General features: G+C 37.3%; 1 protein-coding gene and 1 long non-coding RNA gene across 3 annotated transcripts; one reads left to right on the top strand and one right to left on the bottom strand.

The window, feature by feature from the left end:
• Window positions 1-26,005: 26,005 nt before the first annotated feature.
• Window positions 26,006-64,344, bottom strand: fgf10a (fibroblast growth factor 10a). The gene is made up of 3 exons (XM_022666512.2): window positions 62,742-64,344; window positions 30,385-30,488; window positions 26,006-27,088 (listed from the first exon to the last, which is right to left on the bottom strand). Exons 1-3 carry the CDS (start codon window positions 63,151-63,153, stop codon window positions 26,894-26,896), a joined length of 711 nt encoding a protein of 236 aa, XP_022522233.2. The 5' UTR covers window positions 63,154-64,344; the 3' UTR covers window positions 26,006-26,893.
• LOC111191477 (uncharacterized) lies at window positions 30,385-44,723 on the top strand. Of its 2 annotated transcripts, none has more exons than XR_007425093.1 (3): window positions 30,385-30,420; window positions 34,167-34,241; window positions 44,607-44,723. It is a non-coding gene; the product is annotated as an uncharacterized LOC111191477 (long non-coding RNA). The 2 variants fall into 2 exon arrangements; XR_007425092.1 differs by having other exon boundaries at window positions 44,604-44,723.
• Window positions 64,345-72,089: the final 7,745 nt, after the last annotated feature.

The following is a 72,089-nucleotide window of genomic DNA, read 5'->3' as shown; positions in this document are numbered from 1 at the left end:
TGAGACGCTAAAAAACAACATTTCATCCTGTAACATTACCTGAACGTCATGTTTAACGTGCCGGTTAGCGTCTCGGCCATGCTGAGCTCGGACATGTTGATTTGTTATTCGTTGGACCTTGGGAAAACACGGCCGGTTATGTAATTAAATGCGATAAATGTGTTTGCTGCAGTCATCATTATTATCTACACTCGTGTTGTGTGACGGCTGAAATTGGGGACGTGGGGCCCGAAAATGTTTATTGCTTACATATGTGGCAGGCATGTGTTTTACATTTACGAGAAGAGACTTTTAAAATGTGTACACTTGGCATGCTTTTACCAGCAGACTACCTCCAGATAAAGCGTTCAGGTAGGAAGAAAACCTTTTTGAGCACATCTAAAATCACTGCTTTACTGCTGTTAATATAGTGTATATAGTTTTAAATACAACAGGAGTTAACCTGTACATATGAGCTTATTAAATAAGAGGGTTTTTCATTAGAATTAGCTTAAAAGGCTTAAACTCACACCATTCATTCAGGATTAAAGACTAATTATTTACTATAAATCCACAAACTGTGACCACGCTATTACTCTAAAATCAGTTTTATTCGTTTTAGTTTTAATTGCATTTTGTTAAATCCATCAAAAAAGACAGAAAAACAAGTGCTACAACGGTTCTCATCACTTTAACTAGAAACGACCAACCTGAAGTCTATTAAAATCACATTTTCATGGAATGTAACTCATGAAATGTTTGTTTCTGTTTCACATCAAAAGACGCAAGACAAAGTCATTTCAACACTATTAAAAACACTCATATTTCTCACACGTCTCAATTATCTGCATAAGTACTGCTTTTTCAATGGCAGGAAACTTTCAATGTGAAAAATATTACAATCTGAAAAAAATAAAGGTTTTACAAAAGGTTATTCTCAGCTAAAAAAATCATATATTTAAATTGTTATAATGGTACGTGTATGCTCTGAATGTTACGACTTTTTGGGTTCTTAAAAAGTTCAGTCTGTCAAGTTTTATACAACATTATTTTATTTAAATGTTTATTTAATATAAAAAAAAAATCTGACAACTGAATATGGGCTTAGGACATGTGGTTTTAAGAGAGTAGTGCTAAAAAGTTAATAATTAAAACGGTGCTTAATTTCAGAAAGTGATTTAATTCGTGTCAGTGTGTCTTTGCTATCGTAACGACAGGAAAAGTACACCTTGTGCGGCACGAAACACAAAACGAAATGCATGTACTAATTCTCTTAATTAATCATGGGTGTGGTTAATTTTGGGCGTAACAAGAAATAAACCAATCAGTGTCACTTGCTCATCAATCAGAGTGCCACTTTGCTATTATGCAGATTGCTATTTTAATGGCTCAGCTACCTGGACATGTTGGGAACGGGCTGTGTTCCCATTTTCTTCCCAATTTACACGGTCAATTACCCAACCCACTCACGTTAAGACTCCCCCTATCACTAGTGATGCTCCAACACCAGGAGGGTGAAGACTAGTGCACGCCTCCTCCGATACATGTGAAGTCAGACTCCGCCTCTTTTTGAACTGCTGCTGATGCAGCATTCTCGCAGCGACTCGGTTCTGATACATCAGCTCACAGCTGCAGCCTTGTGCTGATCCACATCACCCTAGGAGTGATGAGGGGAAAGAGAAGAGCGCCATCTACTGTACCCACCCAGAGAGAGCAAGACCAACTGTGCTCTCTCGGGGCTCTGGTAGCTGATGGCAAGCTGCATAAGCAGGATTCGAACCAGCAATCTCCTTAAAGCACTTAAAGCATTTTTTTTTATATTGAGAAACACAATGTTTCTGTAGACTTCTGTAGAGTTCACTGTAACGCTGGCTGCCAAGGGTGGCTGCTGAGCATGCTGGGAGCTCCCCTGTGAGCTCCTACCTGCACTCAACATCGGCACCGCAATGCTAGCTGAACAAATATGATTTTTTAGCATTAAACCCGTCAATGCTACATATTTTTGCTTTATTTATCCAGCATTAAGTTTTCATCCATGTTCCATTTTTACAATAGTGGTTCCAATAAACTAAAAGAATGACGAGCTATGATAATTTCATTTCTCCGTTCACTGAATTGAATCTGACATGTCAAAACCCTGATTATTAGCGTTTGGTTAGTGTTTGGTGTGTGTAGGCAGCAGGTGGGCAGACTTTATTTCATGCTGCTTTGGATAAAGTCCAGAAATCACTCTAAATTCCTTACAGTTATGCTCAGTATCTGACCCAGTAGGCACAGTTTTTTTTAAATAAAGATCACAGTGATTACATTTTCATGAAATACAAAGACTCTTGAGTTTTATTCGCCTTGTAAAAGCAGAGATTAAAAACATGTTACTGTGGTTTGCCTCTATAGATCAATTTTCACATAATCACATTATTAAATTTAATCCTTATGCAAAAATGTAATGTACAGTACATACACTAATACCATATTATTATAAAACCTATAGATATTTATTTTCTAATACAAATTCCAAATAAAAATATCGTCATTTAGAGCATTTATTTGCAGAAAATGAGAAATGGCTGAAATAACAAAAAAGATGCAGAGCTTTCAGACCTCAAATAATGCAAAGAAAACAAGTTCATATTTATAAAGTTTTAAGAGTTCAGAAATCAATATTTGGTGGAATAACCCTGGTGTTTTTTAATCACAGTTTTTTTTTCATGCATCTTGGCATCATGTTCTCCTCCTCCACCAGTCTTACACACTGCTTTTGGATAACTTTATGCTGCTTTACTCCTGGTGTAAAAATTCAAGCAGTTCAGTTTGGTTTGATGGCTTGTGATCATCCATCTTCCTCTTGATTATATTCCAGAGGTTTTTAATTTGGTAAAATCAAAGAAACTCATCATTTTTAGATGATCACATTTTTTTTCCCAGAGCCTAATATATGTATACAAACTTTATTATAGGTATTTCATATCTTATAAACTTCATATGTTATAAACTTTCATTTCCTTTTTATTTGTTTACTTATTTATTATTATTATGAGTATTTATTAATATTAATAGTTTTGTATTATTGCTTTTTAACTTATTTTGATATTTTTTTATTATTATTATTACCAATTTTTTTTTACTATTATTGCCTTTATTTTTTATTTTAGTTCATTTTATTTATTTGTATTTGTATTTTGTTATGTAAAAGTTAGTTTTAGCTAATTTTAACTTAATTTTGTTATTTTAATCTTATTTTCTTTTGATCTAAATTTTTTATCAATTAAACCAAGCTTTATTCTAATTATTTTTATATTATTATTATTTTTTATTATTCTAATTCTATTTTTATTTTTTAAATCTATTTTTATATTATATTTACTGTTATTTTAAACTAATTACATTTATCTATTATTTTCAATGTCATGTCAGTTCCGAGTCAATATGAAGGTTGATTGATTAATTGATTAATTGATTAATTGATTGATATACACACTCTCCTCCCCTCCAATAGTATTGGAACAGTGAGGCCGATTCCTTTATTTGTGATTTAGACTGAACGCATTTAAGTTTGATATTAAAAGTTGAAAATTCTGTTTGAACCCAATTTTAATTTACATTTTCTATTTTCTGTAAATAAATGCTCTAAATGAGAATATTTTTATTTGTAATTTGGGAGAAATGTTGTCTGTAGTTTATAGAATAAAACAACAATGTTCATTTTACTCAAACATAAACCTATAAATAGCAAAATCAGAGAAACTGATCTCTTCATTTCTCCAGAGCTGTATGTGTCTTATATTGCATTTGTGTGTGGGTGGGGTGGGAAGGCCTGAGTAATTTAGAGGGAATTATTGTGTAGTTTAGGTATTTGGACAGATATGCTGAGTTTATTAGCATGTTTGTATGATCTGTTTATGATTATACTCATGCAGCTCTCTCTCGTTTGTTGTTTTAATGGAGAGAAGGACAGCAGAACAACTTGTTTCAGGATTTAAGTGCCTGCTGTCTCCAATTTTACAAATCATCCCCTCCTCTGTACAGTAAGTAATTAGTGGAGGGTAAAGTGGACGTCGCTCTGAGAGGATCCAGACCTGCGTGGCGGGGCTTTGAGCAGGTGATAAAAGAGAAACATCATGTCAGGGCCAGATGTCCTCGCTGGTGTTTGGTAATGATGCAATGTGGCCTTGAAGAAGAGCACTAGCAGACCAGCAGCACTTCAGAGCCTCCAGCCTATTGTACTGCTCTCCAACATACACACTCCAGACTAAACACATACACACTATATACATTCTTATATATATATATATTATGAGTTTCTTTGATTTTACTAAATTGAAAACCTCTGAAATATAACCAAAAGCAGTGTGTAAGGAGAACATGATGCCTAGATGCATAAAAACCACCAGGGTTATTCCACCAAATATTGATTATTTCTGAACTCTTAAAACTCTTTATGAATATGAACTTGTTTTCTTTGCATTATTTGAGTTCTGAAAGTTCTGCATCTTTTTTTTATTATTTCAGCCATTTCTCATTTTCTGCAAATAAATGCTCTAAATAACAATATTTTTATTTGTAATTTGGGAGAAATATTTTCTATAGTTTATAGAATATAACAAAAATGTTCATTTTACTCAAACATATATATATATATGTATATATATATATATAATTTTTGCTATTTTATATTTCATCAGTTAAACATTAAAAGTATGTTAACCTGACCAACATTTTTTTTATTAGCACCTAAGAGTAGTTAAAATGCATATTGTTCTCCATAAATATTTTTTTCTCTTTCATTTTTCAATTAATATATATATATATATATATATATTTTTTTTTTTTTACATTATTTACATAAATCACCTTTAATAAATAATGGTTTAATGAAACAAATCCTAAAATAAAGATTACAATAAAAACAACTACATTTAAATAAATAAATTTAGAATAGATTAATAAAATGTATATATGTATATATAAAATTAAAAAAAAATGGATGAGACCATAACATTTTTGACACATAAAAAGTAAAGAATTTATAAAATATAAAATATAAAATGAAGAAAAAGATAATTATTAAAAGTAGGCCTGGACAATATTTCGATATCGGTGTTTATCGCGATAAGAAATGTTTCAGTAACGGTGATATCATTTTTGTGGCATATCGATATGTATTATTCACAGACAGGCGTTTTTAGCGGCGTCAGTTCACTGCAGCGCTGAATACAATCAGCCTCCGTAGCCGGGCTACGTCAGTGCGTGATGACGCAATCATACAGGCACGTAGCCAGATAAGCTAGGCTAGGCTAGGCTAGGCTAGACCTGGGTCCGCTCCGCTCCGCTCCGCTCCGTACCTAAAATCCACCCGCGATGAAGCAAAACCGACCCTAACCCTAGCAGAATGCACCTGAGTGCAACTGACGCTTCCACAAGTGATTAAACAGAATAAATAGTTGAGTTGCAGGTCTAATTCAGTGGTTCGGCGTTCAAAGGTCTGATAAACGTCAGACTTCAGCTTGCTCCAAATTGTTCCGGAGAGTGGAGCCGACCAGCAACGGTAATACATCCGTTCCTCCACCTCAAGCTGTTTCACTACACACAGTATCTTTCTTATTCTGGCTAAAACACTTTTGTAGATTATGTTGTATCTAATCTAGTTATTTATAGTTGATAAAGCCTATAGGTTTGCTTATTATTAAGAAGCTCTACCTCTGTTGTAATGTAAAGTTATTTATATTGGTAATTTGTATATAGGTTATAGGTTTATGTTTGACAGGGATGTCATGCTTTTATTTTGCTACATGCAGCATCGATTTATTCTGACCATTTTTCCTTTCTAAAGTATTTCTAAAGTTTTTGTGAGAGGAGGCTTTAAAGACTTAAATTAAAATTTCAGACAGTACTGTACAGATTTCCATTGCAGGGATTCTTAGCAGTTTTTCTGAGGCCTTTAGAGTATTTATATCGATATCGAAATTATATCGTATCGACCGAAATTAAGGTATATAACGTGATATAAATTTTGGCCATATCGTCTAGCACTAATTAAAAGTAAATCAAAATGATAAGAATTATAAGAAATTATAAAAATAATAATAATAAACTAAGGATGTAGGAATCAAGGTAAAAAAAATAAATAAATAAAATAATTAGAAAAAGATAAACTCATTTAAAAAAAACTTTAAAACAATCACAGGCTGTGTTTCTGATGGTTTTAAAAACTAATAGTTTAAAATGGTTCAGTGATCCCAGTGAGCTGAGCTTTAATGTTTCCTATAGTGAATTCCAGCTCACTGCTTCTCTGTAGCTAAAAGCAGAACTAAAACTCGCTTATAGCTCTCGAGATTCTGATGAGGACGAAACCGAAACTTCACGTGAAGCTCTGCTGTTGGGTGTATGAGTGTTAGGTCACAGCACAGACTGTTCACACCAAGAAAAGCCTGAAATAAACTCCAGTTTTAGTGAGAAAATCAGATTTGGGCCACTTTTACTTGCTGTGTGAACGCAGTAACCTATATCACTGACATCGACTCATCTTTAACTTTGATTTAGAGATTTCTGTTAGAAATTATGATCATCTATCTAAAGCTGTAGCCTGTCTGCTAGCGTTTCTCTTCATATCAGCACAATAATGTATAAAGTCAGAGCTGTCCGTGGTTCTGAAGCAGTTCTTCATCATCTAGAAATCATACGATTATGCTGTATTCACACAACCAAAAATAAGACACACCTATAAATTTTAAACAAAATTATAGCATTCAGTTAACAGCTGCGCTAAACTTTCCTCTCCTCTTAATATTAGTTTTAAGCGCATCAGTTAAAGTAAAGTAGTGAAGAGGTAGAGTTACAGGTATACAGTGAATAGTGAATATTTGAGTAATGTTCTAATCCAGGTTATCAGAAGCAAAAACTACTCAACTTTTTAAAGAATTAGAACATAACTTTAAGAAGAAATGAAGGTCAGTCAATCCAAACTTTGAAAGTATCCTCAAGTTCAGTCGTAAAAAAAACAAAACAAAAAAAAAACATAAAAAATTATCCAATGATGAAACTGGCACTCATCAGGACTGCATCAGGAAAGGAAGAGCAGGCGTTCCCTCTGTTGCACAGGATAAGTTCTTTAGCATTACCAGCCTCAGAAACAAACCCAATTTAACAGAGTATTTTTGGTTTGTTTAACACTTATAAGTTACTACATGATTCCTTATGTGTTCCTTCATAATCTGGATCACTTTACTAATAATTATTTACTTTGTATGAAAAAAGAAAAAAGAAAAGCGTTGAATTAGAAGTTATGTCCAAATTTTGACTGGTACTGTATTTCAAAAAAATGTATTTCACATATAGACCATTTCAGAGGAATATTCATGAGCGTAGGAAGTGACGTCACTGTTCCTAGGACACTTCCGTTTAGCGGTAAACAGCGTTCAAAACAGTGGACGTAACTTTTTAATTTAACATGAGTGCAAACTTTACCTAATCTGAGAGTCACAAACATTGAAAATCAGGTCAAATTGTTCTTTAAACAAGTAAAGTATGGAGGACCAAAAATTACATAAGTATAAATAAATACACATATAAATGTATGAATATTAAAATATTAAATAAATGTTAAATATAAATAAATAAATAAATAAATAAATAAATGTTGAAATGAATAAATATAGAAATAAATGCACATATAAATGTATAAATATATAAATAAATAAATAAATACATGCACAAATAATTGTATAGGTAAATAAATAAATTAATAAATACATTTCTTATGTATATATTTATTTATTAATTTATATGTGCATTTATTTATGTCAACATTTATTTATTCATTCGTTTATTTCAACATTTATTTATTTATTTATTTATTTATTTATTTATTTATTTATTCATTTATTTATTTATGTCAACATTTATTTATTTATACTTATGTCATTTTTGGTCCTCCATAGTAAACACGCCTGCTTTCGTTTTTCACACTGCTGACCTGCCTGCAGTTACAGTGTCCGCTCACAACTCCTCCCTCCTTCTGATCTATAAATCATGCAGAGGACGTGTTGGATAGCGTCTGACTGGCTCCAACAGCACCATCACCAGGCAGAGGAGCTCATTCAGCGGCAGACTGCTGTCCCAGTCCTGCTCCACAGACAGACTCCGAAAGTCTTTTGTTCCTCAGGCCATAAGACTGTTCAACTCCTCTCAGCACAGCAAACTAAAGACTCTGTGAAACTTTTTCATTCCGGCCACTCTGGCCACACCATGGACACACCCCCAGCTATGGACACACTCTCAGACTTGCTGATGCCTAGAACACTTTTTATAGTTCTACCATATTTTGCACTAGTAGTTCATTCACTAGTTAATTCATCTACTGTTTACGTATATTTTGCACTGCTTAATTTAATTTAAGTTATTATATAACTGTGTATTTGCACTTTCTGTTTGGCTGACATCAGTTATCCTCACTTTATGCACATCAACTGGTGTTCACTGTCTATTGTGTTCAACTGCACTACCTCCATTCTCCATCTCCATTACACACACACACACGAAGACTGTACATTTACACTGTATATTCTATTTCTTATTTGATTGTATTTATATGTATCTTTATATTTTATATTTTATCTTTTTTAACTTTGTGTATTGTGTAACCTGCTGCTGGATGCCAAGAATTTCCCCCCGGGGATCAATAAAGTATCTATCTATATCTATCTATCTATCTAACCTCACCAAACACTATAGTGATGCTTCTCTACTACAGGAATAAATATTCCCAACTTTTCCACTGAGAAAGTAATTAATTATATGCGTCCAAACTGCAGTGCGCTTTCACTGCCTCTCTGGTGTAAACACACTCCGTTTCAACAAGGTAGTGATTCACATCTGGGAAGGTCACCTCTGTCAAGCGTTTTAAATCAGAGGAAAAAAACTTCCCTCTTAAATCCTTATCAAAAGGATCAGGAGAAGAGGTTTGATCACTTTTTACTCATTTCTGACCGTATGTTTGCTCTGTTTTAGGGAGACTTGTGAAATATGCGCTCTCATTTTGACAGCTGTATAGTTGAAAATAGCGCCACCGGAAGCATGGAAGGAACAGACATGCGCAGTAGCTTTGTTATTGTTTTCCTCATTGAAACAGTCTATATGATCATATATTTCTGTACATACCTGACATATATTTTAGTATATGGACCAGTTCCAGTTTCTAATAGGTTTAATACAGTATATACAGCTCTGGAAAAAAAAGAGAGACCACCTGATAATGATGAGTTTCTTTGATTTTACCAAATTAAAAACCTCTGGAATATAATCAAGAGGAAGATGGATGATCACAAGCCATCAAACCACCAAACTGAACTGCTTGATTTTTTTGCACCAGGAGTAAAGCAGCATAAAGTTATCCAAAAGCAGTGTGTAAGACTGGTGGAGGAAGAGAACATGATGCCAAGATGCATGAAAAACAAACTGTGATTAAAAACCACCAGGGTTATTCCACCAAATATTGATTATTTCTGAACTCTTAAAACTTTATGAATATGAACTTGTTGTTTTCTTTGCATTATTTGAGGTCTGAAAGCTCTGCATCTTTTTTGTTATTTCAGCCATTTCTCATTTTCTGCAAATAAATGCTGTAAATGACAATATTTTTATTTTAACAAAATCAGAAAAACTGATTCAGAAACTGAAGTTTTTTCCTGCTAAAAATGATCCTACCTACAGCCAGACCCCAAAGTGAGACCGATTTGTTTCCAGACTCTGTTTATATTCACTTAATTACCTGGAGAGAGGATAATTATTGAATTAGCTTTAAGAAAATGCCAAGTCATTGTGTTTATGAACACCCAAAGCAGGTCGAATTCAATTTATATACTCTTTAATGAAGCTCGTTTGTGTTTCTGTAAACAAAGTTATTAGTGAAATGTTATTTATGTGGTTTACAGGCACAATAAACACCAGCTTTATTGGCAGCCGAGGCGGCAGACGCCGGCCAACCTCCCGTATTAAATTTATGTAATTATTACAAACAGCCAAGAGAATGAGCTCAAAGTGTGGCGCCCAGGAGTGTGTAAAAAAAGGGCATTCTTTACTTCTTCATTTCTTTACTTTGACACAAAAAAATATGCAGAAATCCACAGGAGAGTCCCGTACAGATAACAGCTGTTAAAATAAGATTATAGCTATAACTATAACTATAGCAGTGAAAGAATTACACCTGTATACTAGGGCTGGCCTGAATAGCGTTATTTGAGCTCTGGATATTCTGCACTGATTGGTAACGAATATTCGAACTAGGGGTGGGCAATATTATATCGTATACAATATATCGTGACACAGAAATATCATGATATTAAAAATCCATATCGTGATAAAAGGGCTGTTCTGTCTTAAAAGTAGTCTATTATTTACAGTGAAGCTTTAGGTGTATTTATTGTATAATTGTTTTAGTTTGCAGTTTATATGCATGCACTAAATATTCTGCAATATTATTTGCTGCATTCTGTTATTTTATGCTTTATTATTTATTTTTACCACATTATGATTATTCTGTTATACTCTTATACTAAAAATGTATTATACTGAAATTAATGAATTATTTTAGTTTTCCTATATCGCCAAGTAGATCATTATCGCAAAAATACCCTGAAATATCGTGATATTATTTTAGAGCCATATCGCCCACAACTTATTAGAATATTCGTTTTTAAAAAGACGAATTAAAAACGGATTAAAGTACGGAAAAAAACTGGTCGCATGTGGGCGTTACAAAGGCGTTTACCCTGCGTCGTCCAATGAAATTGTTTCAATAATGGGAAATGCTTTTATACAAGCTTTTTTTATTTCCTACAAAGTAATACATATAAATGTGTATTTATTTATAGATATAAACATTTGATTGAGCTTCATTACACTGTCTAGTGAGCAGTATATAAGCTAACAAAAGCAAACATTTCCAATTAAATTACATATTAATATTTTAAAAACCCACCAGAGACCCCAACAATCACAGCGGTCTTTCTCCTCGCTGACAGAGTCGCTGTAAATCAGCAGGTATTGATCATAAAGGACAGGAAAGCCTGAAACTTCTCTTCCAGGCTCCTCTGGACGCTTCCCATTGAAAATGAATGGGATACGTCACTGTGCGTTGACGCGACGGACCCCCACTTATTACGCACACATGGACATGTACACAGCAGTGCACAAACCCTAGGGTGACCAAACGTCCGTATTTCACGTCCTGTCCCGGGCGTCCCAGGTTTTTTTCAAAAAGTAAGGAAATGTCCTGGTTTTTAAATTACCTTCATTGGACCATTAAAATTACAGGCACTAGGGCACTGCGCACGGCGCTGCGTGCGACATAATCCCTGAGTCGCGTCAGTGAGAGCAGCCCTGTTCTTAATCAGAATGTAGACAGTGTGACTGTCAGTCAGTGCTGCTAATTTAGCGACTTTGTCGCTTTATTTAGCCAATTTTCAGCCCCTTTAGCGACTTTTTGCGGTGTTATTGGAGACTTTTGGCGACTCTGAGATGAACACACGCTCTCTTCAGCCGCGCTGCAGCGTCTGCTGCCGTGAGCCCCGCCCACATCACTCGCAGTCTCTCTCAGAGCTTACACACCGCTCCACCAACACCGTGCCCACAGCCACCGCTGACTGACCCCGCCCCTTATTTACAGATCAGGATGTAAATATATATAAATAAATAATATATTAAAAATATTGAATTTAACTCACACAGTCTCAGTCAGTCACTAACCTCACTCACCACGTAGCCTGTCACTGAACCATTGAACAATTTGTCTATGATAGCTTTAAAAATAAAGAATAAAAAAAAAAAAAAAAATAAATAATAAAATAAAACAAACAAAAACCCTAAAAAACACGTAAAATAACACTTCTGGATAACTGCTACTCTTATAATAACATTTAAGAACACAGCAAAAAAAAAAAAAATTATGTAATTCACGTAAAAATGAAGTTACTGTAAAAAAGTGACGGCCTATTTTAAAAGCAAAAGAAGTTGTTCATTTGAAACATTTCTAGCATATTTAGGGTGTTTTTTACGCACTTTTTTCACTCCCACATCCTTAATCCTTTACAGCTTCAAAAATTATGCAAATTAGGTGTCCTGGTTTACCCAAATGAAAATATGGTCACCCTAACAAACCCAACTTTTTACATCAACACTAAACAGAATATTAAATAATATAACATTTCTCTTCCTGTAAATGAGCTGCTGTAGATCCTTCACAGCGTCAACCAGCAGCTCAGTTTCCTCTGCTGAGAAGCGTTTGTTGGACACGTCCAGGGAGCTGCACCGTTAAAATAGCAATCCGCCAAAGTCTGTGACACTCTGATTGGTTTATTTCACATTACGTGCAAAAAAATTAACCATACCCATGATTAATTAAGAGAATTAATACATGCCTTTTGCTTTGCGTGTTTTCAGCTGTGAAAGGTGTACTTTTCCCATCGTTACGATAGCAAAAACACACTGACATACCCCAAAATCATGATGCACGGTGCACAACTGACTGCTCACCTAAAGATCACTTAAATAGGGTTCGAGTGTTAACATTGGCAGCTAAATTATATGTATATATTTTTTATCAATGGTGTCATTTGCGTAACAAAATAATTGTAACAATTAATCACAATAATTTTTTTAAATGCTGGTATTTCCCTGTATTTTATAACACTCAACACTCAAGAATGGATACTCAACACTGAAACAAAGTGGCGGTTGACACTAAAACAGACAAGGAACACCTGGGGTAGATAACAAGGGGTAGGGCTGCAAATGAGCCTAAAATACTCTGTGAAGAAGCATTTAGGTGCTCTTATCTGCTGAACTCCTGCTCCTCCTATCCTGGGACGGTCCTGATGAGAGCCAGTTTTATCATCATTTCAATGTTTTTGATGGTCTTTGCGAGAGTAATTTATTTCTTTACTTAGTTGAGTAGTTGTTGTTGCTTCTCATAATCTGGATTAGAACATTACTCAAATATTCACTATTCACTGTATACCTGTAACTCTACCTCTTCACTACTTTACTTTAACTGATGCTCTCAAACAAACACAGCTGTTAACTGAAAGCAAAAAAAAGCCATTTATTTTTCTTTATAGTTTGGATGACCTTAATATTATTATATTATACATTTTGAAATAAGCATCCAGATTTTGACTTTGATCGTTATTGTATATGGAAACATCGCTCTTGATATAAGGATTATTTCCATGTGGGATTTCTGGCAGTTCTGGCAGTTCTACGTAAATTTAATTAACTCTTTTAATGCATTTCTTTTTGCGACTCTTTTCTTTATCATAACCATGTTTGATGCTTAAGCAATTTAAAGGGAAAACACTTGCACGCTCTGGGCGTATTAAATTCCGCGCAGAGTCAAAACACGTCGGGGTATTAGTTTGTAAATTCAGCAGCGCTCTGTTCTCCTGAAAGGTTGATGTTGCCTGGTGTTGGCAGCCTCTCCGGGTCTCTGCAGTTCCCTCGCTCGCTCGGGCCGAATCGATAAACACATGCCTCATCTCGGCCAAAGCCAAGGCAAATGTTTGACACACCTGCTGAACAGAAATTGTAAACCTCCAGAGATCATCGCAGGTCCAAACCTCAGTCTGAACTGGCTCCGCGTTCGGCCCGAAACCCGACTATATTTAGCCGTGTTGCTCTTTTGATTTCTCGCTGACTCCACCGCCGACGCTGTGCCGAGGCCCGGCGAGCCGCGCTAATGTCGACGAGCGCTCGGTTACTGGAACTCCTTGGGTCCGGCTCAACGTCACCATGTCCAGATCCAAAAATATCTGCAGCCTCGCTCCACAAGGGCCATTAAAATCTGCCCCGTTACTGCCGCTCTCCGAGCAACCTCTCCGGAATGAAATATTCACAGCTGCTGCTGCGGTTCGGTCAACAAGCCGCAGATTCCTCCGGGGAGAGGGTCAGGTTGTGAAGCTGCGAAGGCCGTAATATATATTTCAGCTTAGGTAAACATATGGGAATTCCTTTAGGCCCTATCCCTGAATATGTATGATGCGTCCTGAATGTGTTGCTCTTAGCTCTTAGTTTATATACAAAACGGTTTAAAAAAAAAAAAAAAAAAGCATGAACCTGAACCAGACAGCTTCCTGCGAACAGACTTTTAAACAGACTTTTAAACCATCAGCGTGGCTAAATGCCACGGTAAAGTGTACTTTATGCAAATACTGAATTTTTCACACCAAAAAAGAGAGCTTAAAATCCTTTAAATTTCTCAAAAAGAACTTTAACAGTCCGGTAATAAGGAGCAGTAAAGCCACTGAGACTCGAGGTTGGAGCATCATTAGCATTAGGCGCTAAACGCACTAAGCACTAATTTTTTTTTGAGCTGTTCAGAAGTGAGTATTATCAGCCTGTAGCTTGCTGCTAACCCTGGCTAGCACTGCAGGAGCAGCATTAGCATTAGTCGCTATCTGCACTAAGCTAATGTTTTTGTTTAGGCCTTTCAGAGGTGAGAATTATTCGCCTGTAGTCTGCTGCTAACCCTGGCTAGCACTGATGGAGCTGTATTAGCATAAGTCGCTAACTGCGCTAAGTGCTAGGTGATTTTTTATCCTCATTCAGAGGTGAGTATTATCGGTCTGTAGCTTGCTGCTAACCCCATATAGCACTTTTGCCGTTTAGAAGTAAATATTATCAACCTGCTAACCCTGGATAGCACTGCTGGAGCAGTATTAGCATTAGCTGCTAGCCACACTAAGTGCTAATTTGTTTTGCTGTTCAGAGGTGAGTATTATCGGCCTGTACTCTGCTTCTAACTCTGGCTAGCACTGCTGGAGCAGCATCAGCATTAGCCACTAACCGTGCTTAGCGCAATTTTTTTTGTTTTGCTGTTCAGAGGTGAGTATATCGGACTGTATTTTACTGTGTTAAAACAAACTACGTGGAACGAACCGCTAGCTAATATCACCCTGGTTTACAGAAGCATTTAGGGTTCCTCAGTGTAGCATTGTCATATGTGGCATATTGCTAGCGCTAACCATGGCTAGTTTTAGTGCTGGAGAAACTTGGGAATCTAAGTTTACTGTAAATGAACGGAAGTGCTTTGCTCACCCAAATTAACATCCAGTGCGTGTTTGACTTTAAATAAAAAATATATTTTTAAGAATTACAGTTTTTTATTTACTTAGCTTAGCTTTATTTAAATTAGTTACCCCACCCCACCTGCTGAATTAGAAGGAAAATATGGCGACACCACTGTTCCTCACTGGTTTCACATAATATGCCTTATATTGCAAAAAAAATTATGGTACACTTAGGCCTGTCACAATAACTATTATCAACTTATCGTTCAATAAATAGGTATGACCTCAATCCTATTAATAATTGTGATATTATTCTTTGTGGTTTGCACTCACAAAATGCACTTACATATATTGTGACTGTGGGCGTGGCTTTTTTTTTTTTTTTTTTTTTTTTAGGAAAGAAACATAGTAACGGCCGTTCATATTGCCTCAGGGTCTTTATGCTGGTTCAATGCGAGCCAGCTGGGACAGACCGGGGCTGCACATCAAATAACCTACTTTGGTTCAAGGTGGAACTTTTCAGGTTCCAAAATTAAAGAAAACTGCGTAAACAGGAATGGAAAGTTTATTGTCTTCGTTATTATTCTATTAGTGTCAAATTACTGGTCTAAAAATGCCAACAATATCATTTATTGCAATAATTTCAGGGACAAAATATTGTTTGCAAAAAATCGTGACAGGTACACTGTGTAAGCAGGGCTGTTTTTAACTATTTACACCATCATCTCACACTCCTCACTCCTCAATCCTACACTGTGTGTAATAATAAGGCCAGAGGCGAACAAATGCCGCCGAGCTGTTCACTAATCCCTCTGCTGTAATGAGTTCAGACTTCAATCACTCTGGTGTCTTGAATCCATTTAGTTCTAATCGTAGATGAAGGCCGGTTTATGGAAAAGCCAAAAGCGCATAAACAAACACACAGACTCGTTCTACACTTGAAAGGAGGGGAAGCGTAGAAAAGCTTTGAGTCAAATCTGGTTCGAGTGCATAATCATCATCATCATCATCACCATCTTTATCATGGTTTTTAAAACATTTGACAAACAAGCATTAATCACTTGCCCTGTGAACCTTAATCTTAGCTGAAGAGTTTTCTTTCTACACCTTAGGGTTCACAATGTAAACATACAAAATATATCTCACTAATATTTCCTCAAAGTTTAATAAATAGGCAAATGGTTGGTTATAAAAGTTACAGCAGCGAACACCTGGCTAATCACAAGGCTACAACCCAGCAAGCTAAAGTTAAAGCTGAAGTTAAACTGGATAGACTAAAACTAGGTAAAACGAATGTGCTAAGCTAAGGAAAGCTAAAACTATACCTGGAGTTAAAGCTTAACCTGGTAAGCAAAAGCTCAAACCTGGAGAGCTAAGAGTAAACCTGAAGAGCCAAAGCTAAACCTGGAGAGCTAAAACTAAACCTGGAGAGCTGAAGCTAAACCTGGAGAGTTAAAGCTAAACCTGGAGACCTAAAAGTAAACCTGGAGAGCTAAAACTAAACCTGGAGAGCTGAAGCTAAACCTGGAGAGTTAAAGCTAAACCTGGAGACCTAAAAGTAAACCTGGAGAGCTAAAGCTTAACCTGGAGATTGAAAACTAAAATTTGAGAGCTAAAACTAAACCTGAAGAGCTTAAGCTTAATTTATAGAGCAAATGCTAATAACTGGAGAGCTAAAGCTAAACCTGGAGGGCTTAAACTAAACCTGAGGGGCTTAAACTAAACCTGAAGGGCTTAAACTAAACCTGAAGGGCTTAAACTAAACCTGGAAAGCTAAAAGTAAACATGAAGAACTAAAGCTAACATTGGGGAGCTAAAGCAACAATCTGAAGATCTAAAACTAAATATGGAGAGCTAAAGCTAAACTTGAAGGGCTTAAACTAAACATGGAGAGCTAAAGCTTTAACCCTGAAAAGTTAAAACTAAACTTGGAGAGCTAAAACTAAAGTTGGTAAGCTAAAACTTAAACCTGCAGTGCTAAAACTAAACCTGGAGAGCTTAAAGCTAAGCCTGGAGACCCAAAACTTAACTTGCAAAGCTAAAACTAAACCTGGCGGGCCAAAGCTAAATCTGAAGAACTAAAATTAAATCTGGAGAGCTAAATCAAAACGTGAAGAGCTAAATCTAAACCTGAAGAGCTAAAGCTAAACCTGGAGGCTAAAGTTAAACCTGGAGAGCTAAAGCCTAAAGTTAAACTGGAGCCAAATCTGGCCTAATTGCATCGTTATCATTTTTCAACTTTGATCATACAGGCATGAAATGGTAAAAATCAGTTTCATTATGAGGATGCTTTATTAAAATGTTTATTTATATGTTTTGTTATAAATTAATAGTTATTTCATTAATTTCATGATACATCATGTAGGTTTTACTACCCTATTCAGTCATGCATTTAATTTTCTTTACTCAAAAGGTTCTCTACTTCATAACTGCCTTTTTCTACTGGAAAGACAAAAAAGACCATCTATAGATGGCACTCATTTTAGACACAATATAATTTATAAAATGTCTTAATTATTAATTATTTGAATTATGTTAATCAGGTAGGGGCACTGTAGTGGGCACTTGGTCACTTGTTTTCTATAATAAGGGCAGCCAATTGGGCACTTGGTCTCTTTTTTGGTGACTCTAGAGGGCACTTAGAAATGCCTTTCCAGCCATGGGGGGCACAGGAGAGGCGTTTACCCCCCCGCCACCCCATCTAAGACTGCCTGGCTGTGATTGACACTGATTGATCCATTGGGGAACACGCCCATACTGCCACCCCCCTCATTCAGTCCACCCCCGACCCCCCTGTCCTCTCTCTGTTATCTGCTGCTTACGGGAACAGCATTACATCAGGGATAATTAGAATCAGCTACCTAATATTTACATTATCCCACACGTCCTGCTCGTCACTGAGAGGGCGGGAGCATAATTAGTAGATGGGAGTGGAGGGTAACACATGGGTATGATTGCCAGAGGTGTGTAGTACAGAAAAAAGGAAAAAGAAGACATTGTAAATATATATGTAGGATGATTAAAGGCTTTCAACTTTATCTGTTTCCAGTAAAGTGCTTCAGAATCCAGCTTGTTGTTGATCAAGCTGTCTGTTTGAGCTTTTGTCCAGTTAAAAGAATGAATGAAAAGGTTAAACTAGTTAAAATAAATATTGTGTATAAATAATACATACATTTCTGATGGTCCCCATTATCTATAATAATGAATACAATCGTATAAAAATACTAATGCATATCAAAAAATTTCATATAATTAAGAAAGTGACTTTATTTCAGTAATTCAGTTCAAAATTTGAAACCACTTAAAAATGATGAGTTTCTTTGATTTTACTAAATTAAAAACCTCTGGAATATAATCAAGAGAAAGATGGATGATCACAAACCATCAAACCACCAAACTGAACTGCTTGAATTTTTGCACCAGGAGTAAAGCAGCATAAAGTTATCCAAAAGCAGTGTGTAAGACTGGTGGAGGAGAACATGATGACAAGATGCATAAAAAAATCTGTGATTAAAAACCACCAGGGTTATTCCACCAAATATTGATTTCTGAACTCTTAAAACTTTATGAATATGAACTTGTTTTATTTGCATTATTTGAGGTCTGAAAGCTCTGAATCTTTTTTTGTTATTTCAGCCATTTCTCATTTTCTGTAAATAAATGCTCTAAATGAGAATATTTTTATTTAGAATTTGGGAGAAATGTTGTCTGTAGTTTATAGAATAAAACAACAGTGTTCATTTACCTTAAACATATATGTTGATGATTATGACTTATGACAGCCAATGAAAACCCAAAAATCAGTGTCTCAGAAAAATAGAATATAATAAAACACCCATTGGTACTTTTGGCAGTGTGGGCAGAATTTCACATTTTGAACTGAATTACTGAAATAAAAAATAAAGTAACTTTTTATATGTTTAATATTCTAATGTTGAGATGCACTGGTATATACCAGCACCAGTATACCATATACAGGTGCTGGTCAACGAATTAGAATAATTTGAAATAGTGCTATCATGAAATTCTTTGAATGCATTTTTTGTGCAGAAAGCAAATCAGGTGTTCACCGCACCTGTCCTACTCGTTAGACTAATCACAGAACTCGTTACCTGGAAAAAAATTTGCTCAGCTGAGCTTTCCAAAAGGCCCATTTAGGCCATTTAACAGTGACGCTGTTGTTTTATTGAATTAGAATAATGGAGAAACCGTTTCATTGAATTAGAATAAATGCTCGAATTTTTGTTTTCTGTGAAGAGTGTTCACTGTGCAGTATAAAGTCAGGGTTGAGTAGAATTTCTAAGTTGTAAAATCAATCATGGGTAAGCAGCGCAACCTCTCAACCGGAATAGTGGCTCAAATTCAAGCCCTTCGACAACAAGGCTTGACCCAAACTAAAATTGCTGAGCAGCTCGGCATCAGCCAGTCTTCCGTCTGCAAAGCTCTCAAGAAAAACTGCAGCAAGCGCACCAACTGTTCCGGCGTCCGAAAAACTTCTGCTCGCGACAACAAGCAGCTGAGAAAGATCGCAGTCAGCAACCGGTTCAAGTCCACTTCCGAGCTCACCGACTTGTGGAACAAGCAGACCGGCGCTGACGTCTCCAGATCAACCACTTACCGTCGTCTGCGCGAACTCGGCTTCAAATCTCGCGTTCCAGCAGTAAAACCGATGCTGAACAAGAAACAAATGGAGAAACGGCTGAAGTGGGCCAAAGAACACGGCGAGTGGACTGCTGAAGACTGGCAGAAAGTGGTCTTCAGTGACGAATCACGCTTCTGCATCTCCTTCGGTGACCAAGGTCCTCGTGTCTGGCGTCGTGGTGGCGAAACCTACAACCACGAGTGCGTGAAAAGATCCGTCAAGTTTTCCCAGAGCGTTATGGTCTGGGGATGCATGTCCGCTCGAGGTGTAGGGAAACTCTGCTTCCTCAAGAAGACTGTCAATGCTGCCGTATATCAAGATGTTCTGGAAACATTCCTGATTCCGACTGTTGAGGAACAGTTCGGCGAAGAAGACTTCATATTTCAACAGGATCTTGCACCGGCTCATGCGGCAAAGTCGACCAAAGATTGGTTCACTAAAAAACAGCTTGAAGTTTTGGCATGGCCGGCCAACTCGCCTGACCTCAATGTCATTGAAAACCTTTGGGCCATCGTCAAGCGGAAAATTCGCGACAGAAAGCTTACTACGCTGGACCAACTGAAGCAGAACATCGCCACTGCCTGGGAAGCTGTGAGTGCGGAAACTTGCGACAAGCTGGTCAAATCGATGCCGCGGAGACTTCAGGCAGTCATACAAGCCAAGGGGGCAGCCACAAAATACTGAGAAAGTGATTATTGTAATTATAATAAAAATTATTCTAATTCAATGAAATGGTTTCTCCATTATTCTAATTCAATAAAACAACAGTGTCACAGTTAAATGGCCTAAATGGGCCTTTTGGAAAGCTCAGCTGAGCAAATTTTTTTCCAGGTAACGAGTTCTGTGATTAGTCTAACGAGTAGGACAGGTGCGGTGAACACCTGATTTGCTTTCTGCACAAAAAAATGCATTCAAAGAATTTCATGATAGCACTATTTCAAATTATTCTAATTCGTTGACCAGCACCTGTATATGGTTTGGTAAATCAGAGCTTAATTATGGTTAATCAGGTGAGCTGCTAATGGAACTGATTAAATCCTATTCCTAGCTGGAAACCCCCATCCCTGTAGCTGTGGAGATCTGTGCAAGCGCAGCAGCCATAACAAGCTAAAAAATAAGTATTTTGTGCATTACTGTGTCTTTTACTAGTGTGTTTTTAAACCACTCATGCTGTCAGGTATGGCTGTGTATTGGCATGGCCAGTTAGCACGCTGGCTAATATAGCAGCTACCTATTCATGCTTTGTTCCATGCTTAATTTTTTTCTCCAAATTGTCTCAGTATTTGTGCAAACATGCATCGCAAACACAGAAAAGAGGAAAAGAAGAATAAGTGGTTATAACTGCTGGGGATATGAATGAAGTGGCTTCAATTCTTGTGGACAGAAATGTTAAAGTGCCTGATAAGGAATCACTTTATACATTATGAAGATGCTTCTCCAGATGAAAAAATGTTTTTTATTCCACCCATACTAGAAAATGTTCTTATGGAGTTTTTTCTATTTGAATAAATGCAGAGGGATTCAGTGCTGTAAAGGGTTTATTTTCTTCTACAACTGAGAAAACATGATGCACATTACTGATTACACACATGTAGGTTTGCATTATATTTAGGTATGAATGCAATATATCTTTCTTAGGTGCTCATCAGTTGGTGTTGCAGAAATTCAGCAGAATCCTGGAGGGTATTTAAGTGTTTGAAGTGTCTCTGTTGTGACTGACACTCAATTATGTGCTAGACATGCTTGTGGTTGTAATTGGAGACTATCCTGGGCATGTTTTCCTTTATTATTTGTGTGTTTTGAAAGAATAGCTCCCCGAAATCCTTGTGGAATGAAGTGTAGCCTTTTGACGCAATGCCATGCATATCTATAGTCTGAGAGGTGCAGTTAGATTTTATTTGCAGCTTTATTTTGTGTTTATTTTGTATACTTTAGCTTCTATACTTCTATACAGTTCAGTTCAGCACTGTAATTATTTTTTGCTATTAAACAAGGGTGTCAAACGTATTCACATTCAGTACTCAAGTAGAAGTGTAGATACTGGGGTTTAAAAACAATATTTGAAGTGTCAACTCAAACTTTTTACTTAAGTAAAAGTAGAAAAGTACTGCTTTTAAAACTACTTAAAATAAAAGTAATGTAAGGGGAAAAATACCTTATAAACAGAAGCCTAGCCCCCCCTTCAGAGATTCAAAGAGATGTTATAAAAATCTTTTACAGACAGCATCATACCTGTCCTTATTGCATGCTTTACCAACTAGCTGTAGACTGTAGCTTTACACAATGAACTTACAAATACTGCATATAGCAATAAAATAAAGTACCTGTCAAAAGTTTGGACACATTCAATTTTTTCTACATTTGCTGTAGATTAATATTAAAGCATAAAATCTATGGCATATAAATTTACAGAATTATACAGTAAACAAAACTGAAAAATAGAAGTAGAAGTAACGCATAGTTACTTTTACTGGTAACTAATTACTTTTAGAGTGGAGTAACTCAGTTAGTAACTATATAACTAATTACTTTTTCAAAGTAACGTGCCCAACACTGATCATAGCCTAGACCAGGGTTGTCCAAACTTTTTTTTGCTGGGGCCAGAAGGAGAAATATATTTGAAGTCAGGGGCCACAGACTCTGTAATAAAACAAATAATGAAATATACCACTTTAAATAATACATTTTCCTGATTATTTCATTTACACACCATTTTACTTGACTTACTATCTTTATCTATATTTGACAGTGTTGTGTAAACTAAGATTTTTCAAATGAATGTTTCATTTCATGATGTCTCTTAATATTAAACTCCTTAATTACGGCAACTTTTAGACTCTTTTGCCCTTTTTCTGCGCTACAACTGAACACTCTCTCCGCTTTTAGACCCTTTGGCCCGTTTTTCTGCGCTACAACTGAACACTCTCTCCGCTTTTAGACTCTTTGGCTCGTTTTTCTGCGCTACAACTGAACACTCTCTCCGCTTTTAGACTCTTTGGTCCGTTTTTTTGTACTAGAAATGAGCACTCTCTCCGCTTTTAGACTCTTTGGTCCGTTTTTTTGCACTAGAAATGAGCACTCTCTCCGCTTTTAGACTCTTTGGTCCGTTTTTTTGCACTAGAAATGCGCACTCTTTCCGCTTTTAGACTCTTTGGCTCGTTTTTTTGCACTAGAAATGCGCACTCTCTCCGCTTTTAGACTCTTTGCTCCGTTTTTTTGCACTAGAAATGCGCACTCTTTCCGCTTTTAGACTCTTTGGCTCGTTTTTTTGCACTAGAAATGAGCACTCTCTCCGCTTTTAGACTCTTTGGTCCGTTTTTTTGCACTAGAAATGCGCACCCTCTCCGCTTTTAGACTCTTTGGCCCGTTTTTTTTGCACTAGAAATTAGCACTCTCTCCGCTTTTAGACTCTTTGGTCCGTTTTTTTGCACTAGAAATGAGCACTCTCTCCGCTTTTAGACTCTTTGGTCCGTTTTTTTGCACTAGAAATGAGCACTCTCTCCGCTTTTAGACTCTTTGGTCCGTTTTTTTGCACTAGAAATGCGCACTCTCTCAGCTTTTAGACTCTTTGGCTGTTTTTTTTGCACTAGAAATGCACACTCTCTCAGCTTTTAGCCTCTTTGGTCCGTTTTTTTGCACTAGAAATGCGCACTCTCTCCGCTTTTAGACTCTTTGGCGTTTCTGACACCTAGCGTTCAAACTTTAAATCTCACATTATAAAAACCTGCTCAACAGCGGGCCAACTTTCATCCTATTTCTAAAATACCTACAAAAAAGGAAACGGGCCGCAAATGGCCCGCGGGCCGTAGTTTGGACACCCCTGGCCTAGACCTAGCAAGCAAACCTTGGCATGTCTTGGCATGTATCAAGCCACAGCAAACATTACAAATACACCATTAGTTCATCACTAGGTTACTACAATACCCTGTCAATAATTGACTGTAGGAAACATTCAGTTTACCTCAATATGCTTTTTAAATTAGATGGTGAATTTCTGAAAGCATTAGCTCGTGGTGCTTGTGGTGCTGAGCTGCATCACATCCGAAAAGAGCTGTTTTTGGATCCAACCATTACGAGAAGTCACTACAGCTAGAGATGCGTAATTGGGGGTCTTCCTTGCTGCCAACTTTCTCACTGGTGCTCAGTTTGGAGCGCGACTCTTGCAACTGGAGTTTGACGTGACGTGCAGGTGGGATGGATCAAATACAAACCAATAGCGGGTCTGAATGGTATATGTTTATTCTTGTTATCCAACCACAAGCTTTCTGGATGGCGAGATTTATCTGTTTGTTTTTTTATGTTGCCAGAATGAATTGTGAGTAACGAGGTGATTTTTTAAAAATGTAAGGAGTGGAAAATACCAATAACTGCATAAAAAGTAAGGAGTAGAAGTAAAAAGTTGTCTGGAAAAATAATTACTCCACTAAAGTATAGTTACCAAAAATTTCTACTTTACTAAGGAAGCAAAGTATTTCTACCTTATTACTTGATACCTCTGCCATTAAAATAGTTCTGTGTTGTTCTGTGTTGAAAAGCATCACTACAGTGCTCTCTATAGTGTCTATTTTGTGTTTTCTCTCAAAGTGCTGTACTGGAGGCCCTTCTTAAGTAGAAAAGTGATAAAATACTCACATACAGTATCTTCTATGCCACCTTCTATTAGCACATTGCAGTAACAATGCTAAAATCATACATTGTGCAGCTCTAGTACCTACACTTCTCCTTTTACCTCTACTCTACTCTGCTTTTTTCACATTTTCTGTTTGATACCTGGTACCTGCATACTATACATGAAAGGTTTTGTCATATATATCGTCGCTGTACAATGAAAAACACTTATCTCCAAAACAGCAACTTTACAGGAGAGAGAAAAACAACTTGTAAAGTTTTAATGGAAGTCAATGTAAAAGGAGTTTGTTTCAGGTCATTTTGAAGAGTTTCTATTGGTCTGTTCATCAAGAAATTTTAGCACAGTGTTAGGGACAGTTTATCTATTCAAATTATGTAGTAAACTAAAAATCGACAAAAATGGAGAAGTGTTTTTCATAGGACAGCGACGATATACAATATATGCCTTATAAAGTCAAATTGTATATGTAGATACAGTATATGTGCAACATAATATATATATATATAAACACTATTAGAAATTGGGACAATTTTATGTAATGACACACATGTCTGGCCCATAAAATCTAAATATGCATACTTTTGTATGTGAAACCCTTTTTCTTTTCAAATATTACATGTCACATAAACCTGCATAAATGAATTAAATATATATGGCTACTATACTTAAAAGCAAATTATAGCAGCATATGAATATGAATTTGTATTGAATATTTATAGTATAGGTACATACATACATATTTTATTATGGATTTTCCATGTCATACGATATATGAAATATATTTATAGATATATCCAAAGGATTTACAGTAGGAGATAATATATTGTTGCTGTCCAATGAAAAACAAGTATCTAAATCTTTGTCGATTTTTAGTTTACTACATCATTTGAACAGACAAACCGTCCCTTACCAAAATGTGCCAAAATGTCTTGATTAATGGACCAATAGAAATACTTAAAAATGACCTTAAAATAAATCTTCTTCAATTTTACATTGACTTCCAGTGAAAGTTTAGAGGTTTTCTTTTCTCTGTCCTGTAAAATTGCTGTTTTGGAGATACTTGTTTTTCATTGGACAGTGATATTATCACCTTATAGGTAGTATATATTAAAAGATTGCTCTTGATTAAAAACATTTAGCCGTCATTTAGCTATTTTTAATGGTTTTGCTAATTCTATGCTAAAACTCATCTCTGTTACTTTAATTCCTGTTACTAAAAACATGAAAAAATTAACAGGAGTGAGTGCCAGTAACAGGAGTATTTTTTTTTAATAAATGTCAATTATTTGAACATGCAGTCAACCATTTCTTTAAAATAAAGACTTTCTTGATGGTAAATCAAAGGAATTACTGGATTTGCTTTTAAACGTGCTTTTTACATGTGTAAAATGAGTTTTAAAATGTTTTAAATGAGTTTTGTAAACATCTTCAGATTTAAAACCTTGTAAAAAATTACGTAAAGCTGCCTGAAATTGACTTTTACATGTTTAAAATAGTAAAATATATGTGTTATTAGATTCAGAGCTAAAAATAAGATTCAATTTGGACACCAATATGGATATGAACACCAAAAGTGAGTAAGGTTGAGTAGTGTAGGTATCATGCAGTGGAAAAAAAAATGGTATTTATGATGCAAGTGTGTTGTGAGTTCAGTCCACATGAAAAAAAAAAAAAATTAAGTACAATGGACACATATTCTGCAGTAAAGGGAAATATATTTATTTATTCATGTTTAACCGATAGAATAGCTTTAAAAAGAGGAGCATAACTGATAAAAAAAAAAAAAACGTCCATTCCATGTTTTTTTGCCTTTGTATTCCTTTAAATATTACATAAAATAAATAATTTATTCAAAAGCAGTCAGGTAAAGAATGGAGCTATCAAATACAGTGGCTTTGCATGTAAATAAGGATTTGTTAGATTTAGGGTTTATGCTATGGTGCTACCTTGGCTAGATTCTCGGTGTAGAATGCTGTTCCTCTGCCGTGGCCGTGGCTCGCTCTCGCGCCTCCAGCGCAAGTGCTTCCGTTAAGTTTTCGCGTTACCGGCAGTCACAGAGCGCACAAACCGTCCATTAAAGAGTCTCGCATGAGTTAGTACAGCATAAATAACTGCATTCAGAGGTCTCTCACACACTTACACACACACTTACTCACACTCTCGCACGCAAACGCACACACACAAATAAGCACAAATAAGTAATACACTCTGTGAAATGCATCTCTTGAGTTCGTTCAGGGAGGAGGGGGTGGCCGTCCGTTCCTCCTCTGTCCATTTGGTCCAACATTTCGTCCACTGGAAAGGGATTTGGCGTCGAAAAACATATATAATCGTATAATTTCTCTGGAGCCAATAACTTAAAAACAAATATATCAACATCAAGCAGACTCATCCCAGTTCAGACAGACGAGTTCCTTTAAGTTCCTTTAAGTTCCTTTACATAGTGCCTTCCTTTAAAAAAAGTCTTTTTTTTTTTTAGTATCGTAGAAAATTCCAAGTCTTTCCTCAGTGCAGTAAGCTGTTCCCAGGTTTGGGGCGGGGCATAGGGGTGTGGTAGGGGGCGGGGCATGTCCAGGACTGTGGTTATTGAATGGGCATGGGCAGGAAGTGTGTGGCAGTGTTTTTTCTTCGCGTCTTCTTGGCCCTCATCGGCTTGCCGTTGGCGCTCAGGCCCACGAACATGGGCTTCTTCTTGTTCCTCCACTCGGCCGAGGCGTAGGTGTTGTACCTGTTCTCCTCGATCCTCTCCACGAACTTGCAGTCAGTGCCGAACTCCCTCTGGAGAACACAAGCAAACACAACGTTAGCATTAGGGGTCTCACGATATTCATATTTGCTAATATAGATATCGCTACAGTGATTCTGAGATACTTGATTGTAAATTAATACTGAAGTGATTCAGACTATGAAGGAACACATAAGTAATCATGTAGTAACTTAAAAAATACTATGTGAATAAGCATTTGGATGCTCTTATCTGAAGAGCTGTTAACTTGTGGTTTCTGAAGATGGTCCTGATGAGTGCCAGTTTCACCATCTTAATGTTTTTGATGGTTTTTTTGGACTGCACTTGAGGATACTTTCAAAGTTCTTGAAATTCTTCTTAACTTCTCTTTATTTAGTTGAGTAGTTGTTGCTTCTCATAATCTGGATTCGAACATTACTCAAATATTCACTATTCACTGTATACCTGTAACTCTACCTCTTCACTACTTTACTTTAACTGATGCTCTCAAACACTTTATTAAGAGACAAGAAATTCAAGTAATTAACTCTTGACGAGTTCAGCACAGCTGTTAACTGAAAAAAAAGCCTGAATTTCTCTTTCTAAAAAACTCTTTCCAGTAGAATAATATAGGGTTTTTAATGGTACGTGCAGCGCAGATGTACATGTAGTAAACGTGTAGAGTTGCGCGGCTGTGAGCAGTGAATGCAGCACATACTGTGCGTGTGTACAGCATGGAGCAGTACAGGTCAAAAGTTTGGACACACCTTCTCTTTTTCAGTGCGTTTTCTTTATTTATTCTCATGACTATTTACATTGTAGATTCTCACTGAAGCATCAAAACTATGAATGAACACATGTGGAGTTTTATGTACTTAACAAAAAATGAGCTGAACCTCCACAGTCACCGGACCTGAACCCAATCCAGATTTAGGGTTTGGGGTGAGCTGGAGCACAGAGTGAAGAAGGCAAATGAGCAGTAAGTGCTAATAAACACCTCTGGGAACTCCTTCCTTCCTTCAAGACTGTTGGAAAACTTTTTTTCATTTCAGGTGGCCACCTCTTTAAGAAGACCTCATTGAGAGAATGATGCCAAGAGTGTGTAAAGCAGTAATCAGAGCAAAGGGCGGCTATTAGTTTTGAAGAAACTAGAATATAAAACTCCACATGTGTTCATTCATAGTTTTGATGCTTTCAGTGAGAATCTACAATGTAAATATCAGTCATGAAAATAAAGAAAATTCATTGAAAAAGAGAAGGCGTGTCCAAACTTTTATTCTGTACTGTATAAACAGATCTTATTAATATTCCTCTACCTAAAGAAGACACCTCAGTTTGCGTCACGTCCGCGTCTTTATTGTTTTATTTCTTTTCTCTTTTCGGTTCTTTCCCGTTTAATTTTGCGACTCCGAGACGTGGGCCACCATTTTTTCCTGTTTCAGGTAACATTTGCAATTCACGAGAGCAGATGAATGGAGCCGGTGGAGCTGGAGGGGGAGAGGAACAAAGGCCAAGCTGTGGATTGTGTTGCTGGACGCTGAATGGAGCGCTGCTACGTGGATGGAGCAGTATTTGGGGAGAGACTCCTGTGTAAAGGGAAAGGGGCTTCTCAGCTTACTTTCTCCAAGATGACAGAACCCCTTTGCCGGAGCCGACTTTTGCTGGGGGATTATTTACAAGCAACGGAGTGGAACTGTCCTTTAAAAGGACCCGAGGCTTTTTAAGGGCCTGGAGACATGAGAAATAGAGCAGGGCTCGGGCTACATCAAAGACCTGAGCCCTCACTGATCTTTCAGAGACCTGCTGAAGAAGAACCGGCCTAGAAGAGCCTGCCCTGCTGCTCTCCTGAACAACCAGAACAATCAGAGTCATATCTGCTAAAATTCATGTAAAGATTTTACCAAACTGAAAACCTCTGGATTATAATCAAGAGGAAGATGGATGATCACAAGCCATCAAACCACCAAACTGAACTGCTTGAAATTTTGCACCAGAAGTAAATCAGCATAAAGTTATCCAAAAGCAGTGTGTAAGACTGGTGGAGGAGGAAAACATGACACCAAGATGCATGGAAAAAAACTGTGATTAAAATCAACCAGGGTTATTCCACCAAATACTGATTTTGGAACTCTTAAAATGTTATTTGTACGTTATTTAAGGTCTGAAAACTCTTTGCATCTTTTTTTTTTGCCATTTCAGCCATTTCTCATTTTCTGCCAATAAAAAAACTCTAAATGACATTATTTTTATTTGGAATTTGGGAGAAATGTTGTCTGTAGTTTATAGAATAAAACAACAATGTTCATTTTACTCAAACATAAACCTATAAATAGCAAAATCAGAGAAACTGATTCAGAAACTGAAGTTGTCTCATTTTTTTCCTGTGTGGGTGGTATTATTAGCTTTATATGATCTATTCCCATTACACACACACATTTGAGTGAAGCTATAATCCATATTATGGCAAGAACTACTCAACTTAAAAAAAAAAATCTACTTTAAGAAGAAATGAAGGTCAGTCAATCCGAAACATTTCAAGAACTTAATTTAAAGTATCCTCTATTAAAACCATTATAATGATGGAACTGGCACTCACCAGGATCGCCTCAGGAAAAGAATAACAAGCGAACACTCTGAAATCTGAAAACCAACTAATTTCCAACTCATTTTTGCAGTATTTATGTTTACTCTCATCTGTTGTCTAATAATATCTAATGTGATCTGGATATTTACTGTAAAAAAGCAAATGTATTTTCGTTCTTATGTCCCATTATATATCTACTAGAAACAGATTATATCTGTCCAGTATCATTTATTTTACTTTAATCCTGGATATATGGAGATATTTGGAGTGTATTATTATTAGTATCATGACTGATCATTCTGGATCATTGACTTCTGTTACAAATCTGATAAAATTCTTTAATATTTCCGTTATTAAATTGTATGCAATAATAAAACAAAATTTTCATTTTGTTGCAGTAGTGTATTTTTAACATAATTTTTCTAATTCAGTGTTTTGTCATATTGCGATTTTTATTGCAAAAAAATACAATGAAATATTGTGATATTATTTTGGGGCCATATCGCCCACCCCTGTTGTCTAAAGATCTGGGTCTCACTGCTGTCAGAGGCACACTGCTGCTGCAGCTCAGCCAATCAGCTCTCTCCCTCCTGCCCCGCCTCTCTAAACCCATACATCATCCACTGCCCCACCCAAACTACCCTTCCTATTTTTTTTAGCTTTTTGCATTTTGAGCAAATTTGAGGAGGGGTTTAGTGTTCATTTAAATGTTAAATGCTTTAAAAACTTGTAACATTAGAGAGGAAACGCTGCAGAATGACTTACCGCTCCATAAACCACCCCTTTCTTGTTGATTGCAAGGTAGTAGTTGCTGTCAAGCCCTTTGATAGCCACAATGCCAACATCCACAGACTTGATTTCGAGTATACCTGCGAAAAACACAAAACACACAAAGAATATTGTGTTAATTTTCCACTTTTAAAAAGCTCAGCTCTGTCCAAACAGTACAGTCAAGCATGAAACATCTGGCCCGGGAGGTTGTTTGAACTATAATGAACTATAATGAATAAAATAAAAATAAAAAATGCTTCTCTGGTGAGCTTTTGTTTATATTCCTCCCACATCTTTCTCGCTGTCACGCTCTGCGTGACTTTAGTTTCTGCTCGTTCTCATTTTTCCACCCGTTCTCAGGCTCCCTATCTCCTTATAAGGGCGTTTTTTTCCAAGCTGTGTCCCAATTCACTAGCAGTGTTTTTATTTATTTATTTTTTTCCTGCTTTGAATTCAACTGTTCTGCAATTGGGTTCAACAACCTTCTTGGCTGGAGAGCTACTAGTCTGTAGCACTCCATCCCATTACACTTCATTTTCCAAAACAGAATTTTTTTTTGTGGCCACGTAATGGCTTGGAAAATATCTGGCCCGCTGCCAAACTTAATTGCCGACCCCTGAAGTAGAGCATTAAAACCGAGCTTTTAAATCATTTTCAGGCTGTTTGAATAAGCTAAATCTGTTCAGAATGATGTTAATTAACATTGCAACACTGAAGAAGCACAGACCAATTATTTAAGAAAACTGTTTATTAAGAAACGGTCTTCCCATCTCCTCTAATATAATTAACAATGTTTAGGAATATAAAACACTTTCTGAACACATGATTTTTTTTTTAAGCACGTAGCCTTAGCGCAAAACACCTAAAACAGCAATAAAGCTATGCACGTTTCAGAGCTGCATGATTTTAACATTCTGACTTGTGCAACATTGTTTTATTTTTAAACACAGTTTGGTTTGTTACTTTACTGTATTGTGATTATCACGCCATAAAATAAAAATAACATTAAAAAACAGAGCCCGAACCGGCCTGAGTTCAGGTTGGGCCTCGGGTCAGGTCGGGTTTGGGTAGTCTTTTATCCCAGAAAGACTCAAAAGATCCAGAAAAGTCCCGTCTCCAGCTGATTAAACTGGTGAGGATGAATGTATTGTTGATGCTCTGAATCTGAATCATGTCTCATATCTGTGTAATCAATGCATTCCTCTATAATCCCCATCAGGCTGCTCCTGCCTCCCACTGCTGGTCCAGTAGATCTCAGAGCTGCTGGTTCTGATCCACATCAACCTAGGAGTGATGAGGTGAAAGAGAGAGCGCCATCTACTGTACCCATCCAGAGAGAGCAAGAAGACCAACTGTGCTCTGATGGCAAGCTGCATGAACGGGATTCGAACCATCAATCTCTCGATCATAGTGCCCGCTGGAATATTTTCCCTCTTTAAGGCAGTTTCCACAAGTTCACAAAGCTATCAAGCTTCAGAGAGGAGTGAACTACAGTAGTGTATGTATATATATATATATATATATATATATATATATAATATATATATATATTGCTGCACTAAAAGGTAGTAATTTCTTATTTGTGAGTTTGCAAGTTGGGTTTAATGTCACTTTGAAATAAAGTTGGAAAAAAGTAAGCAATGATATTATTTTGTTATATTTTTCAAAGAATAACTGAAGACATACTCAAATGTGGTTTATCATGATATATATCGTTATCGTGATACAAAAAAATTCCATATCGTGATATATGATTTTTCCAATATCGCCCAGCACTATTACACATCTAATGCTACTATACTTGCAAGGACACACACACACGCACTCGCGCAGCTCTCCCAGGCCCTTTGAAGGTAACTCTAAGGCAGAGCGTATCTGAGGTGAAGTGCTCTGTGGGCCTGAAGCCACACCTGCGAAGCGAGGCGCGAGCTCGGCAGCTCGGCCACAACAGAAGGATTAGGCAGATCTGAGAGTTCCCTCTTCCGCATGGACTCGGGTTGCAGCCATTGAAGGCAGATGTAAGAGAATCCAGCCAGCGCTCCCCTCTCCTCCCTCGCCTCGGGTTTGTGAACGAGAGCGGCAGAATGAAAAGAGGAAGAACAGAGCGTGGATGACAGACTCGCCGGGATTAGAGGACAATAATCCACGATCAAAGGGTGACAGCGCGGACAACAGCGCCGCTCCCAACCAGACGAACGGAGAACTGGAGAACCATCACCGCTTTCATTAGACGATATAATGTCTCAAAAATACCAGCTTCAATGATTTTATTACTACCTATTATCTCTGATCAAACTGAGTTTATGAATCATGTTAATCTGAGCTAAAGGCTAAAGCTGCTGTTTCCATGTGGGTCAGCCAGACGTCTTCCTGTAGCAGCTTTTTTTTCTCCAGTTTCTAAGAAAGTCTTTATTTGAAGGTGTAGGAAACAGTCCTCACCGCTCTCTGGCTTCTGTATCTGTAATTTCTCTAAAGAAAAGAAAGAACTTCTACTTTTAATAGTTGGAGTTCTGCGTTTGTGTGGCTTTTTCTAGTTATTATGATGATGTAAGTGTGTAAAAGCTGCTGCAGAATAGATTAACTGCTGTTGCACTAATCTGTAATCTGTTCCAGCACTGCTTTACTACAGAATAATATCCCTATTTAAGTAACATTCTAATCCATATTATGGTAAGAACTACTTTGCTAAGTAAAGACTTTAACAAAATTAAAAAGGGTCAGTCAATCCAAAAAGATCTTTTTTAAGAACTTTGAAAGTATCCTCAATTGCAGTCACTGCAAAAGACCATTAACTGCATTATAATGATGAAACTGGCACTCATTAGGATCGCCCCATGAATAGGGAAGAGTAAGAGTTCCCTCTGTTGTACAGGATAAGTTCATCAGCTTCCCAGATAAGAGCACCTAAGTGCTTCTTCATAGGGTATTTTGGTTTGTTTAACACTGTTTTTAAGTTACTACATGATTTCTTATGTGTTCCTTCATAATCTTATAGATCACTTCACCATTCATTTACTATGTAGGAACAAAAAAAATAACTTTGAATTTTGGATTGTTAAACATGTGTAAAAACAGGCCAGTAAGATCATTACTGCTCTAAATCGCTACCACAATGATGGGGAGATCGAATGCTGGTTCGAATCCAAGTCATGCAGCTTGCCATCAGCTGCCAGAGCCCTGAGAGAGTATAATTGGTCTTGCTCTCTCTCAGGGTGGGTACAGTAGATGGCGCTCTTTCCCCTCATCACTCCTAGGGTGATGTGGATCAGCACAAGACTGCACCTGTGAGCCGATGTATCAGAACCGAGTCGCATCACTAGTGATAGGGGATATACAGCTCATTTGGCCTGGCTAAATTGGGAGAAAATGTAAAAAAAAAATGTAAAATAAGTTTAAGAAGAACATTAGGGTTCATTATAAGTTCAGACGCTCATCTTCTTCCTACAGTAAATTCACTGGCTGACTTTTTAAAGGCGTCCAGTGACTAAATATGATCTACTGTAGATCTTTAGAGAGAAAGCACATGTTTAAGACATTCCCTTCTGAATACTGTTTGAAGTTTAGGCTACTGAATCAAAAAACATGCTATGTTTTTACAGCCCCTCGCTAATTGCTAAAACACTTCCTCAAACCTGGAGTTATGAGCTGAACAGCAGATAAACAGGAGGAACTTAAAGGACTTAAACTTTTACAACCGCAGCTAACATACACAGATTAAACAGAACATTATGACCACCTCCTTGTTTTATACACCTATTGTCAGTTTTGTTTTTTAGCTCCACTGGAAAGACACAGCAGTGCTGCTGGAGTTCTTAAACACCTCCGATGAAGAACCAGAGAAAGGCCAACAGGTGAGCTTCTGTTTCTGACTTAATCTACTTAATCTACAAGGTGGAGCAGCTACAGGTAGGAGGGTTGGGAATAACAGGGCATCTCGATATATCAAAGTATTGTGATATTTTGTTTGACAATACTGTATCAATTATTAATGATTAGTTCACATGTAAAGATTGGTGTCAGAAGTGGTTCATTTTTGTGTTGGTTAAGATTACACTGTTCTGATTGGATAACAATAATTTTTTTCAGAAAGATATTTAATAAATATTACATAAGTATAAGAATTACAATATACATATTGTATCGTAACTCCTGTATCATGATAAACATATATTTTAAGCATTTATTTATTTTATTGTTGATGATTATTTTGGCTTACAGACAATGAAAACCCCAAAATCAGTGTCTCAGAAAATTAGAATATTATATAAGACCTATTGGTACTTTTGGCAGTGTGGGCAGTGTGCCAAGTCCTGCTGGAAAATGAAATCTGTATCTCCATAAAAGTTGTCAGTAGCAGAGGGAAGCTGTAAGATATGAAGTGCTGTAAGATTTTGTGGGAAAACAAAACAGCACTGACTTTAGACTTGATAATAAAACACAGTGGATCAACACCAGCAGATGACAGACATGACTCTCCAAACCATCACTGATCATCAGTACATTTTACATTTCATTTAAAGTAAATAAAGGGATCAGAGCCTGGAGGAAGAGTGGAGAGACACACAGTCCAAACTGCTCGAGGTGTAGATGTGGATTTCATTTTCCAGCAGGACTTGGCACACTGCCCACATTGCTGAAAGTACCAATTGGTCTTCTATATATATATATATATATATATAATATTGAATATATATTTTCTGAGACACTGATTTTTGGGTTTTCATGGGCTGTGAGCCAAAATCAACAATAAAAGAAATAAATGATTAAAATAGATCACTCTGTGTGTAAAACATCTATATATTATATGAGTTTCACATTTTGAACTTAATTACTGAAATAAAATAACGTTTTGATGGTGAGTTTGCAGTATTATAATATACATATTGTATCGTAACTCCTGTATCATGATAAACGTACAAATCAGTGTCTCAGAACATTAGAACATTATTTAAGACCAATTGGTACTTTCGGCAGTGTGGGCAGCTTGCCAAATCCTGCTGAAAAATGAAATCTGCATCTCCATATATTTAAAAAAATGATATAACACAGTGGATCAACACAAGCAAGTGAACTTGTCTCTCCAAACCATCACTGATTATCAGTAAATTTTACATTTCATTTGTAAATCAAGGGATCAGAGTGTGGAGGAAGAGTGGAGAGACACACAGTCCAAACTGCTCGAGGTAGAGATGCGGATTTCATTTTCCAGCAGGACTTGGCACACTGCCCACACTGCCAAAAGCAAACTTTTCAATGAAATTCCAATGTTTTGAGATGCGCTAGTATAATAGGTATAGAAGAAACAAGGAGGTGGTCATAATGTTATGCTTGATTGGTGCGCCACTCTTTCTCTACCTCTTTAAAACAGTTTAGCCTGTTCCAGTTGCTTACTGTAGAGTATTAGCGTGATTTTAATAGGTTAAAAGTTGGCGCAGGCTTCAGAAAACAGGCTCTGTTACCTAATCAACATTTTTGGAGATTAGCTGGAGAAACACCTGCATGTGTAACAAGTCTGTTATGTTTTTATGTGCCAGATTAAAAAAAAAAAAGCAGGGCCCACCACGCTCAGCACATGGGGACACGGCGTTATTAGCTTTAACAGCGTTTTCTCTCTCTTTCTGTTGGTGAAGTGAGTGATTTATTGGATTTATTTCATCTGCTGGTCAATTCTACAGACAGGACCTCTCTCTTCCCCCCACCATCTGCATGATTTAGAGATCTAGCAGAGTGTCAGACGTGTAGAATGTGAGAGAAGTGAGTAAGACACTGGAGATGTAACTCAATCCTCAGAGTATCCAGGGTTTATACGCTTGTAGAGCTCAGATTACAGTGGCTTGAAAGCGGTTTGGGTTTAACAGCTTTGGTCTACAGGCTCTGTAAAGCTCTGTGGAGGCCTGGTCGTGTGTCTGGAGTGCTAAGTGCTAACGTTCACACTGGTGCAATGCTCAATTTCTTGGGGAACCTTTAAGGGTTCTTCAATGTGAAACTGTAAAGGTACCACAAGAGATGCATTGTGCAAACGGGTTCTCAAAGAACCTTAAAAGAAATTTCTCCTCAGTTTAAAAACTTAAGAAGCCTTAAAAGTTTGGTGGACCAAAACTCGACCAAACCATATTGTTAATTCTTTAATTTGAGACTGTGAAGGAACCCCTTGAGATGCATTGTGGAACCTTTAAGATAAGCATTTTAGACGACGAATGTTCCTCAAAACACCTTAAACTTAAAAACTCAAAACTTAAAGAGCCTTAAAAGTTTGGTGGACGAGAACTGGACCAAACCACACTACTAAAACATAAATTCTATGTTCTTTAATTTGAAACTGTGAAGAAACCCACTGAGATGCATTGTGGAACCCTCAAGAAAAGCATTTTAGAAGAAAAATCGTTTTTGAAGGTTTCTCAAATCACTTTAAGTGGTTCCTCTTCAGTTTAAAAACTTAAGAACCCTTAAAAGTTGGGTGGACCAGAACTGGACCAAACCAACCAAAACTTAAGAACCACTTAAAGTTCAGTGGGCCACCACCATTAAACCATTAAAGTATATGTTCCTTATTCTTTCATTTGAGACTGTAAAGGAACCCCCTGAGATGCATTGTGGAACCTCCAAGAAAATTATTTTAGATAGAAAATGTTTATCAAAGAACCATAAGAAGTTCCTCCTCAGTTTTTTAAATCTTAAGAAGCCTTAAAAGTTTGGTGAACCAGAACTGGACCAAACCACACTATTTGAAGTATACATTCCTTGTTCTTTAATTTGACATTATGAAGAAACCCTCTGAGATGCATTGTGGAACCCTCAAGAAAGGCAATTTAGGCAACAAATATTCCTCAAAGCACCTTAAACTTAAAAACTCAAACGTTAAGGAGCCTTTAAAGTTTAGTGGGCCATAACTGGACCAAACCACATTGATAAGGTTCCTTGTTTTTTTATTTTAATCTATAGTGGAACCACTGCAGATACATTGTGGAACCCTCAAGAAAAGTATTTTAGACGAAAAATGTTTCTCAAAGAACCATAAGAAGTTCCTCCTCAGTTTCAAACCTTAAAAACCCTTAAAAATTGGTGGACCAGACCTGGACCAAACCAATATTGCTAAGGTTCCTTGTTCTTCAATTTGAATCTATGGAGGAACCATTACAGAAACATTGTGGAACCTTCAAGATAATTATTTTAGATAGAAAATGTTTATCAAAGAACCATAAGAAGTTCCTACTCAGTTGTTTAAATCTTAAGAAGCCTTAAAAGTTTGGTGAACCAGAACTGGACCAAACCACACTATTGAAGTATAAATTCCTTGTTCATCAATTTGAGACTGTGAAGGAACCTCTTGAGATGCATTGTGGAACCTTTAAGAAAAGCAATTTAGATGACAAATGTTCCTCAAGAGGTTCCTCAACTTAAACTTAAAAATTCAAAACTTAAAAGTTTGGTGGACCATAATTGGACCAAACCTCATTGATAAGGTTCCTTGTTCTTCAATTTGAATCTATGGAGGAACCATTACAGATGCATTGTGGAACCCTCAAGAAAAGTATTTTAGATGAAAAATGTTCCTCAAAGCACCTCATTCTCAAACTCAACCTCATCCAAACCACACAATTAAAGTAGACGTTTCTTGTTCTTCAGTTTGAAACTATGGACGAACCTTTTAGAAAAGGATTTTAGAAGAAACACCTTAAAGCACCTTAAAGGGGTTCCTTTTTTAGTTTCAAAACTTAAGAACCCCTTAAAGTTCAGTTTTCCAACAAATCATTAAATTATAAGTTCCTTGAGGATCTTTTAGTGGTTCTACAGTTTTGAAGCTGTTGAGGAATCCCTTAAAGTGTTTTGTGGAACTTTTAGGAAAGATTTTTCTTTTATGCTCGCTCTGTCACTTGAAGTTTACTTATAAACATATAAGTTCCTTGGGGAACTTTTTAGGGTTCTTCAGTTTTAAGCCTGTAGAGGAACCCCTTAAGCTGCTTTAAGAGCTGTTTAGGAAAGCTTAAGGTGCTTCAAGAAACATTTAGGAAGCAAATTTCTTCTAAAACATTTCTTGAAAGTTTCCCAAAGCACCTTAAAGGGGTTCCTCATCAGTTTTTAAATTTAAGTACCTCTTAGAGTACAGTCTGCCACTCCTAAATGATAAGTTCCTTGTTCTTCTATTTGAATATGTGGAGGAACCCTTAGAGATGCATTGTGGAACCCCTTAGGAAAAGTATTTTAGAAGAAAAATGTTACTCATAGGGTTCCTCCTCATTTTTTAAAAGTGAAAGCCCTCTAAAAAGCTCTTTGGACCACCACTGGACCAGAACTGGTCTGAAACTGTGGAGGGAGGAACACCTTATGGTGCATTTAGGTCCTTCAAGACAAACCTGTTTTTAGATTTAAAAAAATGTTTAAAATTGACTTTTAATTATCCTTTAAATTGTGTACCAGCATATAACCCATTTCTAACTATTTGTTTCTTTTTTGGTAAGTAGACCGTTTTCTGAGTTAAAGTTCACAAAGGTAATGTTACGTCAGAAATGTTCGAATAAACATTCGAAACATTTCTAGAACATTTATATCTGTAATGTTACAAGCTAATCTTCCTGGAACCTTTTTTTTTTTAACATGTCGCTAAAAGTTCTCTGTTAGCTGAGAAGTTCCTTGAGGGACTTTTAAGGTTTTAAACTCTAGTTGAACCCCTTAATTTGCTTTAAGAACTGTTTAGGAAAGCTTAAGATGCTTCAAAAAACATTTAGAAAGCAAATTTCTTTCCCAAAGCACCTTAAAGGGGTTTCTCATCAGTTTAAAATAAAAATGTTCCTTTTAGGGTTCCTCCTCAGTTTCCTCCCTAGAAAGCTCTTTGGACCACCATTGAACCAGAACTGGTCCAAACCAAAGGTATAGGTTCCTGTTCTTCAATTTGAAACTGTGAAGGAACCCCTTAAGGTGCATATTGGGACCTACAAGACAATGTTTTTAGATTAAAAATGGTAAAAAGGAACTTTTATTGATACCTTTAATAACCCATTTCTAACAATTTGTTAATAAACCCATTCCTAACAGTTTAATAACATATTTCTAACAAGTTGTTTCTTTTTTGGCAAGTAGAACGTTTTCTGAATTAAAGTTCATAAAGATAATGTTATGTGAGAAACGTTCTACGTTCTACATGTTACTAAAAGTTCTCTGTTAGCTGAGAAGTTCCTTGAAGGACTTTTAGGGGTTCCTCAGTTTAAAACTGTGGACGTAACATTTTAGGAAACAAATTTCTTCTAAAAACTTTTCTTGAAGGTTTTCCAAAGGGGTTCCACCACTTTTTCGAAACGTTTCTGCTCCAGTCTTAGTTGGTGGCCGCCCCCATTGCTCTGTGTTTTCTTGGCAGGGCGACAGAGCGAGCGTTATCGTATCTTGCCATAATTACAGAAATCCCTGCAGCTTCAGAGCTGTATCCCTGTGCAGCCTCCATCAGGGTCTGCAAAAGCGTGAAGAACACCCCCATACACTCCTCTGCTCCTCAGCCCCCCGTGTGATCATTCTTTTTTGGGAAAACTATAAAATGTCATCACACAGGGGCTTTACGCCAAACTCAACACCTGCAGTTATCATACGAGAACATACGAGAGCTGTATCGTGTATCATACGCATCATATCTATGTATGGTTGGGGTGTAGAAAAAATATCTATATCAATAGATATATATTTTTTATTTTGCTATAAAAAAGCACAGTATCGATTTTTAATTGTTAGATTACATATCAAAATTGGTGTCAGAAGTGGTCCATTTGTTAATTTATCGTGATGTTTGAACCACAGCCAACAGAATATTAGCAGTGTTGTTGTACTCTGTTGTTAGATTCCACTTTTCTTTAACACTAAGTTTTAAATTTGCAATGTCTTTTTGGTACATTTATCTTTATAAAGGGTTAATAAATGGTTTACAATTAGTTTATTAATGGTTACTAATTAGGTTGTAAATGCCTTAAAAATCATTAATAATCAGTTATAACACATACATAGAAAGGGCAACAATATATATGATGTTCACTATTTGTCCATTGTTTTTGGACCTACAAAATGCACTTACTTAGTGTGGAAGGAAGTGAATTAACTCAAAATGTACCTTTATTAGGAAAAATGCCCTCGAACAACACTCAAAACAACTTAAAGAAACATAATATCGGTCCAGTGGGCTCTATTTGCTTAACTTTAGTGTCTTTTATGTTTGTGTTGCCTCAGCTTTCCTCTCACCATCTCTCGAGTGAAGGCTGAGGCAAAGTCTTTATGCTGGTCCAATGCGGGCCAGCTGGGGCAGACCGGGGCTGTACATCATGGTGTGGGGCAGACCCACGGTTTCCATGCCTCCGCATTTGGTTCACGCTGGGAACATTTTCGGGTTCCAAAATAAGGTGCATGAATGGAAGAATGGAAAGTTTATTAATTAATTCATTAATTCATTTGTTTCCTTTGTTTTATTATGTTATCATTTTATTAGTGCCAAATTAGTGGTCTAAAAATGCCAACAATATTGTTTATCGCAATAATATCCTTTGCAGAAAAATTATTATGACAGGCCTACTTACTTCTGACACCAATCTCTACATGCAAACTAATTCTTGAAACTTAACACTGTCTTTTTTGATACAAAACTGATACATTATTGCAAAAGAAAAAAACTGTGAATAATGAAACAATAGAAATTTGATGTTTTGATGCTTACAGCCCTACCATACTGTATATCTCGCTATACTGAATTAAAATCTCTGTATTGTGAATCTTATGTATCGTATCTACGAATCATATCGTCAACTTGTTGCTCTCCTGGATTCTCTGACTCTCTCTGAGTAATATATATCCTGATATATGTCAGGGTGTGTAATTGTCCTGGGAACCCTGAGCCGCTGCTTCTGGGACAGAACATGTCTTATCAATTAGCCTCCTGGTTCCCAGACCATAAAGGAAACAGGGTCTCCATTAAAAGCCATCAGTGGTGCTGACCCGGCGTTGCTCCTGATGACACAGCTCTGCACCTTTGATCTCCTGCACTCTGGAGATGAGTGGATTGATAGCTGTGTGTTCTCATTACTCTGCTCTGCTCTGAACGGCTCTCTGTAAACTCTGAGTTTAGGGTGGGCTGGAGCTGCTTATAAGTGTTGGGAAAGTGCTTTCACTGCTATGGTTTGATTTCTTTTAATAATAATACTTTTATTTCCAATTTAGCCCATTTCTACTCAATTTAGAAGAGTAATAACCAACTACCTACTCACTAGGACTCCCATATCACTAGTAAATAGTGCTGTTTATTGGAAAAAACACTTAAAAAATAATGCAAACCTCTGGAATATAATCAAGAGGAAGATGGATGATCACAAGCCATCAAACCACCAAACTGAACTGCTTGAATTTTTGCACCAGGAGTGAAGCAGCATAAAGTTATCCAAAAGCAGTGTGCAAGACTGATGGAGGAGAACATGATGCCAAGTTGCATAAAAAAAACTGTGATTAAAAAACAAAGTAATTCTACCAAATATATATATATTTTTGAACTCCTAAAACTTTATGAATATGAACTTTTTTTCTTTGCATTGTTTGAGGTCTGAAAACTTTCAGCCATTTCTCATTTTCTGTAAATAAATGCTCTAAATGATGAGGAATATTTTTATTTGGAATTTGGGAGAAATGTTGTTTGTAGTTTATAGAATAAAACAACAATGTTCATTTTACTCAAACATAAACCTATAAATAGCAAAATGTTAAACACACCAAAATACTCTGTGAAGCATTTAGGTGGCTCTTGCTCTTCCTTTTTTGGGGGCATTCCTGATCATTCCTGATGAGTGCCAGTTTCATCTTCTTAACATTTTAGATGAGCACTTGAGAGTACTTTTAAAGTTCTTGAAATGTTGTTTTTTGATTGACTGATATAAGTATTTTTTTATTCTTTATTTAGTACTTTGCTTAGTATTGGAATAATCTGGATTAGAACATTACTCAAATATTCACTATTCACTGTATACCTGTAACTCTACCTCTTCACTACTTTACTTTAACTGATGCTGTCAAACATTAACATTAAAATTAATTTCATAGTATAAAAAACACACTACACTTGAAATAGCTTACACAGCACTGTCTACAACAGTGGAGATTGGAGATTAATTGAATACTGTAAATTGCCCTGGTGTTAGGCATGGTGAGTGGTTGTTTCCGGTTAAGAGTACGCTATGCACGATTGGCTGCCACTGGAGTGCTAAACGTGATGTGTTGTAGGCGTGATTGTGTAGAGTGTTGATTGTAAAGCATACTTGGATTTGTTCAAAGGTGCTATATATGTATATATGTTTTATATATATATATATATACTTACAATTACTGTTTATATCAAACGGTTGAGCTTTATGAAGGTTAAGTTTTTCTCCCTGCACTTTTGCATCTGGAGTCTCCTAGTAGAGCTATAAATACTGCACGTATGAATCATCTTAAGTAGTAGTGTTTCTGCAGGATACAGTATTTTTAAATGTCTTACTGTGCTTTTCTAACACATGGATCAACTACTACACAGAGTTCATCACTTTCATATGTTCTAAATTTACTGTCTGTATGAATTCAGCACGGCACTTTCCCTGACGCTGAACTATTCGTCATGTGAAGAGTGGAAATCTGGGAAAATCTGCCTTCATGTATCTTTCTTTATTGCCTTGCTCTCTGCATCCATTCATTCTCCAGCACTTTCCGATCATAACATCGTTTTTCTTACGAGATTCAGAGAAAACACACTCGCACTGACGTTTTACAACTCACTGGAAAAGCAGCGTGATTTAAGGCAATTCCTTAAACCTGTAGAAGAATGGCTTGTATATGCTCTTACACAATATATGTGATATATATGTACGTGTGTATATATACAATAGTATGTGTGAACTATATATTAAACATATTAGAACCTAGAACAATCCCATAAAATATACATAGTCATGTATGTAAAATACACTTTTTGTCACAAATGTATTTCACATATATTTGCCTCATAAATAGTCATGTCGGTAAAATACACTTATTGTCACAAATATATGTCACAGATATGTCTGGCCCATAAAATATATATGGTCTTGTATGTAAAATACACTTTGTCACAAATATGTCACATATATCTGTTCAATAAAAATAGATATGTTTTGGATGTGAAATATTTTGCTATTAGCAGTAAATTTACCTCAGCAGTGCTATTTTAGTCGGAAATTTACATTAACAGTGCTATTTCCTCAGCAGTGCCAATGTAGTCATATGTTTACCTAAACAGTGCTATTTTATCCATACATTTACATTCAGTGACATTTCTTCAGCAGTGGTATTTTAGCCATTCATTTACCTGAGCAGTGCTATTTTAGCCATACATTTACATTATTAGTGCTATTTCCTCAGCAGTGCTATTTTAGCCATGCATTTACCTCAGCAGTGCTATTTTACTCATACATTTACCTGAGCAGTGCTATTTTAGCCATACATGTACATTCAGTGCTATTTTACTTATACATTTACCTCAGTAGTGCTATTTGAGCCATACATGTACATTCAGTGCTATTTTAGCCATACATTTACCTCAACAGTGCTAATTTAGTCATACATTTCCCTCAACAGTGTTATTTTAGTCATGCATTTACACGGACAGTGCTATTTTAGTTATAAGTTTACCTCAGCAATGATGTACAGATATCAGTATGGGTATATATATATATATATATATATATATATATATATATATATATATATCATATATTGCGTTTTCATGTGAGTAAAAGCTACACTAGTGATACAGGGGTTGTGTTACGAGTTTAAAGAAGGGGAGAATAATCAGAATTTTCATGGCGAGCTATTAATTATCTGGACTGTTGTCTTTCTATGAGATGATCCGCTTTAATCCTTTGAACCAGCGTTTATATTAGAGTTATATTACAGGATCATATCATTCACTGTCCATAAATCTGCTGATCTGTAAGGAGAGAATCCGTGTGGCAGAAAGAGAAGAAGAAGAAGAAAGAGAAGAGAGAGGCTCAGGAATAAACAAGCCAATAAAGGACCTCCAGATTCCTTAAGTAAAAACACAGGCCTGGAGCCCCGTCCCTCAGCACACAGCTCACTGCTGCTGGATCACAGGCTGCACATTTTAGTGTTTATTAATCTGCTTTTAAAAACGCTGCAGTATTGTTTTAATCAGCCTAAAGCTCTTGTTCTCGCTGTTCTTTCAGAAGATGTGGAATACCGTGTTCTCCAGCAAAACCAGTGACAAACCTCCCGTCCCTGACCAGCACATCGTGTCAGAGTGAGGGAAGAGTTTAAAGAGCTGCAGCTGATTCAGACCAGCAGAGTTACTGCACTGAGTTATGCAACTTTTTATTGCAACAGTGTGAAAGTGACTATTTTTCCTCGTAGATTTTAGAGCTTTATTATTGATTATAATGATCTAACTGGATTGTTTTTGTGCAAGTAGTAAAAATTAGACATGTTTGTTCTGTTTCCACTCTATTCACATATTTAGTTGCATCAGCAGTGCTATTTTAGCCATACAGTTACTTCAACAGTGCTATGTTAGTCATACATTTAGGTCAACAATGCTATTTTAGCTCTAGATTTCTAGGTGTGAGGGCGGGGATGCGAGAGCAAGGATGTGAGAGCGGGGATGTGGACAGCGGGGATGCGAGAGCGGCAGTGTGAGAGCGGGGATGCAAGAGCGGCGGTATGAGAGCAGGGATGTGAAAGCGAGGATGCAAGAGGGGGGATGCGAGAGCGGCGGTGTGAGAGCAGGGATGTTAGCGGCGGTGTGACAGCAGGGGTGTGAGAGTGGGGATGTGAAAAGCAGCAGTACGAGAGTGGCGGTGTGAGAGCAGGGATGCGAGAGCGGCGGTGAGAGAGCGGCGATGTGAGAGCAGCGGTGTGAGAGCAGAGATGCGAGAGTGGCGTTGTGAGAGCGGGGATGCGAGAGTGGCGTTGTGAGAGCGGGGAAGTGAGAGCGGCGGGGATGTGAGAGTGCGCGGATTTGGAGAGCGGGGCTGTGAGAGCGGGGCTGTGAGAGCGGCGGTGCAAGAGAGAGGCGGTGTGAGAGTGGCGTTGTGAGAGCGGGGATGCGAGAGCGGCGGTGGGAGAGTGGGGAAGTGAGAGCGGCGGGGATGTGAGAGTGCGCGGATTTGGAGAGCGGGGCTGTGAGAGCGGTGGTGTGAGAGTGGCGGTGCGAGAGTGGTGGTGTGAGAACGGCGGTGTGAGAGGGGAGATGCATCTGGCCGACCCTGTTTTAAAGGAGCAGGCAGGAATGCTGAGTAATTATATATTGCGTGCAGTAGAGGCAGGGGGTCCGGGCGAGAGAGGGGGGGTTTATCCTAAGGCAGCTGGTGGCGCTGCAGCCTGAGCCCTGCTTTCCATCCCTCACAGATCCCCCTGCCTCCCACTGCTTTACTACTCGCTAATGCAACACGTTCCCACACAATACTGCTCCCCCCACATACACCCCGGTGCCTGTTCTGACATTTAAGAGGAGTCTGTTCACTGCTCAGCGGCAGCGCAGTGTGTGCACGCAGTGTTCGGCTGTGTGCGGGTTTTACGATACACTACATATTGCGATACGATGCAATAGTGTTAATCGTATCGTACATTATATTTTATTTTGCAATAATACAGCTCTGGAACAAAATAAGGGAGCACTTAAAAATGATGAATTTCTTTGATTTTACCAAATTGAAAACCTCTGGAATATAATCAAGAGGAAGATGGATGTGAGCAGTGTGGGCAGTGTGCCAAATCCTGCTGGAAAATGAAATCTGCATCTCCGTCTTTCTGTCTGTGAGGAATATAAAATTGCAAACAAAAATTAAAGCTAATATCTCATAACACCAAACATGGTGTAGAAACACTGGTATCACTTTATTTGGACAATCTGTTATAGATGCTTATCTAACATTCAAATGCATGTTTATTAAATACAATTGAACCCATTGGTGAAAGTTGATGATGTTCTATTGAATGCAACTCTACACCCAACTCTAACTCAAACCCTCAAACCCAAACATTTTAGGGTTGGGTTTAGGTTTAGATTTAAAGTTTGGTTTAGAGCTTGGTTTTAGGGTTGATTCATGATTAAGGCATTAGGCTTAGGTTCAGGTTTAGGTGTAGGTTTAGGGTCTGTAGAAAACCATTTACATTATATGTTATATGTTACTTTACAACATGTGTAATAATGCCCTGCTAAGTGCAGTTCTGCCACTGACCTAGTCTTAGAGTCTCTGTAAAATCCACCAAATCCACCGGAGATCCTATTTAAACCTATAGTTACTTACACACAGAGTTGGGCAGTCCAGGTCCAGAAAGTAAAATTTTTACTTTTAACTAGTGTAAACAGAACTGTTCTAAACATCGAAACACCTACCTATCTCAATTGTACTTGTCAGGTGGTGTTTTTCCTCCATAGACTAATTCTAATTCTTTATTAGTTTCTTAGCTCTGAATTACTGGGTAAAGTATATAAACACTGATGTGTTATTCGCACAAATAACACAGGAATGAACTGCATGCTGTTCCTAGCGCTGTTAGTTATCTCCTATCTGACGAGACTGCGTCGCTGCCCGGCTTCAGCTCTGTCTGTGGGCGGTCCCGAGCTGAGGTGGGCGGGGCCATGAATACTAATTCACGGGTTGATGTAGACACGGTGCTTTTCCTGATCGACTCGCTTTTTCTGAATATTTCCTTTTACTAGCTTTTACTACTTGAGGAAGAGTTTCATGTGCAGCATCATATACAACTCCTATATAAAGAGACCTACTGTATCTCACAAAGATTTTTTCACAAGAAAAAGAGGATTTTAGCGGAAAGAGACCTTTAAATGTTCAGTTCACTATAACAGAGATCATGTGGTTCCTCCAATAAATCTGTATTCTATTCTGAAGCTCTTGGGAAGGCTCTATATTGGGCTTAACGGCGAACTGAGGGGCAAATATCCAAGCGTGTTGAAAGCAGCAGTTAAAAGTAGGTTTTCAGCGAGTTCAACATCACAGACATAAATAAAAGTAGGGAGAAGAATGGTGGCGTCCCAGGCGACTTCGGTCAAACTGAAAACCGCAAGAAAAAACACGTCCAAGTCTGCATTTGAATTTTCAACCAAAACAATATCTGACCGAAGACGAAACACAAAGTGATTGTGTTTTATTAGAATCTATTCTCGGCTGTAGAAATATGAAGTTCATAAAAGTTCATCTGACCATGCAAAGCCCGTCCACCGACTCGTCAGGCCTGAATAGTAGAGTAAAGTATTCTTTCAGCAGAGCCAATGGAGAGCATGCTCTGGGTGATTCGACCTGTCGGCTGGTGGTTGAGCTGCTGCAGCAGAAGATAGATGGTGCCACTTCTCTCCAGCACCAGCCTTGCCGCAAATGGCCCTGTGCTTTGGGTTACGGGGTCAGAGGTTAGGCACACATCTGGCCCTCCATACCTCCGAGATAAACTTTCAACAGAGCAAAAACAAGAGAGTGAGGAGAGGAAGATATCCAGCGTCACCAACTAAAAGTTTGCTTTACTTTGTGTTAGAAGTTTGACTGCCCACTTGAAGAGCCCACTTCAGTTTTTGAATCAGACTCCCTGATTTTGCTATTTATAGGTTTATGTTTGAGTAAAATCAATATTTTGTTTTATTCTATGAGTTTTTAGACCTCAAATAATGCAAAGAAAAAACTAGTTCATATTTATATTCAAGTTTCAAGAGTAATAATATTCAAATAATCAATATTTGGTGGAATAACCCTGGTGGTTTTTAATCACAGTATTTTTCATGCATCTTAGCATCATATTCTCTTCCTCCACCAGTCTTACACACTGCTTTTGGATAACTTTATGCTGCTTTACTCCTGGTGCAAAAATTCAAGCAGTTCAGTTTGGTGGTTTGATGGCTTGTGATCATTTAATCTTCCTCTTGATTATATTCCAGAGGTTTTCAATTTGGTAAAATCAAAGAAACACATCATTTTTAAGTGCTCTCTTATTTTTTTTCTTTTCATGGTTGTATTAGCAATGCATTAAATGTGTCTAATATTGGAGTAAAAGCAATTTCTATTGGTGACCCATGGTCTTCTCTGTATTTGTAAAGATGTCGCCTGATATTCTTTTGTAATCTTAATCCATGTTGCTATAGCAAACTTGCACTTTGGCCTTTTTTATATTTTTTATTTGTCTTGACATCTATTTTATATTATTTAATTTTCATTCTGCTTTATTTTATCTTTACAGGACAGTGTTCTCCAAAAAAAACTACAGTAGAACAACAGAGAAATCTACAATCTACATTAGAAAGCATTTGGATTGCTACTACAGTGTTTACCTAAACGTTATTTATCAGAATTCTGAATCCTAACATGGGAAAGCCAACAAACGGCAGGTTTAAGTTCATTTTTACAGGGCTAGTATAGTACTCGATATGGCTTTAAATTTATGAAGTACTGAATAACTGAAAACTGCAACCCATCTATCTTAACATTATCTGGTTTATTCCACCTTTCTCTATTTTTTCTCCTCTTCCTGTCTTCCTTATTTCTCTTTTTCATTTTTTTTATGTGTTTACAGATTGAAGCACTAGGTTGTTTAGAGTTGTTGGATTGTGAGTTTATGACATTTTGCTAAATTCTGAAGCAGAAATAGTGATAATTTTGAATTATTACACTGAATTATTAGTTACATAGTCCACAATCCTTTCATATTATAGCTAATATTGGTGTACAACTGATGATTAAGCTGGTCAACTCTCTGTTCAGTGAAGTATACGAGAAAATGATGCAACACCTCATTTTCTTCCTGTTGTGCAGAGTTGCTTAACTCTTCCCGTAAGCAGAACCCAATGGGAAAGAGAAGACCCAGCATGTCAGAAGTGTCAGTATATGGTGCATTTCTGCAGGTCACAGGTCTTGTTTGCATCCTTAAGCTGTCTAGTAAAAGTGGGCTTGGATATTTATGAATTGCGGGAGAGAAACTCTTATGAGGACGTTCAGGTCAGATGGAATGAAAAGAAACATTGACGTTAACCTTTTGTGCATCAGCTCGCTCCCCATAAATCACTTTTATGGCTTGTGCGGTTGAGATTTCCCATGAGGGCTGTAAACGGGCACCACAAACACTGAGGAAGAGTGCAGGCTCGTGTGCTGAATGCCATCCATGTGGTCGAAGTGGCGTCTTCAAAAACACAAACGCACAAATTCACAACGCCTGCATTTGTCCCATCTCTCACTGTCCGTTATTAAAAAAACCATCAGCTATCATCTCTGCTTTCAACAGACCGACACTGACTGGTGATAAAAGAGGAAAAAACTGAAGAACTCCAGCCCAACATCAATCCAACATCAGCTCAACATTAGCTTAGTGCTAGTTTAACACCAGTTCAACATTAGATAGCATCAGTCCATCATTAGCCTAACATAATTCAGCATCAGCTTAACAAGGCTATCCTATCATCAGGCCAACATCAATCCAACATCATCTTAACATGAGCCCAACGTCAGCTTAAGACCAAATTAATGCCAGTTCAAAATTAGCCTAGCATCAGTCCAAAATCAGACCAATATCAGCTCAACGTTAGCCTAACATTATTTCAATGTCATTCTAACATCAGCCTAACATCAGTCCATCATTAGTCAAACTTCAGTCTAACATCAGCCCAACATTAGACCATTGTTAGCCAAACATAAGTCCATCGTTAGCCTAATATCAGTCCAACATCAGATCAACATTAGCCTAACATCAGATTATCGTTAGCCTAATATGAGTCCAACATCAGCCTAACAGCCTGTCATCAGGCCAACATCAGTCCAACAGCAGTCTAACATCAGCTCAACATTTGTCTAACATTGGTTCAACATTAGCCCAACACCAGTTCAATATTAGCTTAACATTAGTTAACATCAGTCCATCATTAGTCTAACTTCAGTCTAACATCAGTAAAACATTAGCCTCAGCTCAACATTACTTTAACGTCAGTCTAACACCAGTATAACATTAGACTGACATTAACTTAACATCAGAGCAACACTAGCCTAACATCAGACCATCGCTAGCATAACATCAGTCCAACGTCAGATCAACATTAGCCTAACATGAGTCCAACATCAGCCTAACAGCCTATCATCAGGCCAACAATAGTCCAACAGCAGTCTAACGTTAGCTTAACACAAGCCCAACACCAGTTCAATATTAGCTCATTAGTCTTAATTCAACACCAGCCTAAGAACAGCCTATCATCGAGCCAACATATGGCCAACAGCAGTCCAATGTTAGCCTAACATCAGTCCAACATCAGCCTAACAGCCTTTGATTAGGCCAGCAGCAGTCCAATACTAGCCTAACAGCAGTTTAACATTAGCTCAATATTAGCCTAATATTGGTTTAACATTAGTCTAACATCAGGCCAATAGCTGTCCAACATCAGGCCAACATCAGGCCAACATCAGGCCAACATCAGGCCAACATCAGCCCAACATCAGCCCAACAACAGCCCAACAACAGCCCAACAACAGCCCAACAACAGCCCAACAACAGGCCAACAACAGGCCAACATTAAGCATCGCTTATCACACTTGATATCTTTGTTTAGTTCATTTACTATCTCTACACAAACTAAGCTGTACAGGACCAGGATAGTACTGTTAGTGTAGCCTCTGTATTTGTTTGTCTCTCTGTGTAAATTTCAGTCACATGATCTACTGTGGCATTCTGGGATCTCGGTTATGGCTGAGAATTATAATAAATACACACATTCAGATCTGCTTTTCTCCCATCTTTTACTGTCTTTTATAAAATCCATGTAGCATCTTCTTTGAACTGTCTTTGATCAGACTGACAGTGACTGACAGATGCTAACGGAGGAAATTACAGCACTGCAGTTATACGTTAGTACAGCACGCCGTGTCTTCATTTCATTATGTTTATGATATATTTCATTATGTAAAAAAGCCCAAACTGATGCGACTATAATGTCACACACAAACAAACATAATAAGAAGCAGCTGATTCTCCCGCTGAGAGACTCGCTGTTGTCATGTCATTAACTACTGACGAGACATTTAACACCACCCAGCTACCCGTCTCACTGAACCCAGAGCCTGTCTGTCTCACTGAACCCAAAGCCTGTCTGTCTCACTGAACCCAGAGCCTGTCTGTTTCACTGAGACCATCCAGCAGCCAAATTAAAAACCTCTAAAATATAATCAAGAGGAAGATGGATGATCACAAGCCATCAAACCACCAAACTGAACTGCTTGAAATTTTGCAGCAGGAGTAAAGCAGCATAAAGTTATCCAAAAGCAGTGTGTAAGACTGGTGGAGGAGAACATGATGCCAAGATGTGCAAAAACTGTGATTAAAAACCACCAGGGTTATTCCACCAAATATTGATTTCTGAACTCTTAAAACTTTATGAATATGAACTTGTTTTTTTGCATTATTTGAGGTCTGAAAGCTCTGCATCTTTTTTTGTTAGTTTAGCCATTTCTCATTTTTCTGTAAATGTAAATGCTGTAAATGACAATATTCTTATTCGGAATGTGGGAGAAATGTTGTCTGTAGTTTATAGAATAAAACAACAATGTTCATTTTACTCCAGATATGGATTTATTTACTAAACAAAAAATATGTTACAAAAAACAGAATATTATAACCATTTTATATTTTACACCTGCACTCAAAGGTGAGTTTTCCGAATTCAGGCAGAGGGGTAGAATTTGGCACAACACCTAGTGAAGCAACTTGCCGAACTGCCCAATAAATTATATTATTCAACAGTTAGTTTTGACCCTGCAATGTGATTGGCTGTGAGTGCTGTTATCAGCTGGTAATGCACTGTAACCAAGGCTCTCCATGTATTACTCCAGCAGATACAGGTAACCTAGCAACGATGCAGCGATTACAAACCAAACAGCACAGCTACAAACAAACAGAGCAGCAATGGAACTATTTTACTATTTTAGTGTTTATAACCAAACAGATCCTTTTTTCTCCTCCTTTTTAACTCTTTAAAATCTTTCAATACACAGAGATAATGGAACTGTGGTATAATAATCGCAATAATACACTTGAGGTTCGTTGCTATAACGTGTAATATTGGCACTGCAGTACTGATCTATGGCACGAATCTCGAGTGTATTAACGCTTAAGCATAGGGAAATTCTTCACTGTGCTCAGTCACTTAACTAACCAGACTAAATGAGGAGATCTGGCAACCCTTTCTTAACTGTATATCTTTTAAAGCAGCGTAGCAACCAGTGTTGTTCATCATAAGCGCTGTTGTGTTAGAACTAAGAAAGACAACAGCCCGAGCGCTCACCACCTCCTCTTCTACACACTCTTCAGACTGCGGAGAACCAGCCGTGAGTGATGAGGTGTTATCCCTCCTAATGTTCAGAGCACTCCGAGAGGAGCACCACCGGGCCAATTGATTTTGGCTTAGAAACACCTCATCGCCGCAGGCATCATCCATATCCCTAATTGGACACTATTAGATTCAACTGGCTCTAAATGGACTGAGTGGGGGGAAAATGACCAGTGGGCCGACCTCTGTTTGATGTAGTGCCCACCAGTTGACATGATGATTGGATGGACCCCTGCACTTTGGACCCCACAACCAGTAGTTGAACCCTAAACTGCTAAATGCCCTCAGTCAAAGCTGTCAAGCCCTAATGATCCTCATTAAGAATTTCCTCCTGCCAGACCTGCTGGATTCAACTCTAAAAGCAACGTTTTTTTTGCTGCTGCTTTTGCTGATGATGATGAGGAATCACTTATAGCCCTTTCTTTCTTACTTTGAAGAGCTTTTCCATCAATGGTTCCTAAAAGCAGCTGTTTTTAAACTCAACAAATATATTAGAAACTTTTCTATAAACTGTATAATTTTCAGCCATGACCATTTATCACTATCGAATTTGGCCATTTCATAAAATGGTACATTGCAAAGTTGCCAAGTCTGCAGTTTTTAACCTCTTTTTAAAGAGAAAAATGGTCAATTGAACCAATCAGAAATTTGGTACAATTGACGAGTCTTCACAGAATCTTAATCGTTTGATAAGAAACATAGCGAGATCATTCAAAGTTTCTATACCAACTGTACATTCAAATCAATTACCCTTTAGTCTAAGCTTTAATGAAAGCTAACAAAATGAAAGGAACAAGCAATGAGCATCTTGAACAGAAACAGCTAAAACCAAAGATAAAGAGTCCAAACTAGCAAACATTTTGGTCTAAAACCCTGCTATTATCATGGAGAACCATGTGCTACAGAACAGCCAATACAAGAGATGAGCGATATGATGAACAGGTTGGGTAAAGACTCTCAAGTTTACCATAATTTGTTTGACAATTAATCGTTAACCAGATTTTAAGGCTGAAGGTCAAACGAGAACTTTGGAACTTTGAAGACTACTGGAGACCTGACCCCTTACACCTCAGGTTTCTCAAAAGGTTATAAAGGAGGATAAAATAGAGCAGGTAGACAGATGCTCGCTAATGGAAGGAACCAACAATGAGCAGCTTAAGCAGAAACAGATAAAGCGAGTCCAAACTGGGGAAAGAAAGTCTGAACTGCAGGCCAGCTCTCGATTCTGCTCTCTCAGCCGAACGGCCCGATCATGTGTTCGCTTCAGCATCACAGTGAGGTTGTTGTTTGGTGAGCTCAATGGACTGAGGACAGCTCGGAGCTCCAGCACGGGAGCTATGTCCAAAAATGTCTTGTGGGAGATGAGAGTCGCAAACACAATGTGACAAAGTGATACTGAGCAGATGGATTCTGAAAGGGAAATCAAACAATATGGGTGGGATTGGATTACAAGCGGCGCATAGACGACAGGTCTTTTGTGGAGCCGAGGGAGAAAGAGCTCGACTCTGCTGGAGAGAGAGAGCTTTACTCTCCACTACTGATACACACCCACTCATACTAGTGCATTGCTAAAACATTACAATATTGAAAAGTTACTTTATTTCAGTAAATCAGTTAAAAATGTGAAACTCGTATATTAAAAATTATGAGTTTCTTTTATTTTACCAATTACCAAAACCTCTGGAATATAATCAAGAGGAAGATGGATGATCACAAGACTAGTGCTGTGCGATATGGCGATAAATATCATGGGGACGATAGAAAAGTGTCTGTCCCTATTGTTTCTACATTAATTTCATCAATTATTGATGCAAATATATAAAGTAGGCTATGATGAAATGTATTGGCGTGGTCACTTTACATAAACTCAGTTTATATAAGTGATAAAGTAATCTCTGCAAAAAAAAAAAAAAAAGCTTCATAATGTGGTTTTAAAACATGACGTTGCTTTACCTTATTTGACGGACACTTTAAAAAATGTTAATTGCGTTTATTTTGATAACTCAATTTAAATACCTGTATAATTTTGAAAAAATTAGCTACTGCATCTACCTCATCTGTTTTCATCGGATATATTCACATATATTGCTGGACTAAAAGGTAGTAACTCTCATGTGTGAAAGTTGGGTTTAATGTCACTTTGAAATAAAGTTGGAAAAAAGTAAGCAATGATATTATTTTGTCATATTTTTCGAAGAATAACTGAAAATATACTCAAATGTGGTATATATCGTTATATATATCGTTATCGTGATATAAAAAAAAAATCCAAATCGTGATATATGATTTTTCCCAGCACTACACAAGACATCAAACCAAGCTGAACTGCTTGAATCTTTGCTCCAGGAGTGGTGGCATAAAGTTATCCAAAAGCAGTGTGTAAGACTGGTGGAGGAGGAGAACCAAGATGCCAAGATGCATTAAAAAAACTGTGATTAAAAACCACCACGGTTATGAGTATGAACTTGTTTTCTTTGCATTATTTGTTTATTCAGCCATTTCTCATTTTCTGCAAATTAATGCTCTAAATTACTAAATATTTTTACTTAGAATTTGGGAGAAATGTCTGTAGTTTAGTACAGAATAAAACGACAGTGTTCATTTTACTCAAACGTAAACCTATAAATAGCAAAATCAGAGAAACTGATTCAGAAACTGAAGTGCTCTCTTCATTTTCTCCAGAGCTGTACTTTTGGCAGTGTGGGCAGTGTGCCAAGTCCTGCTGGAAAATGAAATCTGCATCTCTATAAAAGTTGTCAGTAGCAGAGGGAAGCTGTAAGATATGAAGTGCTGTAAGATTTTGTGGGAAAACAAAACTGCACTGACTTTAGACTTGATAATAAAACACAGTGGATCAACACCAGCAGATGACAGACATGTCTCTCCACACAATCACTGATCATCAGTAAATTTTACATTTCATTTAAAGTAAATCAAGGGATCAGAGTCTGGAGGAAGAGTGGAGAGACACACAGTCCAAACTGCTCGAGGTCTAGTGTGAAGTTTCCACCAATCAGTGATGGTCTGGATGGTTTGGATGGATTGGATGGATTGGATGGATTGGATGCCCCTCTATAAGGTTTCTAATTACAGAACAAATAAAGTGAACAGGCCTGTCGCACCATCGACAGCCACATGCTCTCTTAAAGATCCGGCAGGTCTGTTCTGGTCTGGTCTGAAGAGCAGAGCACTACTGCTACCTTGTGGGCACAGTATATCTCCAGAGCGTTGGGTCCTCGCGCTGAGGGAAGCTCGGGGGGGGCTCAGCTCCAGCCTGTTTTGCAGAAATGATTCACTCACCGCAGAGTGGTTCCCCTTTTCTGCCTCCCGCAGACATTCCAGGCTTTATCCACACTTACTGACGGTACAGCGCCGAGCCTGAGCCCCAGACCCAGCCGTGCAGTTCTCCAGAACCGTCCTGCATCTGGCTGCAACATTACTGCCTGCACGGCTTGTGCCTTAAGGTCATTGAGGGACCCAAATGACAACCACATTATATTCACATGTGGTCAGCAGTTGACGGAGCCACCAAGCATCCAACCCACCAACCAACCAACCATCCAACCCACCATCGTTCCTTTGTGTTTCTTAAAACATGCCTGTTGTGTTTGCTGGTGCACAGAGACTCAGAGAAATACAAAAATATGAGATATGAGATACTTTCTCTCATATCTACAGGTGGTTTAATCCAGTTGTTTGTCTGTGTTAGTTGTTTGAGTCTAAATCTTAAAAATCTTAAACTCTTTTTTTTTTTAGCCTATATCATAAAATAAACAACATATAACATACAATTAAAATGATTCTTATTCCCAATGATGGAGAACTTCTTATATAGGGTTCCATAGCATATGTTGTACCAAGTAACAGGGCTGCAAACAATGATTATTTTGGTAGTCGATTAATCTGGCAATTATTCAATTAGTGCTTTGTGTTTTTGTCCCCAGCACAATGTTTAGTGTGGTGCAGTTACAAATTAATGTATAGTCGATCAATTTTTATAATCAACTATCAACATTGTCGATTATTAGTTGACTAATCGTTGCAGCCCTATAATAATCATATATAATAATAATCAACATATAAACATATAAAATGCTTATTCCTAATGATTGAAAACTTTGCGTATAGTGTTCCATAGAATATGGTGTAGTGAGTAACACGGCTGCAACGAATGAATATTTTAATAATTTTGTAGTTTTTCTGACGATTAGTCAATTAGTCTACTCTCAACTATTTCAACCATTAATCAAATGTATTTGTTTAAACTTCACTGTTTTTAAACCCAGCATGTTTTTAGTGCAGTGCAGCTACAAATAAATGTATAGTCATCAATGAATGTATGAATGTATAATCAACATTGTCGATTATTAGTCGAGTAATCGTTGCAGCCCTGCTAACCATCTAAATCTTAATTAGGATGCTTAAATTCTTCTTAGCCTATATCATAAAATAAACAACATGTATATAAAATGCTTATTCCCAGTGATTGAACACTACTCATATAGTGCTCCTTATAGAGTGTAATATGTTATGTTGAATATGTTGTACTGGGTAACAGGGCTGCAACTAATGATGATTATTTTAGTAGTCAATTAATCTGGCGATTAGTCGATTAGTTTATTTTTGCCTTTTTCTATCCTTCCTTACTTAATTAATTTAGTCAAATTTATTTGTTTGAACTGCCATATGGTGTTTATGTCCCCAACATGTTGCGGTGCAGTTACAAATGAATGTATAGTCAAACAGTTTTTATAATGAGCATTGTCGATTATTAGTCGATTATTAGTCGTTGCAGCCCTACTTATCATCTGAATCTGAATTGGGCTGCTTAAAAACTTCTTAGCCTAAATCATAAATGTATAAAATGCTTATTAATATGTTATGTTGAATATGAATATTTGTACTGAGAAACACGGCTGCAACTAATGATTGTTTTAGTAGTCGATTAATCTGGCGATTATTTTTCTGGCGATTAGAATAAAATGTTTATTCCCAGGGATGGAAAACTTCTTGTATAGGGTTCCATAGAATGTGTTGTAGTGAGTAACAGGGCTCTAATGATTCTTTTGGTAGTCGATTAATCTGGCGATTATTCGATTAGTCTACTCTCAACTATTTCTACCATTATTCAAATGTATTTGTTTGAACTCCCATATTGTGTTTTTGTCCCATACATGTTGTTTAGTGCAGTGCAGCTACAAATGAATGAATAGTCAACCAATTTTTATAATCAGCATTGTTGATTATTAGTCAACTAATCGTTGCAGCCCTACTAACCATCTAAATCTGAATAGGAATGCGTAAACGCTTCTTAGCCTTTATCCTAAAATAAACAACAAACAGCAGTTTCTGAATCAGTTTGAGTAAAATGAACATTGTTGTTTTATTCTATAAACTACAAACAACATTTCTCCCAAATTCCAAATAAAAATATTGTCATTTAGAGCATTTATTTACAGAAAAAATGAGAAAAGGCTGAAATAACAAAAAAGATGCAGAGCTTTCAGACCTCAAATAATGCAAAGAAAACAACAAGTTCATATTTATAAAGTTTTAAGAGTTTAGAAATCAATATTTGGTGTTTAATCAGTTTTCATGCATCTTGGCATCATGTTCTCCTCCACCAGTCTTACACACTGCTTTTGGATAACTTTATGCCACAAGGGCTGCAGCATCTGGCGATTATGTTTTCTGGCGATTAGTCGATTAGTCAGTGATTAATTCATGAGCAGCCACTAACACCTGCCCACTGTGGTTTTGTGAGATTATCAACTAATTATCATTCTATCTATCAGTTAACGATTAGTCAACACAATTTTTATCTTTTTTATTATAATCGACATTGGCGATTATTATTCGTCGATTAATCGTTTACAGCCCTACTGCAACTATCCACTCCCTTTAGGACCATATAGACCACTATTTAGAATTTTAGTCTTGTAGAAACCTTGAATTATTAAAAAATATGCAGTAAATTGACTTTATTGACATTATTTCACTCTTTTATCTCAATTCAGTGAAGTGCTTCTATAAACTCTACTCAAGCAAATCCACAACATGACCCAGACCTGTCATTTAGCTGTTAATAACAGACAATAAATAATCAATATGAATATCCAGTACAGTTTTACTAATCTAAAACGCACACCACTCCCTCACTTCCTCACTCAGGCGCTCCCAGCCCGACACGTTAAGAGGCAGCTCTGCTAATTGAACTACCCACAGAGTTCCAGCGCAGTGCGTCTGAAACAGAACCCCGAGCACATGGGCTCCATATGTTAAAGTCTTATTTATGAGGCCGCAGTTCAGTGTTTCGCGGTGCAGAAACGGAAAAGTCTATAGGCAGGCGTTCGCTGAGCCGCCAGGTGCTCTACATTAAACCTGCAGACTTACAACATGTAGACTTACAGACCCATCTAACTAAAGACAACACGAGGAGATGAGACGTCAGTTCCAGGAGGAGATCAAACTGAAACAAGATGACACGTGTGTTACATTACCAACGATACACCAGATACACTTTACTCTACTGGGGCAGAGCTTACGTCTTACATCTTACAGCCTACAGCCAACAACAGAGCTATAGCTCACTCTAGTGCGGAGATATAATCATTATTTTGGTAGTTAACCAGTCTGGCGATTATTTTCTCGATTAGTTGATTAGTCAACTAATCGGCAAAACTTTAAAATGAAATAAACACCTGAACATGGCATTAAATGCTCTTTAAATGCCCAGAACATGTTTAAATTGTTGGAAAGTTCTGATATTTAGTGAGTAAATATGTAATCGGTTGTAATCAGTTTTGGCACTTTCAGATTAATCAACTAATCGGCAAATCATTAAAATGAAAGACACACCTGAACATGGCATTAAATGTTCTTCAAATATCCAGAACATGTTTAAAATATGGAAATTTCTGATATTCAGTGAGTACATATGTAATCAGTTGAGTTTAGGCACTTTCAGAGACACAGCTCAAGCTTTAGTTTCCTTTTCTGTCCCCAGCGTTTTGTGTAGTGCAGTGCAGTTACAAATTAACGATTAGTTGACAATTAAATGTTTATAATCAACACTGTCGGTTGTATCAACTAATGACTAATCTTTTGATCATTTTGTCGATTAGTTGATTAGTCCACTAATCGACAAAACTTCAAAATGAAAGAAACACCTGAACATAGCATTAAATGCTCTTCAAATGCCCAGAACATGTTTAAATTGTTGGAACGTTCTGATATTTAGTGAGTAAATATGTAATCGCTTGAGTTTTGGCACTTTCGGAGACACAGATCAAGCTTTAGTTGATTAGTCAACTAATCGACAAAACTTTAAAATGAAAGAAACAGCTGAACATGGCATTTAAATGCTCTTTAAATTGCCAGAACATGTAAAATAGTGTAAATGCTCTTTAATGGAAATTTCTGATATTTAGTAAGTGAACATGTAATCGGTTGAGTTTAAGCACTTTGAGACATTGTATTTTGATTAGTCAACTAATCGCAAAACTTTAGACAAAACTAGGAAATAAACATCTGACCATAGCATTAAATGCTCTTTAAATGCCCAGAGCTGTTCAGCAGTCAGCAGTTATAAATTAACAATTAGTTGACAAAATGTTTATAATCAAAATGTTTATAATCAACACTGCTGATTGTATCAACTAATAATTGCAACCTTTGTGCAGAGAATGGGTGCAACTAATTATTAGTTTGATAGCAGTCGACTAATCTGTTGATCATTTTGTCGATTAGTTGAGTCATTTTGTCGATTAATAGAGATTGTGTCAACTAATCGTTGCAGCTCTAGTGCAAAAGAAAAATACTGATTAGTCACAATGAGTCAACACCTGCTCTACAGAGTACAAAAAGAGCTTTTGCACATGCAGAACAGCATTCAAAGTTCAAAGTTCTTTAAAGACCACGTAGAAGAACCATATAATGATATCCATATATATACAGGACTTACAATGCAATATATATTGCAATATAGATCAATGGTAATGTATAAAATCTGATTGAAAGAAAACTTTACTCTTTACTTTTTATTCAATCAAAAAAGTGATTGTTTTTCAATAGTAGTTGAATAATCTGTTGATTAGTTAGCGATTATTTATGTAAACTAATCATTAAATATATCGATACTCTGTTTACCCCCCCTATACTCTATATTAAACCACTGTCATTATCCATAGAGTCGTATATACTGTATATATACAGTGCAAATAGTAGTAGTACGAGATGCACTTCTAAGAATAATAGAAAGCCACGTTTCTGAGATGTTCTGTAAGTTGTGGTGGAAACGCTGAGCGATTTCGAATGTTCCAGCGCTTTGCCGAGGGGAGATCTCCCTGGGTCACGTCTAATTGGATCCAGGGAAGCTGTTGTGAATAAATGCACGCTCGAAGATGTGGAAAAAAACATGCTTTTGGGTAACCAGTCAAAAAACTGTAAATCTGTCTGCTGTACACTGTCTCTGCCAAGCTGCTCCGCACGCGCTCAGAGAGCTCGGTGCCACCACCGGCTCAGGTAAGGTTCTTATTAGGGAGGGATGTTTGGGGCGAACGAATCAAAGGAGGCAGGAAATAAGCTGTGCCATATCCTGGGAAACATTACTGGGCCTGAACAGGACCCACAGAACTGCTGAAAAACCCAACTCAGGACCAGGGTCTGCTGGGAGATGGTTTTAGATGGACTACTGTAGGGGTGGGCGATATGGTCCCAAAAATAATATCATGATATTTCATGGTATTTTCAAGATAACGATACTCTTGGCGATATGACAAAACACTGAATAAAAAAAAAATGTGTATTTCAAGAATGCACTACTGCAACAAAATGAAAATTACATTTTATTATTGCATACAATTCGATATGATATGATGCACTCCTAACTTAGATATAAAGAAAATACAAGAATTTTATCAGATTTGTAACAGAAGTCAATGATCCAGAATGATCAGTCACGATACTAATAATAATGCACTTTAAATATCTCCATATATCCAGGATTAAAGTAAAAGAAATGATACTGGACAGATATAATCTGTCTCTAGTAGATATATAATGGGAAATAAGAACAGTGTGAAAAAGTAGTACCATGATGTGATAAATGCATCAGCAGGGGCAGACTGTGCTATTGATTGATATCCTTAATTTTCTAAAATATCGATAAATTGTCCAGCTCTATGTGCAGCCCAATACTTATCGGTGCATTACAATACAACTGATTCAATACAACATATTGCAATATACCCAGCTGGCACACAACCGACCTTCAACATTAAAATGTGGTTGAAATATGATTGAAGTAATGCCTGTTGTGTTTCATCATTGAAATGATGTTGAATCATCTTTTAATATTAAATAGTTGTGCAAATGTTGAAATTTTAATGTTGAATCAACATAATGTCCTCAACCTTCTGTCTTTTGAATTAGCATTTTACATTTCATCAGCTTACAATTTCTAAAAACAGTTGGATGGTGGGATAAAAAATGGTTTTACTTTCATTTGCAGTAATTAAAAGCTTTTTAATTTGGCACTAATTCTTCACCATACCTGGGGGAATGATCATGTTTTATAAGTTTTAGTGTTTTAGTGTTTTTAAGATCAGATTTTCAGTGATCAGGTTGGTGGGGAACATTCTTTATACTCTGTAGCTTTACTGCAGTGATGTTTGTAAGTTTATTGTTAACACTCTGTTAACAATAAACACTCTGTTACACTCTGTTAACTATGTTGAGCTATGCTTTATTAAAGTTTGAACATAAGACGTTGAAACAATGTTGCCATATCAACGTTGATTCACTTTTTAAAATCAACACGAAATCCAAGGTTGATTTAACCATAACATCAACATAAACAATATAGATATATTTTCCGACCGCTATTAAAAAACTGCCGCAACTATCAAACTCAATCGCAAACATATTGGACGTTGGTTAAGAGATATAAAAGTGTGTGAACAAGTGTGTAAATGAGTGTGTAATAGTTTGTACTCACTGAACGGATCGTCCTTGCTCTTGGTGCCGTTGACGGTGCCGTTTTTATCAATCCTGAGAAAAAACTTCTGGAAGGAGAAGAGTTTGCGTTTGCGCACGTCACCCGTGAGGTGGCTGTAGCTGCGCACGTGCCGGCCCACCACGACCGCCGCCGCGGACGCAGATGCCGCAGACGCCGGGGACGATGCCGAGGACCTGGAGGAGTTGGTGGCCACCCTGGGAGGAGAACGAGGAGGAGGAGAGCGCACGGGTCTACTACTACTACTACTACTACTGCCGCCGCGCGCGCCATGGCACGCCGCGGGCACCGAGGAGCAGAGGAACGCGAGCAGCAGCGGTAGCAGCAGCGTGCACGCACGGGGCAGACGGAACCAGGCTGCGGATGCGCCCTTCGTCACTGTCCGTTTGCACATGGTACTGGCGCGCGGAGGACTGCGAAGAGCCTCACAGAAAGAAACATGCTGGAGCGCGCGCCGGGAGAGGGCGAGGGGGCAGGGGGCAAAGCCCCGCGTGGACGCGCACGAGAAGGCTGGTGCTGCTGTAGATGTTGGTGAAGGTGGTGCTGGTGGTGTTGCTGTGGTGGTCGTGGTGGTTGTGGTGGTCTTCTAACAGCCTGGATCTGCTTCCCCTCGTGTCCGACAGGAATGCGTCAACATCCATAACTCAGAGAGGAAAGGGGGGTTCAAAAGTTTCGCTCTCAGGCGAAGAGCCCCCCCCCCAGCGAGCGCGAGCGCGCGCCCACACAGACACAAACACACCCTCTCAAGAAACAGTTGGTTAAAAAAATGTCCTTAAAAAACGGACGTCAAAACCCGTCCTACCGATGAAAGCTGTCTGAAAGATGTGCTTTAGAATTAATAAAAGCAATAAAAACCGACGTAAAAAGGTCCAGGAAATTAATTGATTAAAAGTGTCATTTAGAAGAAAAAAAAAACGGACGTCAAAACCCGTTCTCTTGATGTGTCTTCAGCGTCCTTCAGACTGAAAAAACTTGAAAGGAAAACTAACAAAAGCAAATAAATTAATTAAATTAGTAAACAAACCGCATAAAAGAGTTGCAACAGCAGCAGGGGAACAAGTCCTTTAGAGAGAAAAAAACACAAACTAATAAATAAAAAGTAAAAATAAAAAATAATAATGTCAAAGACTGTCCCGTCCAATTAAGCGATTGACAAACTCTCCGTTAAAAAGTAAGAAAAGGAAAAAAATAAAGAAAAAGACATTAATGGACCTCAAAACCCGTCCGCGCGCAGTCTGTCCTTTAAAAGTAGAAGCTAAAAACAATAAATAAAACTAAAATATGAACGTCCAAAGCCGTCCCGAGGGATGAGGAATGTTCTTAAGGAGAGATAAAACTGAAACAAGAGTCTTTAAAATAGTTTGGTTTGTTTAGGGGAAACAAAAAGATAGAAAGGAAAGAAAGCGGCACAAGCGGACGTCAAAAACCGTCCAGTTGCTGAAGGTAAGAGAATCCAAACTCGTGTAATCCGCGCGCGCTGTGTCTTTCTCTCGGTCTGTCTGTCTGGACGGGAGCGCGAGGCAGAGCGCGCCTCTCTCTCTGTAGCTCCTCTCAGAGTGTCTCCTCCGGAGCGCGTGCTGCTGACTTTCCTCTCCTCCCTCCACCCCTCCACCTCTCTCTCTTTCTCCCCTCCACCCCTTTCTCCCCTCCACCTCTCTCTCTATCTCTCTCTCCTCCCCTCTTTCTCTCTCTCTCTAAGTCTCTTTCTCTTTAACTCTCTCTTTCAGTCTTTCTTACTCTCTCTCTCTCTCTCGAATTCTTTCTTACTCTCTCTCTCTCTCTCGAATTCTTTCTTACTCTCTCTCTCTCTCTCTCTCTCTCTCTCTCTTTTTAGGTCTCTCTCAATTTTCAATGTTTTCAATTTAAAATAGCTTTATTGGCATGAATTGCAATTAACAACTTTTACCAAAGCAGTAAAACAAGCACTTATTATATAAAAGGTAAAAAAAATATATATAAAAAATAAATATAAAATATATACATTTACATAACTTACATATAAAAGTAAATCAAATAGATAAATACATAAAAATAGATAAATTATTAAGATATTAATAACAGTGTTATTAGTTGTAATTATTTTAAAATGAGTTGTAATTAGACTGCATGTGACCTGGCTTTGAAGATCTGTCTGTGTGGGTGAATCCTCTCTCACTTTACTCCTCTCTCTCTCTCTCTCTCTCTCTCTCTCTCACAGCCCCTCCCACCCACCCTTCTCCCTCCCTTTTTGATGTTGAGCCCCGAAAGTTGCCCTCTCTCTGTATTTACAGTACCAGTAAAAGTTTGGACATACCTGAACGTATCCTGATGAGTGCCAGTTTCATCATCACAACATTGTTGATGGTCTTTGCTGTGACTGCACTTGAGGATACTTTCAAAGTTCTTAAAATGTTTCAGATTGACTGACCTTCATTTCTTACAGTATTTTTTTTCTGTACTGTGCGTATTTGAGTAGTTCTTGCTTTTCTCATAATCTGGATTAGAACATTACTCAAATCTTCACTATTCAGTGTATACCTGTAACTCTACCTCTTCACTACTTTACAACTTAATTCAAGTAATTAACTCATGATGAAGCAATCCCTTTACCCCTCACTCTTTTCTTTCGTTCTTCCTCCTTATCCCCCCCTCTCTCTCTCTCTCTTTTCTCTCTCACTCAACTCATTAGTTTTCTCTCAGTTTTTTACTATATCCTTCTTTCTCTCTCTCTCTTTCTCTCTCAACTCATTATTTTTCTATTTTATTCTCTCTCTCTCTCTCTCACTCTTTCTTGCACTCTTTCTTCCTCTTTCTCAACTCATTTTCTCTATATCTGTATTTTACTCTATCCCCCTCTCTCTCTTTCTCACACTCTTACGCTCTTTTTCTTTCTCAACTTATTAGTTTTTTCTATCTCTGTCTTTAATGCTATCCTTCTTTCTCTCTCTCTCTCTCCACATTAGTTTTCCTCTCTTTTATTCTATCTCTCTCTCATGCTCTCTCTTTCTCAACTTATTAGTTTTCTCTATCTCTGTCTTTAACTCTATCCCCCCTCTCTCTCTTTCTCTCATTAGTTTTCTCTCTTTTATTCTATCTCTCTCTCTAACTCTTTCTCGCGCTCTCTCTTCTTCTCTCTCAACTCATTAGTTTTCTCTGTATTTTACTGTATCCCCCTCTTTCTCTCCCTCTCTCTCTTTCTCTCTCAACTCATTAGTTTTTTCTGTCTCTTACTCTCTTGCGCGCTCTTTCTTTTTCCTTCTTAACTCATTAATATTCTCTATCTCTGTCTTTTACTGTATCCTGCTCTTTCTCTACCTCTCTCTCTCTTACTGTATCACGCTCTCTTTCTCTTTCTCAACTTATGAGTTTCCTACATCTGTCGTTTACTCTATCCCCCTTTCTTTTTTTCTCTCAACTTATTAGTTTTCTCTACATGTCTTTTACTCTATCCCCTTCTCTCTCTCTCTTACAATCATCCATCTATCTATATCTACTTATTTCTCTCAGTCTCTCACTCTTTTATTCTTTGTCACTCATTTTACTATCTCTTTCTGTTTCTTACTCTTTTACTCTCTTTCCCTCCTTTTTGGGTGTAGAACCCCTAAAGAGTTGCCCACTCTTCCCTTACTCACTATTTTGCTCTTTCTTTCTCTCACTGTCTCTCTTTTCTTGTCTCTCTCTGTCTCTCTCTCTGCCAGTAGCCAGTACAAAGTCTTTTACTCTATCCCTCACTCTATCTATCTATCTCAGCTCCTCCTACTCCTCCTGCTCCCTCCCTTTTGGGTGGTGAGTCCCAAAATCTTGCCCACTCTCTTTCAGTCTCTCACTCACTCTCTCACTCACTCACTGAAGGTCATGTTCAAGTGGCTTTTTATTGTCATTCCATCTGAGTACAAGAACACAATAGAGCAGAATTACACTCCTCCAGGACCAACATGGTGCAGCACGGAACAAACAGTACAGTACAACATAAACATAAAGTGCAAACGTGCAGCACACTGTGCAAACGTGAAACTAGAACACTGAAATAAATAAGATAAAACACGGTACAATCTGAATGTGAATTAAATTATTTAATCAACAAACGAGAATATGTTTTATATTCTACATTCTACAAAGCAGCACCTCTTGCTTAAATACAGACAGCTTTGCACATCTTGGTCAGTTTTATGAGGTAGAGTCACCTGGAATTCTGGCTTTCAGTTAACAGCTGTGCTGAACTCATCAAGAGTTAACTACTTGAATTTCTTGTCTCTTAATAAAGTGTTTGAGAGCATCAGTTAAAGTAAAGTAGTGAAGAGGTAGAGTTACAGGTATACAGTGAATAGTGAATTTTAAATTTCAAGAACTTCGAAAGTATCGTCAAGTGCAGTCACCACAAAGACCATCAAAAACGTCATAATGATGAACCTGGCACTCATCAGGGCCGCCCCAGGAAAGGAAGAGTGAGAGTTGCCTCTGTTGCACAGGATAAGTTCATTAGAGTTACCAGCCTCAGAAACCATGAAGGTCAGTCAATCTGAAACATTGAGGAACTTTGAAAAGTATCCTCAAGTGCAGTCGCAAAAATTGTATATATAAAAAAAAAACTCATAATGAAATTGGTCCTAATCAGCAATAGTAGTGAAGAGGTAGAGTTACAGGTATACAGTGTATAGCTTTATTTGAGTAATGTTCTAATCCAGATTATGAGAAACAAGAACTACTCAACTAAATAAAGATTGCAATACGTTTGAAATTATTCATATTAAGTGCAGTCGAAAAGATGATCAAAAACGTTATAATGGTGGAACTGGCACTCATCAGGAGTGCCCCAAGAAGAGAAAGTGAGAGTTTCCACTGTTGCACAAGATATGTTCATCAAAGTTACTAGCCATAGTAACCATGAAGGTCACTTAATCTGAAACATATGAAGAAGTTTGAAAGTATCCTCAAGTGCAGTCGCAAAAACACCCCAAATGTCATGATGAAATTGGCCCTAATCAGCAAGAGTTCGTCACAAATTAAGTTTCTTGCTTAGAGTAGAGGTAGAGTTACAGGTATACAGTGAATAGTGAGTATTTGAGTAATGTTCTGATCCAGATTATGAGAAGCAAGATCTACTTAACTAAGTAAAGATTGCAATAATTTAAAATGATCCATTAAGTGCAGTTGCAAAGATGATCAAAAATGTTATAATGGTGGAACTGGCACTCATCAGGACCGCATCAGGAAAAGAAGAGCAAGAGTTCCCTATGTTGCACATTTACATTGACCGTATTAATTTACACTAAGAAAAGTAAGTACAGATTTGTACTAAAAAGAGTACAAAGCTTGTCGCTGGGGCTGTATTTTATATTGAAGTACAAAAAAGTACCTTTCAGTGAAAGTCCTTATTTGTATCCATGTTTTTTGTGCCAGTAAAGATTATAAAGATTATAAACATTATCATCAACTAAATATGTGTCAAGAACTTGATGATCCAAAATTGTCTGGTTTTCAAATAAAAAAATATGCAATTAAAATACATATACATAGTTTATTAGTACAGTGATACAGAATACTGAATGTTGCTTTTGGCTGCAGGTTAAATGGTACAAATCTGTACTTATAGCTGTTAGAGAAGACTTTGTACTTCAGAGGGAACAAATCTGACCCTGTAAGACCAGTATTGTACCTTTGAGAGGGTACAGTTATGAAGAGTGTACCTTTGAGTACAAAAAAAGTACTTATTATATATTGTTGGGAAATAAAATTACTTTAAAAATATAAACTTTTGCCTGGTTCTGTATATGAACACATCAGTTACTGTAGTAGAGAATTCAGTGTGTGTGTGTTTGTGTGTGTGCACTGTGTTTCTAGTGTCACGGCTGCACACTGTAAAGTACCTATAACAGCAAACACATGTGGAAATAGATGATAAAAATGTAGTGGTCCTTATAATAGCTCTGGGGAGATTTTAGTCAATTACATGCAGCCAGGCTGTCATACCACCGAGAATACGGCCGGAGAAAGAGTCGGAGACTTATGTCTGGATTATTTGTCGTTTAATTTCCTTTTCACATTGCTAGACAAAACCCATATCCCCGGTTCTGCTCTTCCTCGCCGTGGCATCAAACCTCCTTCTCCTCCGTTCTGGCAGATAAGCGAAGCCAAATTTGTTTGCTCTCAAGGAAATGTCATTCATATCATATTGGCTGAGGCTTTCTTTCATCCCATCTCAGCTGTGGCTCACAGGTGTACATATGTTTAGTGTTCTTTACTAAAAACTGGGTTTTTAGTTAATAAACGGTTGCAACATGGAATGGCTTGTTGGAGTGATTTATTTTAAGCGTTATTTCTTTTATTGTTGATGATTGTGGCTCACAGCCAATGAAAACCCCCAAATCAGTGTATCAGAATATTAGAATATTTTATAAGACCAATTGATACTTTTGGCATTGTGGGCAGTGTAGCAAGTGCTGCTGGAAAATGAAATCCTCATCTCCATAAAAGTTGTCAGTGAAGAGCTGTAAGATTTTGTGGGAAAATAAAACAGCACTGACTTTAGACTTGATAATAAAACACAGTGGATCAACACCAGCAGATGACAGACATGTCTCTCCAAACCATCACTGATTGGTGGAAACTTCACACTAGACCTCGAGCAGTTTGGACTGTGTGTCTCTCCACTCTTCCTCCAGACTCTGCTCCCTTGATTTACTTTAAATGAAATGTAAAATGTACTGATGATCAGTGATGGTTTGGAGAGACATGTCTGTCATCTGCTGGTGTTGATCCACTGTGTTTTATTATCAAGTCTAAAGTCAGTGCAGTTTTGTTTTCCCACAAAATCTTACAGCACTTCATATCTTACAGCTTCCCTCTGCTACTGACAACTTTTATGGAGATGCAGATTTCATTTTCCAGCAGGACTTGGCACACTGCCCACACTGCTGAAAGTACCAATTGGTCTTATATAATATTCTAATTTTCTGATACATGGCCCTGTACATTACTATGTGATTCATCCTTTACATTTGTCAAAGCCAAGAAAGATTAAAATAAAAAAATAAAGAAAAAAAAAACACAAATGAGGGGCATTTCTGGGAAATATACTTTTTCCACTTCTTCCAACTTCCTTCAAGTTTATCATTCTGAAGCCGAGCAGGTTATTCTTTCCATTATATAGTTTTCATAAATTTTATCATACCTGTTCCTAATTGTTATTTTTTCAGGCTTAAGTTAAGAATAACTCGTTTTTAAAATGGTTGCAACACAGAAGGAACACAAGTGGGGTGAAGTGTGAAGCCCAGACCAGTATTGGTTCGAATCCTGGTCATGCAGCTTGCCATTAGCTGCCGGAGCCACGAGAGAGCACAATTGACCTTGCTCTCTCTCTGGGTGGGTACAGTAGATGGTGCTCTTCTCTTTCCCCTCATCACTACTAGGGTGATGTGAATCAGCACAAGGCTGCGTCTGTGAGCTGATGTATCAGAACCGAGTCGCTGTGCTTTCTAATTCAAATTCCAAATCCATAAATATAGATATTTTTCATGCACAGATATCCAGTTATGGCTTATTCTGAAAGAGAAAAACATTTAATTACTAATAAATAATGTCATCATCACAACAAAATACTGTATACATAAATGTCATTGTCGCTACCTTAAAAACAGTACTGAAAAACACACCTTAAAACTAGTACCTTAAAAAAAGACACACTTCCTTAAAAAAAAACATACTTTAACAAACTACATTAAAAACAATACTAAAAAAACATACCTTAAAAAAGTAACTTAGAAAAAAATAACAGTACCTTAAAAAACAGGAGCTTAAAAAAGCACTACTTAAAAACATACCTTAAAAAATAACAGTACCTTAAAAGAATCTTAAAGAAAAAAAATACTAATTTTACCTTAAAACAATGCTAAAAACATATCTTAAAAAAATAACACTTAAAAATAACACTATCTTTAAAACAGTGGCTTAAAAAAAGACACTACCTTAAAAAACGCACTACCTTAACAAAAAACTACCTTAAACACTACCTTAAAAACGTACTAAAAACATACTATATGAAAAAAAACGTAGCTTAAAAAATACATTACCTTAAAAAACCTTAACTTAGCTTAAACGCCACCTTAAAAAAATGCTACCTTAAAAAAACACACTACTTAACAAAAAACTACCTTAATCGCTACATTAAAACGTACTAAAATATACCTTAAAAAATAACCCTACCTTAAAAAAAAACACTAAAAATAACTAGCTTAAACGCCACCTTAAAAAAGCCACCTTAAAAAAACGCTACCTTAAAAAACCCGTGCTCGCTACAGTTATAACTTTTTGTGAATCTGTTTCCCTTTATCTTATTTCTGATTGGATAATCTAAGAGGCTCGCACGCTTTGAGTCGTTTCTATTGGTTCCTGAGTGAGAGGGGGCGGGGCTGAGCGAGGCCGCAGCTGCAGCTGATGAGAGGCAGCGAGTTTTTAGAGTTAAAACGCTGTTATTACTCGCTGTAAGTGTCTGTTTTAGCTTTTAACTGCTGGGTAGCAGCTTTACTAACGTTCCCACTGAGTATTTCTGAGTATTTATTTCAGTTTGAGGGTTATTTAGGTCAATTAGTGAGCTGAGTGTGATCTGCTGGTGTTAGTTTGGAAGAGTTTGGAGTTTTTAACTAAAAGTGATAAACTGTGTCTCTGTGCTGCAGGAGAGCTGTTTAATTCACTAATGCTGAATATTAGTACGCTGGAACAGGAGGTAGAGTGGGATACAGGACTCCAGAGAGTTGGTGAGGAACCAGAACGACTCAAGCAGACGTTTATTTGGAGGTATTGTAGCATTAAGATTTATTTTCCATTTATTTATACCCTCACTGGGTTAATTATGGTGTGTTATTTATTGTTTTCTAGCCTTAGCCTTAAAAACTGCTTAAAAACGCTTTAGCAACTAAGCTTAGTTTAGTTTATTTCAGTTTTACAAATTGTAAATAAAGTAAATAAATATTAATAATAATAATAATTGCAACAAAATACTATATACATAAATGAATCACTTTTCCTAATGCTCCCCAGCTTGGGCTTCACTAGAAATGAAACATATGTCTTTGAAGAAATGTATAGAGAATGTAAATAACTTTTATCGTTAAATAAATAAAAATATTGAAATTTTTCGTAAAATACATGTTAGAAAATCAGAATCTGATTTCTCCCCAATGCCCATTCATCTAATTATATAAATAAACATTTTGGGTTTTTAATGTTTTTCGATTGATGTAAGTACAAATACAAGTGGGTTTGCTATTTGTGGTATAATGTGGTATATAAACATATTATTAAAATACTAATTGATCATGTTCTCACCAAAAAACATACAAAATGACTACTTAA

The sequence above is a fragment of the Astyanax mexicanus genome, chromosome 17, assembly GCF_023375975.1.
Source record: "Astyanax mexicanus isolate ESR-SI-001 chromosome 17, AstMex3_surface, whole genome shotgun sequence".
NCBI classification, from domain to species: domain Eukaryota; kingdom Metazoa; phylum Chordata; class Actinopteri; order Characiformes; family Acestrorhamphidae; genus Astyanax; species Astyanax mexicanus.
This window is presented reverse-complemented; position numbering and strand designations above follow the sequence as displayed.

Excerpts from the sequence above, each read along its gene's own strand:
- fgf10a (XM_022666512.2), bottom strand. The coding sequence starts at position 63,153 with ATGTGCAAACGGACAGTGACGAAGGGCGCATCCGCAGCCTGGTTCCGT. Across the intron at positions 30,489-62,741 it reads GAGCAAGGACGATCCGTTCA|GTATACTCGAAATCAAGTCT; the intron begins GTGAGTACAAAC and ends TGTTTTTCGCAG. Across the intron at positions 27,089-30,384 it reads AAGGGGTGGTTTATGGAGCG|AGGGAGTTCGGCACTGACTG; the intron begins GTAAGTCATTCT and ends TGTGTTCTCCAG.